This window comes from Atractosteus spatula, chromosome 18 (genome assembly GCF_055471065.1).
Source record: "Atractosteus spatula isolate fAtrSpa1 chromosome 18, fAtrSpa1.hap1, whole genome shotgun sequence".
Classification (NCBI taxonomy): Eukaryota; Metazoa; Chordata; class Actinopteri; order Semionotiformes; family Lepisosteidae; genus Atractosteus; species Atractosteus spatula.
In genome coordinates this window covers 2,681,884-2,753,528 of record NC_142723.1, presented here as the reverse complement: position 1 = coordinate 2,753,528, position 71,645 = coordinate 2,681,884, and the positions used below count along the sequence as shown (strand labels likewise).

General features: G+C 46.8%; 1 protein-coding gene across 1 annotated transcript; it reads left to right on the top strand.

Annotated features, from left to right (window-relative positions):
- Positions 1-13,739: 13,739 nt before the first annotated feature.
- On the top strand, positions 13,740-70,089 carry xylt1 (xylosyltransferase I). Its single transcript, XM_088936546.1, has 11 exons — positions 13,740-14,025; positions 43,451-44,021; positions 47,569-47,741; positions 48,966-49,168; positions 52,339-52,419; positions 53,622-53,838; positions 54,922-55,098; positions 59,027-59,292; positions 61,736-61,931; positions 64,455-64,788; positions 66,156-70,089. The coding sequence occupies exons 1-11, from the start codon at positions 13,762-13,764 to the stop codon at positions 66,476-66,478; spliced, it is 2,805 nt and encodes a 934-aa protein (XP_088792672.1). The 5' UTR covers positions 13,740-13,761; the 3' UTR covers positions 66,479-70,089.
- Positions 70,090-71,645: the final 1,556 nt, after the last annotated feature.

Here is a 71,645-nt window from a genome sequence, read left to right as displayed (position 1 = left end):
CGCAGACCTGTCCCATTTTTCTCCGCCATCACAGCCACAACTGTCGTCTCGTTGTCCCCCCCTTCTCAGTAACCCTCGCAGAGAAGGACTCCCTCTTTCGCAGGCCTCTGCAGACTGCATTAGCTCTCCCAGCTGCTCCACTGGTTTCACACTACATTTCCCCTCAATCGTTTAACACGCTATTGAGTCTCGGAGAGAGTTGTCCGCACGAGCTGGTAATTTGATTTTGAGTGATGTTTGTGTCATTACATCGCTTCAATGTCAGCAGCAACAACATATTAATAGGATGCATTTAGACTTGTACTCCAAAAGTTGCTGAGACAAAGCCTGCCACCGCTGCGTGCCCGAGCCCCCCTGTCTCAGGCTCGTCCCACTGCTGACTGAGGATAAAGCTATGACACCCTCCTCCACTGCTCGCTGGGAAAAGCGCTTGGAGGGAGCTATTATAGGCGAGAAGACATATTCATGTTAATGAAAGCTGCTGCCCGGCTGGTTTAGTTTCTATTTAAGAGTCTGTGCGCCACAGGTTTGGTGGACAGCTTTCTGGAGTCTCATTTTCAAAGTGCAAGGCGCACCACAGCCGCTTGAAAAAGAAAGCAAATTCTGTGGCAAGGCCAACGACAGAGAAGGGAGAGATATTAGCTCGGAAGGCGGAGATCTCGCGGCCCTCCTGAGTGGCTCAACTGGTGCAAGTGCAGGTCGGGCAGTACGTTGAAGGGTTCGGTCCTGGGGTCACATTACCAGCCAGCTGTGACTGGGATTCACCACGCAGCAGCTCCTACCCACTTGGGTATGCCTGGTCACAGTGTGTAGGAAGGGATTCATCATTCACACCAGGGATGCTGCACCATGCCTTCTGTTCTTCACTTGCTGTGATGTAGTTTTGCATGTAGTTAGGAGTTCTGTGATTTACTGACTTTGCCTCTCTTACTCTCCCTCATTTTGCAAACTGGGGGGCTGCTGGGCTGGTCATGAAGATTCAAATGCCATCCCACAAGGCGTACAGACCAACAGAAAGGCTCATCTGCCTGTCCACGTACAGGCAGCACTGTGTGTGCAAGACTGAAGTGTAGCATTGCGGTCAGTGGGTCCTGATCATCCGGTACCTACTGAATGACCCCTTCTTCCTGTATCCCTCATGCTCCCTCCCCCTTCCTGCCCCAGCTGGAGGCCCAGTCTCTCAGTCAGAGCGCTGTGTGTGAGAAGACAAGGAGGGCATGTGCGTTCTCAGAACTGCATCCACACAAGTCTGCAGTGGACTCAGGAGGGTCTTCTGAGCCCAGAGGTCAGAGTAGAAGACAGCCCTGAGGAACAGGCGAAACAGCCAGCACCCTGAAGACACCATTTCAGCAATTACTATTCTTTTATAGACAAACTTCTTGTCAGGTCATGCACAATAACATAGTCCTGTTTTTTTTTCAGCTGAAAAACAAGGCTCTATGTTTATAAAGGCAATATTCAGGAATTCACTTGTTTTTATTAGGCTAAGTAATTCAAATAACACCAAATTCTCTCTTCTGGAGAGTACAGCTTTTTATGTAATTATTTGGGCAAAAAAGACATTGTTAAGAATTCGACCGTAGCGACCTAACTGGGTTTTGAACCTGTGTCTCCCCATTCTGATGTGCAGAGGCTGCTTTTATGAAATTTCCCTTTTTCACTGGTGTGCTTAAATAAGAGGGAAATATTCAAATGCAGAGGTTTAGAGGCACGCTCTGCCTGGCAGGTTTGTGCTTCAGTGATTTGCTCAACCCTGTCAGCTCGGGAATATCCAAGGCTGAAAGCTCCCATGTCTCTCTGGTTTCCAAGCTGAGGTTAGTCAGGTGCAGAAGCCTTGCTGGTTTCCATGGAGATGCTGCGTCCCAGATCAGAGGAGGCACATTCTGAGAGTTCTGGCACCTCAAGTGTCAGAGTTGCCAATTCTGAGCCACTCAGTGCGAGACTGAAGTGTTTTAAAGTAATTCTCGTCAGAAGGAGCACAGAGCCGACTGGAGCGCTCAGTGTTCTCTGGCCTCCACCATGACGGAACACTGCATAAACAGTCAAATCGATAAGTGCGCCAGGCCTGCATCATGAGGAAACTAGCCATGTTGTGTAAAAAAGGCACAAATCTGGAAAACACAGACAAGTAGAAAATGCAGGGACTTGCTTCCTTTGAGAGAACTCCAAAATGCGGGTAAGCCTTTATCTCAAAGAAAACAGAACCTGTAATATACAGTACAGTATATCCATTGTATCATATGTATATTTCAGGTTATGTACGTTATATAAACTGTATTTATTACAGCGTGAATAACCTCAAGAAGAATATTCAAGATTAGATTAGTCAACATTATTGTCTTTATTAGACTCACAGGTCAGAGGTTACGAAATCTAGCTCTTACAAAACCACAGGTCAGAGCTTACAAAACCACTGCAAGGACGGACTTGCTAGAATCTGTGTTTAGGATTAACCACAATGGCAGATCAACGAGAGCAGTTCAAGCCCAGTCCGTGCGAGTGGGTGCCAGGGAGGGCGTGAGACAGTGGGCAAGCGCCTTCTCTGCCCTCGCTGTGCTCACACACACACACACACACACACACACAGATAAGGCTGGAGCTGCCCGCAACGTGCCCATCCCACTCCCCAGCTGCCAGCTGACTGGCGGCTCACCTCCTCATCTGCTGTGGCAGAGCAGGCAGGGATCACTGATTTAATTACGCGTTTACTCCATATGTGACACCACCTCAGTGTAGCTCAGATTGGTCCTCACCTACTGATTTGCTTAATTCCTGGGGAACCAATCTTTTTTTTGTGAGGCGCTGTATATCATACAGCATGGTGAGGGTGTTCTGTTTAGTGGCAGACTAGTATCAGTGCAACAGGTAAACAAAATCAGTGATTCTGGAGCTTTTACACTTGTGAACTCTCTGCTTTGTATCTGGAATGCAGAATTTGCTTTGGTTCCACAAAATCGTACCAGTAATAAAGTGGTAGCACACAATAAAGAGACAGATTTTCTTGCTGGTGTAGTCGCCCCTGACCCAGCGTTAGGTTAAGGGTTATTTCGTCCTTGGGTTTTCATGGCAGCGTGTGACAAAATCCACGCAAGTTTTACATCTGACTTTGGAGGAGCTTGTACTCTTTCCTCTCTTTTCACGTCCAGCATTTCTGTCCGCCAGCACCAGAGGCCAGGCGAGCCTGACGAGGCACCCCATGCCTGAGTCATCAATTACGGGCAGATAAACGCTGTCTGGCTGATCCCCATGAGTGGAAGAAATTAAATTAAGTGAAGTCGAGAAAGGAACAAGTTCACGACTCAGTGGCACACAAATTCCACCCTTTCCTCCTGTGCTGTCTGCTCCTCATTATAAAAGTTTTCTTTCCTAACTCTTCTGGTAAAAGTTTGACAATTGATACAGTATGACTACAATCTGATCATCGTGTTATATCATAATGTCCGTGCTGTTTGTCCAAAAAGCCAGAATTCCTAGCTGAGGTTTCAAAGAGGCAGCAGTTACCCAGGGAAGGTGACAGGATTGTGGGAAAGACAGGGGGGGTAGGGAGGGAGACAGAGACACATTAGGAACAAAGCCACTGAACAGAAGTTGATCTTCTCACCACTCAGTGCACACAGACCCTGGCTGTGACCCCTAACAAGCTGAGTATTGGCATGTGTCTATAAAGAGATTTTCCACATGGGTGGAGTGTGTGCTTCCTGAAAGCGTCTATTTGTGCTTTCCCAGCATACTAGCTAAAAAGGGCATCGTATTACTTCTACCCTCACAAAATGCACGACCAATACAGACTCTATAGTCACGGACTTTTCAAATGCACTCCTGCTCTATATCACTCTCCCGTAACTGCGTGCCTTGAAGTAGAGACCATCAGTGTGATTTCTGTGTATTACCAAGCCGTACATATGCAATACATTAGATTTTGTAATAATTTACTGAAACAATTTTTTTCTTACATTACATAAATTAGAACGCATTGGCTGCAATTCCCTGCCAAAAAGTACACGTGAAGAGTGATTTAGGGGCACTGGGGAGTCCAGGGATCTCCAACCCTGCTCCTGAACCCAGTGCAGGAGGTTTTGTAGGTCTCCATTAAATCATCAGTTTCCAAAGACCAGGAGCAATGGAACTGTGACCAGTTAAACAGGCGATTTGTTAAATTCAGTCATTTTAGCTGAAGATCCTACAGCCCTTGAGTATGACAATCCCCTTAACTGAAAAAAATATATGTTGATTCATGGATCAATAACTTACAAGTGTTGCTAAGCTTTCAATACAGGTGACCTCTAGGGCTGAACTGGCACTCTCCAGAATGTGGGATGGAAATCCCTGTTCTAGTTTAACATGGTGCAGAACAGCCAGATTGTACCAAACCCACCTACTGCAAAACCCCGCAGAGGTGTCTAAATATCCGCAGTCTGTGTGCACCAGCTTCACGTTGGGGTTCGGCTTAGTTTTGGCTCTTCATTTCGTCTCTGGTTATGCGTTACAGCTGGGGTATATTATTTAATCCATCTACCCTGCCTTGCTGAAAAGGGTGTTTTTCTGTGTCCGTCTTCAGTGTCTTTTCGTGGTTTTAATACGCCTCAATCTCGGCGGTGGGGCAGCGGTGAGGACAATAAGCCCCCTGGAAAATCACAGCTGTTCTTGTCGCTGTAGCAGCTGGGTGCAATTTTTTCTTCATGAAATTTCAAGGCATTGGTCGCGTTTCCCTGCTCTTTCTGTGGGCACTGAAGATCTCCTGGAATGTGAGCCTTTACCCAATGACAAAGATACAGAAGGTGAGGCAAATGTCCATCCTGGAAAATGACAGAACATCTTTGCTCCACAGGTAGATTCATACCAAGTTGGCTGCAAATGTTGAGCACATGTCAAAGATGTAGTAACTGTCTCTCTTATTTCAGTGAGACTAACCAATGATCATGAAGCTAAAAAAAAAACAATATCCACATCTGAATTTATATTTTTTCTTTAGTTTCCAAACAAGATTCAGATCTAGATTTGTTTTAAACCAGCAGTCTGGAGCTGGCTTGTCCGCAGACATAACTCAGGACAGTATGCCGCCATTCAGATCACATTCCTCAACCGGTGAACGCCAGACCTGGTTCAGAACAAATTCTAAATACGAGGAGTTAATATTCTGGTGAGGAATGAGGAACGAATGAATGACACAGACGGGGAACTGACACAGCTGGGAGGTGTACGTAGAGCTGATCAGTGCTGAAAGAAGTGTCGCAGGTATCGGCACTCAGTGTAGTGAGGAGTCCATGAAATGAGCTACTTCAATGTGTACACGGTAGATCCACAACTGCAGGGGATGGGTGGAATTTCAAGATGGGTCCTGGACGAAGGGGCTGTGATGGGATACGACTTGTCTTCTACCATGAAAGTGTCATCTTATAACCTGCCAGCAGACAGACCTGCAGGGAACGGTAAAAGGTCAAGTTTTATAACGCACTGAGTTTCATCTGTTTTTTTCATCTCTCTTCGATCTCTCCCTTTTTGTTCTTATTTTGTGATGTGCCGTGAGGTCCCAGGGGAAATCCAGAACAATCTTGTACATCCGCCTCGCTCAGGTTACCATGGCGAAACCCAGATGGACTCAGCCTTCGGCAAGCTCTTCTCTAAGTTGTGTGAGTGTCCATGCGTGTGCTTGGGTGTGCGAGCGTGTTAACAGATAATGGAAGTCTGTGCTTGTTGCTCAGTTGAAAGCCACGTTTTCTCTTCATTCCCGTGTGTATTGCTATCAGAAGCCATTTATTTTGCTGTGTTTCGTACGCAGGGAGTAAATGCATGTTTGAATATATCGATGGATTCAATTTGTGACCCTTCTTAAGAGGGTCTACCAGGAAAAACAGAGTCTTCTACTCCCCGTTTCCCACAGAGGGCTCGCTCCAAACTTGTTTTGCCAGCGTGGCAGTGTGACTGCGCTGGAGCTCACACCTCTGCTGGAAAAACGTCAAATTATTTTTTCCCCCCATCTCCGTGTCTCATCACGGATGATTGTTGATGTGCAGAATTATGTAAATGCAGCGAATTGTGAGTCAGCACAGCTATTGTTTGGGATTACATTCCTGTCTGTGTCGCTATCATGTGCGTGGCACTGCTCCTTTATTAATGTGCCGAAAAAAGCCCAGTGAGGCACCTGGAAATACATCGCAGCTCATAGATCCTCCTGTCACATCCTCGGGAATGTTTTCTCAGCAGATAGCGCTTGTTCAGCTCAGAGAGCTCATACTAATACCTTCTTTGCAGTCAGCCATAACTGCAATAACAGGCCGACAATGGAGAATGGTTTTTGAACCTTACTAACTTTGCGGGGTTTTCGTCACTGTAATGGACACAAGGAAACAGCAGTTTCATTTTTAGTTATATCACCACATATAGCTCGGGAGGACAAAGAAGGAGACATAAGAGCAGTCTGAGTGGGGCCTTTAGCTCTGTCTAGCTCCTTTGGTAGTTAGTAGCTAAGTGATCCCAGGGTCTCAGTCAGCCGTTTCCTGAAAGAAGCCCAACTAACCGGTGTCTCATCTAGTCTGCCCCTGTGACGCTAAGCTCTCATGACTGACTCTCTCTTCTTCAAACATTAAAGCACAGGGTATTGACAGCTTTGACACTGCCTGGTTTAGGCCTGTACTAGCCATTGTTCCAGGCAGAGGGCCAGATTGCCTGTGCCGTGTCTTCCTTCTGCGAACATCATAAGGAAGGACAATTCAGGTTGTCTGACAAATGAGTACGGATGGGACTTTCTCAATGCATGACTTGCACATGGATCTGTCACTCTCTCAGTCCAGCTGTTCATGTATCTACCTTTATCACTTCATGTATGCAGCCCCTTCAGCGGTCTCTGAAACTGTCCTCAGCGATCCTGCTGGATGTCACTGCATTTTCGCAGTGTGAAAAAGAAACTGCTGCTTTAAGCTTAGCAGAGCTCCGATCAAATACAAAACAACTGGGAATGGCATCGCTTCCAGTCAGTCTATAGACATGGTTTAAAGAGCCAATATCCAGCAATCATACTACACAATTTAATTACCCTGCCAAGAGTAACCCTCATAGATGCTGTTACAATATATGCTTTTGTGGTATATGCATTCAGTTGAATGTTGTCACATTTCTTCAAAGAATTTGAAGGAAAAATACAAAACCATTTCTATTAACTGCGTGAATTCTGCATATTGGTCGAAAACAAGAACTTGGTCCTTTCTTTAGGTTTGAACACACCCATTAATTACGCATAAACACACAGACAAAAGAAAATGAAAGGGTGGCAGAACAGAGGAGACTTTGTGACCCTTCTTACTCGCCTGAGAGTCTCTGGCGGCTGTCCGGCTGAAGTCATCATGAGGTCACTGTGAGGCTGCCCCTGTGTTGGCACTATAAAAAGCCCAGCAGCGGTGTGAGGTTTGCTCACGGGGCTTCACGCCTGCATGCGAAGAGCTGGTACTGGAAATGTGTTTGCTCTGGACAGGACATCACAGTCTCCTACAAGAGGCACGGGAGAGGACGGAGTGACGACAGCCTTCCTTCAGGTCTTCCTTTCTCACCCGTCTTCTTCCGCGTGTGCCTGTGGGGGTGGCCGGATGGTGACGGGTCAGACGTGCCTCCTGCCTGGCAGGAGCAGCTGCAGGTCAAGGTGAGCCTAGCCCGGCAGGGACCAGGCGGACCTCTCTCAGATACCCGCCTGCCCGCGCCGCACCCCGAGGCCCTGAGGCCCCCATGTCCCCCCGTCCTACGCCTGCCTGTTTGACTCTTCAATCAAAACAGATGCGCAAAGCCACATAAATGCTGCTGTCACTTACAACAGTGCAGCCCTGAATGACACTAAAGGTGAGAAATATGTAGAAATAGCAAGTGTCTTTTTTTTGTATACCAAAAAATCTGTAACAATCTTAATAAACTCTTGGAATCTACACTCTGGATACATAAAGGGTGGAGTCGTGCATTTGCAAGCAGTGCATGTCTGGTCAGAGCCCCATGAAGCAGGCCACTGGAGGAGGGGAGAAGCCGGGGTTATCCCCCTCCTTGCTCCACGCTGGGGACAGAGCAGGTGGGAAAAGGGCATTATGTTTCCACAGTGAAGTGCGTTAAGCAGGTTGTCTTGATCTGGGCTCGACCGATCCCACTTAAACCCTGACTCACCACCTCCAGCACAAAGCTGAGGCTTTGCAATGCGCTGCTGCAGCAGCTCCTCTGTGGGCATGGCCCGATCCTGGCTAGCGTTCGGTTTCCGGAGATTATCAGAAACACAATTAAATCCAGAGAAATTCCACTAGATGCTCAAGACATGCTCACTTTCTGACAAGCTGGCTGGAAAGGAAGAGGATGGATTTCTAGGGTTTATAAGAGACTTCATCTAAGGCTTGGTAAATAAAAAAAGGAAGAAAGATTAATTTCCTAAATACCACAGCCAAGGAGGGAGAGCCTGTCAGCACCAAGTTTTTAAATGCATTTTACTGCACCTCTGCATACATATTCAAAATTATGGTTATTATTCATCTGGAATTAATTAAAAGGCTCCTTTCCAAGGCCATGGCTATGTCTTTTCCTAATGGTTCTTGCATTGCTCTTACTTTTGTAGCTCAGAAGCTGCAGCTGATGTAACATTATGACCACTGTGCTTTGCTTTTTCCCTGTTTCAAGAAAAATGCATTTAAGAAAACTCTGAAAACTCAGTAATTCAGAGGCCTGCTAAGTAAAAAAGTCAAAACTAAGTAAAATGGAGCTATAATAGGACACTTTTGGCACTCGCATTGCCAATTCAGACAATCAAAAAACCTGATGCACTTGAAAGCGGTTTTTGATGCTTCTGCATTCTGTGTGCAGTGCTGACAACCTTAATGAACGAAGATATCTTTTTACTTTGTAGCTGTGCATTACATTTCCTAAAGCCTCTTATTTATGAACAGAAAACACAAAAGCGCAAAATTATGAGCTAAATAGAACTATGAATAGGAGGAAAAACTTTGTGGAGAAGAGAGTTCAGAAAGTGCTGATAAATATGCAAAATCTCAAAAAATGAGAACAGCCTTTTCATCCACCAGAGTGTGTTTCCATCCTGTAATAAATTCATCCAGAGTTGACTAAGCAGAGACATAGCCTACTGATATTTAAATGGCTGTTTTAATACTACAAAATGCTTTAAATGGCACATTGTAACTTAACAATATGTTCTGATCATCATCCAAAAACATTCAAAACATATCACAATCCTAGTTTTCATTCATTCCCCCATGCTCTGGTGATGACCAAAGTTTGAACCAGTTAAATTGTAATTGAAGAAGTTAAATTGCTTCACATTAAAGTGGGGTGGGGTGTTATGTACCGTTTCTCTCCTGGGACAGTACCTGCACATTGTTGCCTGCCCAGCTGCGAACTAAAGACAAAAGCATTACGTCCAGGAATTTCTTTGGCTCTGGAAATGAGCTGGTTTAAAGGATTTGCCTGTTCTTTTGAACTTCTCTTTTGAAATTGATTTCTTTCTTTCTGACTTGTTGTTTGACTGTCTGGATTTTTTACTTATCCCTGACAAGACGTAAACATGGTGCAATCGTTTTTTGAAAAGAGTGCTGAAGAATTTTATTTTTAAAACGCTGAAGTAGATCTCCTCTTAATCACAACTGCCTGGCTGAAGGTCTCTAAACCTCAGCCAAAGCAGTTGATGTTGGCTGTGAATTCCAAGTGTCCAAAACCCACTTGCCAGTGAGACTCCCTTTTTTGTTGAATGCACAGGTCCTCTTCCAGCACGTACAGTATATAGGACTTCTAAAAGTGATGCACTAGCATTCTCGTTTGAACTGTGAAAATGCTGTAGCTCGTAATTTTATTCTACAGCTAATAAGATGGTCTGGTAACTTATGTTGTACTCTATATGGTTATTATTTATGTCTGCACATCCATAAAATGAGGTATCCAGCCAACAGCATGGATATGTCTCAGCGCATTTACTTAAACAGAGTAAATGATAGCTGCCGTATACATATTGTATGTCATACATATTACATTTACTGCCTGTGAGAGACATTTAATTTGCATCACAGTGGATATGTCTGAGGGTATGGATTCAACACCAGCTAGTAATTAACTTACAATAAGAGCTTGACAAGGACTGAAAGTGGAAAGGCTGCTCAGCCAATCATGTTCATCTGGTGGCTAGTGTCTTCATGTTCCAAGGATGCTATCCAGCTAAGTTTTTTTTTATTAGCACTTGGTCTTCCAGTGAAATTGGTATACATATTTTGCTGTTTGTGACCTTGGTGGCGAAGTAGATTTATCATGAACCATAGATTAAATAGCGATACGTATTTTCAGTCTCCAGCCGAGGTTGCCTTTGTGTTCATTTAATTCATGAATTAATTGACTACCATTTCATGAATTCATCAAACATTCTTCGCTTTTAATTCAGTGATCTGGAGTTTGTTTCCAGTGGGGTTCCAGCTCTCCAGGACTGGGCAGACCATTTGTCTGCTCTGTACTCGCGGGATTAGGAAAGCAGAAACCGGCACACTTTATGTGCAGCGCAGCACTGTGCGATTTTAAAACGCGAAACTGTGCAGTGCAATTCTCACCTTCGTGGGGGTGTGAGAATTGCACTGCTAACGGATTGTCTTTGATCCTGCCATCATCCTTGACTGACACGCAGCACGGAGTGGGGATGGTACCTGCTCAGGTATCAGACTGCTATTCCAGATGAGGCAAACGAAGCTAGTGACGAATAAAAACATCACTTTCTTCTACTCAGATGACTGCCAGAGTTGCAGGAGAGCAACCAGGTTACAACCTTTTCCTTAGGCCACACAGGTGTGAATGGCAATGAAACACAGGTTCTGGTCCGGAGGTTCTCTTCTGATGAACCAGATCCACCCTGTTCAACGTTTAGTAAATGCTGACAGGAAGGACAGGTTTGTGAAGACAAACCGAATAAGGGTATATAAACCACACAGGCATATAGCTGAAAGTGCTTGTTTGTATCTGTCATATTTCTCAAGCTGTATTACCCTGTTATTTTGGAAATATTAAGGGACAAACTACCAACAGACCTTTGGTTGGTACTAAAGTGTCTCACTATGTGCCTGGGGCGACTAACAGATAAATCCACTCTAATTAAATTCCTCATTTCCACCTCATGGTCTGGGGTGCTCTGGTGTTGTCACTCTGTATGATGCTGGACGGAACAACTCAGTTATTTAATACGAGCCGATACATTCTCTCTCGCTCTCTGTCTCTACTATATCACTGCTTGTTGATTTTATCGCTTAATTGTGGTGTTCCTATTCAAATACAGAATTGTTTTTTTAAATGCAATCTGTCTTGGACTGAATACCCTTCAGGTTTGGGTGGGAGTTAAGTGCAGCTGTATTAATTAACTCCTTATCCACGGACAACACCACATGGGATGGAACTGTCTTATAACTTCATATTCTGCCCTCACTACACTAAGAGTGCGTTCACACTAAGATACATAAATATGTCGTTGGCTGTGCCACACTGATGAATCCTACCAAGGGTGAAACAGCTGGCAAAGTGCAGCTATACCCCACTTATGAAACCTCATAAGGGTGAAACAGCTGTCTGTAGCTGCTGTGACTCGACATGGGCAAAAAGAACAAAAAAGTCATCTGATAATACATCAGTTCTGCCTCCTGTGGCATTATAATTGGATAGATAGCTAATTACTATTAATACCCATGAGTCATTGCACCTAGGTATTCCTTCTTCTCATCCAAACATCTCACAAACCAAAATATTTAGTATGTAAAATGATTTTGGCTTATGTTTTTGTTTTCCTAATTCATGTTTGATATCAGGACGCTTGCCTAACAGAAGATGGTGACAGTGATGTGGCGATATGGTGATTTTTTTTCTTATTGTTTACCTAGTGGTATACTCTAGACATAAAGTGATTCGATAGGGTCTTGAGCAGGTTCATGATTCATACACTTTGAATTGTGTCTAGAAACATGTTGAGATGCAGGCTAAAAGCTGTTTAGTAAATTTGCATTGTGCAGTCAATCGCTATACTGTTAACAACCCTTCTGTCATGCATATACACGCGCGTCATGGTATAGATGAGCGCCTAACACACACACACACACACGCACCCCCGCAGTCTCCACACCTCAGAAGGCACAAACACGGCACCTAATGAAATGAATATAAAATTTGCGCTTTCTGCGCACCAAAACAGTGACTGCGGAGCAAATTAGTGCAAAGCTGACGCACAAGCATCGTGGATTACTCACGACACAGGGCCGCTGGGTTTCTGTTACACGAGGTTTAGGGGTCTCCTAAGAGAGTCTGGCCCAGAGGAGGGGTCTTAAGCGGAAGTCGTCACCCCGGAGAACCACCGCGATGGGTCAGAGCGACATTTGGGCTTGTTGCAGTTGCACTGTAGGACAGTTAAACTGCGGTGAAAACGCTGAAACGCCATTAACTTAACTGAAAATAATAACTTTCTCCCTAAAACTCTTAATAGGAAGCAGTTAGAATATACCCGTAGAGGATCATCGCAAATTGAGCGTTTGCAGATTTCTTGGAACTACAATGCAGGGATTCTCACAGGTGACTTTTTTGTCGGAAACAAAGGGGGGGTCCTGTAGGCGTCCAATCGTAGACTTTCACCGTGGAAAGCCGGTCATTTTAAAATTCAGATTCTATTAACACACTGGGTTTAAATAACTCCTTTTTTCCCGAACATATAACATTTGCCATGCATAACTAATCAGTATTCATATTTTAAAAAAATTCCTGCCTTGACATGCAATACCTTTTCCAAATCCATCTACTGAAAAGCAAATTAATTCAGGCGAGACATTTCGGGAAAATACTGATAACTATTTACCGTAGGCCAATGCATTGTTTTAACTCATTTTATGCTGTGATGTATAAAAAACAGAAAGGCAGCGTAGTTTCTGTTTAGTACTGTAATATTTCAAAGCGGAGTTACCGTGTTGACAAAAGCCTGCATTCTACAAGAGAACCAGACTATTGATATTGCTAGTCGGAAGATGGGCACGTGTTTAGTTAGCCGACGAAGCAAACAATCAGAGTAAATATTAATGAGTGCATAAACATTTCATGTACAAGATGGGTTGGGTTTCTGTACCAGTGGCTTATTACATAAAATGTTTGGCCAAGGCGTAAAACATCCCATTGCTCACAGTGGATGTTATTTTGTATAGCGTCTTGTCGGTTTCACCGTAAAAGCAGGGCGGCACGGTGTCGCCTTCACAGGCCGCTGAGCAGGTTGCCTCGCACGTCACCGCTTCGCTCAAACACCTGAGGAAACAAGGTGGTTTCCGCTCGAGTCGTCGGGCTGCGCGTAGTCCGTCACACCGGCTGATGTCTGGGACTTGCACAGGTACTTCGGCGTCGCTAGACTGAGGCTGTGTGCTGGCGGTGCCCATGCGCCAGTGATCCTGATGGCCACTTTTCTTTTCTTTTCTTTTGCCTTCGGTGCAGCGATGCCCACCCCCATCCCTCTTCCAGCAGCCTGCGCTCAGAAGGGTTTATTAAAATCGGCGAGATAAGCCGGGTCGCCTCTCGGTGGACTCGCAGCGTGTACCCACTCCAGCCCATCACTCGATTGACTCTGGCCACACGGGGGCCCTGTTCACTCTCGTCTTTGCCAGACTTCACCAGCCATCCCCTCCCCGACACACACACACCGTACCTCCCTCCTCCTCACCCTCCTCCTTCTTCGTATTACCGGGCAGCGCAGAGCCTCAAAACCGAGCGTCGGCTCCTCGCAGCTCTAGTGTGAAGATGGTCGGGGTTCCCTGCGCTCGTAGGCTGGCTCGCCGCTCCCGGTCCGCCTTGATCGCGGCGCTCACCGTGCTGCTGGTGCAGACGCTGATCGTGTGGAACTTCAGCAGCCTGGATTCGGGAGAGGACGGGGAGGGCGCGGGCTCCAACAGCAGGGAGAAGCGCGACCGGATCGGCGGCGAGTACTTCAGCCGCGGGGCTCCGCCGCCGCAGCACCACCAGGCTCCGCTCGGGAGGGCGAACGCTCGGCGCAAGCAGCAGCCGGTGAGTCCGGGGTGGGGGGGGGCTTTCTGCTCGGGTCCGTGGAAGGGGGCCCATTGAGACGCTGACCCGTATGCATTTTGAATGAACAGTCCCCCCGTGCCTGGCTGCAGTTTCGCTGGGTGACTGATGCTTGGGGGTCAGAGCCCTCCTGCCTGCAAAATAAGAGCATGGTTTCGGGTGATTCACCGTCCGACGGCGACGGCGTTTCTCGGTTTCTGCGGAAGGGTGTTAAGCTTAACGGTGCACGGCAAAATGAGGATGCTTTGTTGTAAAATGAAGAGGTTTCTACGGTTTGTGTGTTAAAAAAGGAGACTGCCGCTGTTGTGCATTTCAGAGGATGCCTTCTCCGAGTCTGCCCTTTGCGTGGCTATAAAATGGAAAGCATTTCTTTTCTTTTTTTTTTTCGGAAACTGCACGAGTTGATGCTTTCGTCCGTTTCCACACTTCAGCAATCGTTCCGAACCGGCAAGCAGCGGTCGCCGAGTGACCTGACCTGCGAAGAGAGCAGGGGAACATCTGTTCTGCGAGAGCTGTAGTAGTGTTTGACCTGTGTTTCTGTAGACGATCGTATCAGGTTAAAACGGAAGACGTAAAACACCTTTGTGATGTTTCCGTTCGTCAACAGTGCAACATTGTGGCAATTGCAAATAAATAAGATCGGGGGAAATTTAGAGGTCACTAACTTTACTGAGGATTTTTTGAGGATTGCACACGAATTCGGTATCTGCTATAGATCAGGTGAAAGCCACGTATTCCTCTTGTTTAATGGCAGAGTGATGGATGGAAAACTTGTATTTTTATTAGCATATAGTGGTCTTTTAATGCACAGGGTAAATAGCTGCAAACGTCTTCATTCATTTTTCGTTGTGCTACTCGTTCTTTGGTTATGAAAAGTGTACAAGCACCCTGCTCTTCATTTTACGTTTGTCAAATGAGTGGGAATTAAGTCGTTAAGTTACGGTTGTACTAGCAAGGTCGTATCGATCCTGATTGTTCTACACCGCGCGATTTCCAATATTCTACACGATTTGAAATCAATTTATGCTACAGACGATAAATAATCGCTGGAAGGGAAAGGATGACGAAACAAATTGCGATGAGCCCTTTTTGCTCTTTCGGGAAGTGTCGTGTTCCCGTGTTAATTAATATTTGCTCGTTAGTTTTGCGTCTAAACTCATTGAACTCACAGTTAACCCCCACAGACTTGTATCTGAATGTCAGAATGAACATAAAAAATATAAAAAATAAATGTCCCAAGCCCAGTCAGCTTGGAGTTCTTGAAATGAATCTGGTTGGCTGCTAAGATCACGCAGTAAAAATGTGTGAAACTATATCAGTGAGTACGGATGGAGAAAATCAGTACGGGATTCTTTGAAAACGGCTCTAATGTTGAAAGTCTACAATTAAAAAGATCAAAAGCCCACGTTTTGCATCTTTAAGCGCCAGTTTACTCGCCCGAGATTCAGTGATTAAATCCTGGTGATGATCCGGTTCCGAAACCCAGAGGTCCCATGGCGTTCTAGAGAGAAACGGATGTGATGATGCCCCGTGGCTGCCACTCGCTCATCTGCTTGGTCCATCGCTGGACTCTGTGTCTGCAGGGCTGGAGGTTGGGGGGGTTTAAGAGATGGACGGACTTCTGTCGCTTCCTCTTTCTGTCCTCCCTCACATCACGCTATTTATTTTTCCATTTCTGCTCGCACTTCATGAGCACGTTGTAAATACAAGTGATTGATTAGGGGAGGATCGAGTGTGGTAACCGCTTGCAGAGTCAATAATGAATTGTTCTGGTTTGCGTGAATGGGAGTGTAAATTCTCTCCCTGTTTTAAATGGATTGTTTCTGGCCACAGAAGTACTACTGGATTAAACAGCGTGGGTTCAGAACTGCCAAAGATGCAGATTGGCTTTCTGATCCTTTGCCACAGTATAACCAAGCACAGAAGGACTTGAGCCCTGGATGTGGGGTCTGAGCTGTTTCTTCATTTTTTTGTTTTCTACCCTAACTGGGTATTGACGGGGGAGAAAGTCAGTGGGTTGCAGTCGGACTTTCCAGGGCCCAGAGAGCGGCCCGGACAACAGGACGTCTCTGTCGTTTCGGGCTGGGATGGTGGACCGGCAGCTCTCGTTGGCGAGGGGTTCGGATCTCGGTCTGCCCTGCACGGGGGACCGGAGCAGTGACTGACAGCAGTACTGTCCTCTGTGCTGATGGTGGGCTTGCCGGTCTGTGGGGAGAGCAGGCTGGAAGCCTGTGGAGGCCTGGGAGTTTCGTCTCTGATGTCCTTGTCTGTCCGCCCTGGGCAGGGGGGCTGTGCCTTGTCTGTGGGTCTGTACTGTGCTGCCCGAGGCTAGAGGGAGCACGACAACAACCAGGCTGTCTTGTTAGAGAAAAATGGGCAGAATAATTACCCACTGATTTTCACACTTAATTCTGATATTTATAAGACAAGATAAGATCACTTTATTGGCCATATACAATTTCTTGCATTAGGAATTCATCTTTTCGCATACCCCAGTTTGCTCCCCATGAGACACACAGACAGGGAGAGAAGCTGGGGGTCAGAGCGCAGGGTCAGCCATTGTACAGCACCCCTGGAGCAGCTGGGGTTAAGGGCCTTGCTCAGGGGCCCAACAGAGTAGGATTCCTCTGCCCCTTGTGGGTATCTGATCAACAGTCTGCTAAGGACAAAAGTACTTTCTAAGCCAGTCCTGAGAAAAGGGAGCTGGTTCACTAGTATTTCTTATTGTATAATTCTAGTCAATAAATAGCTCTTTGGCTGTGCTTGAGGCATCGAAAAGTGTTTTTTTCCCCGTTTAATGAATTTCTGCAAGTCATTGGCGAACAATTTTTTTATTTACAATGATGACTTGGTCAAGAGGCCATTGAATACCATCGCGGCACAGAAGACAGCGCAGTGAAAGACAAGAAACCATCTGGTAAATAATATGACAGGTCACCAAACATCAGGGAAATGTAAGATTAATAAGAGCAAGCAACAGACAGAAACAGTTTAACCATATGCTTGAAAACATCCTAGGAAACAAGCACTTTGAGCTCAATCTGCAGACTTTTCCAGTCATTATCAGTTAAGAAATTAAAATGTCTTGCAAAATAACAAAAACAAAACAGTAGTCATACAACACAAATTTTGATGACACTTCAATATTACAATAAGTAATAATGAAAAGTTTTTTTTTTCAATAAAAGATGTGCAAATTAGTTGAAGCTACTGAAGCTTAGTTATGTACACATAGAGAATGGAATCATTTTCCCCAAGAACAGCTCCAAAATGCATCACAGTGGAGAGTTTGGACATTTGTGCTAGCGTGGACGTGGCAGAACGTGTAAATTAAAGACCCAGTATGATCCGTACAGGTTCAACAGCACTAGGTTCCAGTGTGTCTGGGAAGTGCTTTGAATTCCTCACATCAGAGGAGATGTCTTGAGTTCATGCTGTATCTGATCAAGCAGTCCTCGAGGAACAGGTATTCCATAACAGGGGAAATTTCGTGACTCCAGAATTATCAGTCTAGGCGATCGGTGTAGGTGATCCGCAGGATTGCTGCTGCCTTGGCAGGTTAGAATTCTTGAGATTCTGGTGCAGGGCTAAAATTTGTCCTTATGTGTTTCATTCAGCTGAGAAAAAGAGATGTCCCTGGCAGATGTAATCAAATACATTTCTTTGCAAGGTTTTAGATAAGAAGCCACTTTTCTGTTCTTTTTTTGTTGTTGTTGGAAACACTGCAGCTGTAATCGTGAATCTGTTGGAGCCTGTGACACTGGGAGGCGTTAAGGGATTGTTAGAATGTAGGAAAGCACGAAGAAGCACAGATTTCAGGACTGGGTTATTCTAGGCCAAGAGCTTTGCATCAATTTACTTATCTTGTTTTGCCCAATTTATTTCTGTTGTTTTGCAAATAATGCCGTCTGCCTGTGAGCTGTACCTACACTGCAGAGAGCAGGTTCTTCAGTGGCTTGAGTATGAGCCACTTGTGAATGTATATCCTACTGGGTGTGAAACGGCTATTTTTAAGTGTGTTGGAAAGCAAGGAGAGTTTTCCCTCTGTCAGATGGAGTGGAGCCTCGTTGCCTTTCTCTTTCAATGCTAAGTGAATGAAGCATTAAGGCCGGCTAATGTTAATGCATTTCTGCACAACACAATGTGACTTGCGTCCCAGGTCTTTTCACTTTATCGCTCTTTGAGTGGCAACGCTTTCACAGTAGCAAACGGCCAGTCATCACTATAGCACAGAGCATTCCAGGCACATAATCTCTTCAAGTGACTGCAGGCTGGGGGCTGATCATCGCAATAGAATAGGGTGGGGAAGACCACCAGTTTACCTGCTCAGACTTTGTACAGATTTGAAATCTATTGTCACACAGCTGCATGAGTTACATCCAGTCATTGCAGTGGATTCAAAGCCCGAGATGGCCTTCGACTTCAGCCAGGCTGAGGTACAAGACGGTAGAGGTGGGGAGGGGCCCTGTGGCCTGCACCTTCCTCCTCCTCCCTGCTTGCCGACGCCGCTGGCAGCGTGACTCAGGCAGCTCTTTCAGGACTGCCGTGCTGACTCATGCTGCCCGGCGTTGAAGATGCTCAGCGGGTTGGGAGGGGGCAGCCATGTGGATGGGCTGATTTGTCAATGCGGGGAGCTTGGATGTGACACGACAGGGCAGTGCTACACGCGAGTGATACAGGGAGCTCGGGAGGATGTGGTAATCATCGTTTTGAGCACGTCCTGTCGATTGCATTGCGATTTGTGAATTCCATCACGTGCTGTGCTCGTGCCTGTTCAGTATGGTGCCTGCTGATTTCTTTCTTTTTCTGAACCCACAACAGATTGAGCTGATCCGACGTGAGGCTGTGAATTTCCCACTGCACTGCAGTCAGGGTTAACAGCATGGTCGAGGCTTTCTCCTCTGTGGCCTCATGCGACATATTTCAATATTTATATATCTTGGACAGCACTTACGCTCACACCCACGAAATGCATATCCACCTTCAAGGGGTGAGAACCCCATTATAACATTTATTTGTAAATAGTAGCATATGTAACAATCTACATTGACGTATAGTAACAAGTGCCGCACAGTATGTACACTTTTCAAAAAAGGCATGAGATATTTTGTATATCTCATCCTATTTGTATATGTGCCATTGAAATATACAGTCTTCCTGTTTCTGAAAAGGTTTAGACCGATGGGTGAAGAAGAGTACATGGGGAATTAAACTGATATCAAACTTGAAAGGAGAAGAAAAGAAACGTGACGTTTCGGCTGTGGAGCTTTTGTCACCCCGAAGAATTCTCCACAGCTGAAACATGTTTCTTCTCTTTTTCAGCAGGGATTAAACCTTTACTTGTTCCTTTGCAGCCTACGCGTGCTGAGGCAGCCACCTACTTGAGCTGATATCAAGCTGGCCTTTCTTTAGCTTTCTCTGACTCGTATCGCGTAAGGATCACGTTAGGATTCCTGAACACGCAGTGTACGGCGGTGCCGCCTTATTGTCATGTGGTGCATGTAGTGGTGCCAGTCTTTGGCCATGGACTAAAGCTGCAGCACGTGACCCTGCGTAATGTGAGAACCGCCCAGTTTTCCTGGTGGCTCTTCATATCTCTGCGTGCTCTTTGCCGAGACGGCTAACCACCTTTGCTACTGTAAACAGTGTCTGCTGCGACCGCAGAGAGGGTCTGAGAGGAAGGTTAAAGACGCTGTGGACTAATGAGAGCGCAGTGCTCACCGCTGATGAGCCTGAATCTCAGAGCCCGGCTCCAAACAAACCCCCCCGCAGAATCAGCACTGCCTGTGTGCCGAGCAGCAGCACAAACAGATCCGGGGGACCTCTGAGCCTGTGTGTGTGTGTGTTAGGGGAGTTTAAGGGGTCGTACAGCCGTGAGGAGCAGGAAACGAAACAGCGTGTGGCATGAACCTCACATTGCACCTCTGCTGTGGTATTGGCTAATCCCCTGATGGAGACACAGATTCAGACAGGCGTGCGCTCTGTTGTGATATATCCTGCCATTGAAACCTATTATATCTCCATTAAAGCACTGCTGCCTCTCTGACAGGCTGTGCCTCTCAAGGGTGTCATGAGCAAGGCCAGGGGAAGCCGTCATGGGGATTGACTTGGCTTTTTTGGGGGGGGGATCAGGACATGGGCCCTGCTGCCATTTGTATCTCTGTCTCATTGGTCATTAAACCTTGCCAATATCGTAGGCTCGTTACACAGCTGAATTTGCAGCAGGAATGAACAACCAGAGGATATGATGTGGGGGGGGCGATAAATCTGATGGATTTATCTAGTTATCTATCCCAAGATGGGAAAAATGCTCATAGTTTGGCAAGAAAACATGCCAGGCAATTAGAAATGTACAATGTTACATATTGAAAGGAGAAGAGGCTGGGAATTAAGCCAGAAAAGTAAGAATCAGGCTCAGTATATACTCCAAAATAACTTCTTTGTGTGTGTTAGGGGCTTTCACATCTACTTCTTCATTTTAATATTGGTTAGGAATCAAAAATGTATCACGGTGTATGCTGGGTATTTTTTCCTCTCTTCTACGTTCCTTGACATGACCGCTCTAGCCTGAAGAAGCGCCCAGGCGCCCCGCTCACAGGTTCCAGCAGCACACGGCAGCTTTGAGGAGACGGAGCAGAGACACAGACCCTGAACTGTGTCTCACACACGCAGCTTCTGAGTGGCGCTCTGTTTCAGCTGCTCACAGCTGAGATGTGTGTGCGCGCCCACAGGTCTTGCAGGCAAGAGGCTAACAGCGGCTGTAAGTGCTCATTCAGAGGCTACATTTCCTTCACCTTCACAAATAGGTCTTTGTATGCTTGCCTTTTTTTTACTCATTATTCCTTTCTCTTCCTCCCAACTAATTCTCCCACAACAGAAGTCTGTGGGTCAGTCCACCCCGTCATCTTTAGCAGGGTGGTGCTGCACAGAGTTGAATGAATCACTTCTGCTGCTGGTGGTTTTGCGCCTCCTGAGCTGCTTGCAGGACAGCATGTCATCCCTGTTCTCTTGCTAAAGAGGCAACTGAGCAACAACAGGCAAACCTAGACCACCCCGTCCACTCGGCTCCGGGTCCGGTTCCTGCAGATGTGTTGCGTCTGGCCACAGCATAGCAAGTTTACAGGGCACGTTGAAAGTCGCGCGTGAAGTAGGACTTCTGCAGGAGGTTAAATCACTTGGTGAAAGTCAGAGTACAGCAGGGCGCTCCTCAGCCCGGGCTGACTGACGAGAGCCCATGACTGTGCTGATTTCAGGAGGGCTAGAGAAGGTGGTGGAGGAGGAGGAATGCTCCCCATTTCGTTTTTCCAGCCTGGTCCTGGTGCAGGGTGCAGGAGAGCGTGGTGCTGGAGCAGAGCTCCCACACTGATTCTAGCTGGGAGCCGCTCAGAGTCTTGCCCTTCAAATGATGGATGCCGCGTCCCCGTTGTTCCCATGATCCCCTTGTTCTTTTGTTGTTTTTCTGGATTGCGTTTGGCGTGTTGCGTAGGGCTCGGGAGCGGAGGGGGCGCTCTCTCGAACAGCAAGGGGACAGAGCGCCGCAGCGCAGGCAGCAGGGCTGACAGTCAGACCTGGAGTGTCCTTGTCGGCACAGCACAGGGCAGGAGCAGTGGGCGGATTCCTCTTTTCCCTTTCAGCTGGAATTCGGGCATTAAATGGTAATCGGCCAGAGATATTGTCTCTTTTTTTTTAGTGATTAAAAGCAGAGTGACATGGAAGAGAGGAGAATTTTTTTTTAGCCCTAAATCCTAAATCTACTCAAATCCCTGGCGTAATCCCTTCCAATCCTACAGGTTTTCAGGCTACTTAGTGCGGCGCTGGCGAGTTTTGCTTTAACTCTTCTCTGGCTGGCTGACCTTCTGTTGCAGGGAACTGAAGGAGGGGCTGACGCTGTGCCTCCACAGGGAAGGTTGTTAACACCTGGGGAAAGTCAGGACAGCTGGCCTGCATGTAAGCTACCCTGCAAATGCACTGAGATTTCCTCTGCTGCGCTGCATGCAGCCATTATGCAAGATCACAGTGCTTTCTCACTTGCTCTTCTGTCTTCCTGCGCAGAGACCTGTCCCCTCTTGTGCTTTCCTGCTTCCCTTTCATGAGTGGCTGCTTGGCTTCTCTCTGTAAAACTTAGGAAATATATGAATAATCGTCGGTTTAGTTGTAGTATTAGTATTGCTGGTAGTAAGGAGTTAAGAACTTTGGAATGCTGCTTCCTCAACTGGTCAGAGTGAAAGTTGAGGAAATGTGCAGGTATCTTCTGAGAAAAAAAGCTGCCTGTTTTATGATTGCATCATCGTTGTATCCTGGGGGCACAGGGAGCTGCTGGGGTGCAGTCACAGGTGCGGGCTGGCTGTGGGCGAAGGTCAGGTGGTGCACATGGCGTTTGTCAGCCATGAAAGAGCAAAGGCGACTTCTTTCCCCATCTCGCAGTGCACATGGGTAGTGCAAGAAACCCCTTCCCTGCTCTCTTAATAAAATGAGTTCAATCTCCCATCAGGGTAGGATTCCCAGCAGAGCTGGTTCAGTGGATCTTCACTGTAGTAAGAAGCCCCCCTTAAGAATGCATCCAATGGTGACAATGGTGAAGTTGAGCTGTAGTTTCACTGTGTTCATTCTGTATGTTTCCTTTGCTTTTAACTTTTTTGCTGTCTTTTTGCATCCTCCTGTGACGATGATTTCACTATTCTTTACTGCACTTTACTGGGGGGGGGAGTGGAAGGCGTCTGGTGTCTGCTAACTGAATGGAAGCCATAACAAAAGGCAGCTTGCTTCTGCTCAAGGCTGCCTCCTGGCCTGCTGTACACAATGCCTCGGCCTTGAGTCCATGTCTTAGGGACCAAAACCTCAAAGGAGAGCTGCTGCAGTCTCTGTCCCAATGGCAATGAAAACGAGACTGCTTGCATTCTTTGTCTAGTTCCCTGCCTACTGGAAGCACATTGAACCGATTCTGCTTCATCATTTTTGTACTGAGGCTTCCTGTAGTTGGTGACATGCCTTTGCCACATTTATATGCATTTCCTTGTTTTTACCAAGTTCTGCGGCGTGCTGTACTTTCACCATGGTATGCCACTGTAAACCATGATAAGGGCATTTCTGTTCAAAATCCCCTTGTGGGGTTCTGCAGCTGCCACGCAACTAAAGGGAGCCCCACGGGGGCACTGCCAGTGTGGCCTGCACAATGAAGTTCTAGGGAGACCCTTTGCCACCTGTTGTCCTTGCTTCCACAGTGCTCCAGTACGCTCGGTGTTCTACCATGTTTTTACCACACGGGTTTCCCCATTCTCTCCCCTCCGCGCTGCGCAGTGTCATCCGTCATGCCCTCGAGGAGCCAGACATCGACATGACACGCGACTGTAGAAAAGAACTTGGGGGGTCCGGGAGGCGTTGCAGAGACCGGGGGAAAGGAGAGAGGGGGGAGGAAGAAGGAGAAGCTCAGTTGGGTGTTGGGCAGACATCCTAAACACATTTGGCGACAGAACTCGGCCTAAACAAACATACACACAAACCCCTAGTCCTTCTCTGCACACTGAGCGGCTCTGTGCTGTTCTCAGCCTTGCTGAAAGGACCCCATTGACAGACGGAGAGAGCAGGAGACTGCCAGGAGTTCAGCCGGGAGGGCCTCTGAGCGGGGGGGGGGAGGGGCGGCTGTGTTCCTGCACATTTTAACTGCACTCAGGAGAGCTCTGACTCCATGGCGGAGCGGTTTTAGGAAAATCAGTGACGTGTTATTGGTTTCACTTGTGTGCACTTGAAGGCAAGCAAGAATGTTTGAAACAACTCCGAATTGTTTTTTTTCCTGGAGTACCCAGAGTCATCTTAAGACCTTGAATGCCCAATTTTGTGCACACTTTTTTTTCACAGCTCCACCAAGGTATTAAACGAGAAATGGCAAATCCAACAGCAATTTGTAATTTTTCTCCCGTAGCTGTGACACCTCACAGAGCAGAGCTTGAACTGTTGTCTGGCCACGTGCTTACTTCAGAAGGTATGCTTTAAATACCACACATTTGGAAAGAAATGAATGTGAAATTTTACAAGCTCCTGCATGTTCTGGGTAAATATAAAGTGATGTATGAACAGTGGGACAGGCTCTTGTGGTTCAGTGCTCTGCTGTATGAGAAAATGTTCGTGTTTGGCACAGATCTCGTCTTCGGCCATTGTGAATTCATCTGAACGGGCTACGGGAAGTGCGAGAGTGTCGATATAGCGGTAGAAAAGGATTTTGTTGTGCTTATTTGGAAAAGGGCTGGGCATTTTATGATAAGTACATCTCTGTGGCACGTTCTTCAGCTGCCATTGAGAAAAGTGCCTGCCAGTAACACTTGTATTATTCTCCCAGCCTTTCCTGCTGTGACCTTTTAAATGTACCGAGCTGTCTACTTCAACACGCTTAAGCTCCTTCATTTTGGTTTCAAGTGTAGAATTGAAACATCATTTTTTTTGTTATTGATGATGAGCGGAGCTAAATGAAGGGAAAAGTGCCAGCAAAGGCAACAAGCTTGCAGTATCCAGCATCTGGTGTTGGGTTATATTAGAACTTGTAGCATTGTAAAGCTTGGCATCAAGCAGACCGCTACACCGTGGGAGTGGGAATCTTCTTGCCTTGGAGATTACCATTCTCAGCAGTGTCAGATATCCGCAGCCCAGAGGACATTACTACTCTTAAAACTACACTATAGTGACGTGAAGAAAAGATTGGGAAGGGATGAACTTGCTGGCCAGGGCTCTCTAGCACTCCCCCTGCATCTGTGACACTGAAGTCCCAGACTGCCGGGACCTCTTCCTGTTGGGCGGGCATCGGAAGGAGCTCTTGCAGTTCGTTCTGCTCTTCCAGCCTGCTGCAGCTGTCTGATCTGCCAGGGCTGCAAGAAGGGCTGTGCAGTAGACAGGTCTCGCCACTTCCTGAGGGGCTGTAGAAACAACAACTCTTCTGACACCCAGAGGGGTTTCCTCTGTGACTTGGCAAGCCTTTCCTCTTTGTTTCTTGGAGCCTTGCTGTGCTCTCCACACGTTACGATGCGGACAGTTTTGCCTTTCCAAGTACTGGTTGTGCACATAGCCTCTTCTCTGAAGTGCTTTTGTCTTCTCGTGCACCTGTCCATGCCACTGCTCTTCTGCGGGCCTGGTGCATTGTTTAAGAAAGTAGATCAATCTGGATGGATTTTCTGTCCTGCAGATCAAGGGCCATTTCAAAAAGTGTCCCTTCTTACCTGTTTCAGATGGATCCCCCCGTTACTTTTGTGAGGCAGTTATGAGCTGGTAGGCTCCTAGAATGGTTTGCAGCTCAGTCAGGTACAGCATGGTCCTCTTTCCTCCCCGGTTCCTTTCCTTTGTGTTCCAGCACCAGAGCTGTGTTGTAAGCTTCAGCGAGAAGGACAAATCAGTGCCATTGGACTGGCTAACCAGTCCCTCTGGAGCCAGCTGACATTGGTGGAATGTGGTACAGTGGCTGGCAGCGATGGGAAAGCTTTGGTGAGGCACACAGCTGTCATTCTGTTCTCCTCCAAAAACCTATCCCCTCCCGTTCTAGCACGTTTCTGTCTTTGCACACCGATACACGGAGAAAGGCTGAGCCACACCTTAAAGAAGGTGGTGATGCTTTTTGATATCAAAACTTGATAAAGGTGATTATACTTGACCCCTATTAATAAATGCACTGTTTTCGGAGGAGTCGGGGTGAGCGCTGTGTCCTCGGTGGAGCTAGTCAGAAGGCAGGTCCAGACCTGCAAGCCGAGAGAGAGTGATGAGGTGAGAGGTCACTGTTGGTGCCGCGGCTGACAGACAGCCAGGTCAGTTCAAAGCGGCTCCAGTGTGTTTTGCAGTCTTCAGTCCGTTTCACACGCTGTATAATACGAATCTGAACACAAAAGGAGGGCACCAAGCCCACGGTGTATTTGATGGCATTTTAAGTGATGTAAGCAGTATCCTTCTGTCAGATGTAAAAAAAGTAATGCTCCATCTTTACATTAGTACAGTAGATGCTCATACTCTGTGTTGTGGACCCTGTAAATTTTACTTTTCGCCGCTGGTCATGTTTTGCCACTCTGATGATAAGAGCTGGTGGCGAAACTGTTAATCTAGCAGAGCAGCTGGCTTGTGGGAGGCATGATACAGTAAGAGCCAAACAACTAGGATGGCACAGCACTGTGGCACTGGCAGGCACGCAGAGGGGCCTTCTGACTCACGACTGACACATGCACTCCTCCGCCACCAGGGTGGGGGTAGGGGGGTATTGGTCTCTGTCCTCTCCCTTGAGCCTGGACACTCTCTCTCCATGCAGCTGAGAGAAGTTTGTTGCTGTAGCTTTCTGGAAGCTGAAGAGCCTTTTTGTTTCATTGTTTTGTTTTAGTCGTCCACTGACCGAATGGATGGAGCAGTTTAATATCTCTCTTCATTTTAGCTCATAATTTCTTATTTTATACATTAATAACGTTAATAATGCCACTGATAACCAAGATGCTGGGAAACCAGTCCCTGCACATCTTATTCATGTTTCACATCTAGTTAATCTACTTGGCTCCCTTGTAACCTGATAGTTCAGCCATTATAGCCGAGTCCGTCCATCTTGCTACAGCGCGTATTTAACTCATTTATTCATTCTCGTGTTGTATTAGCAACAATTAAATCAAAACTTGAAAGGTTACAGCAGAAAGATGGCCTGGTTAGTTCTGCGGTGTCTGGTACGTGGTGCTGATTTGGACAGATGGGTCTCCAGTAACAGTAATGAGAATGTGTCCTCCTATCTGTATAGGGCTTTTCATCCGAAAGGACCTCAGGACATATCAATTCGAAAAAGAAGACTCAATTCCCTGTTGCTTAGCAGAACAGGCAGGGGTTTGAGAAATTAACTCAAATACACACTGACACAAAGACCGGGATCTCGGTGGTTAGGCAGCTCAGCTGCAGTTTTGGGAGGAAGTGGTTATGATGAGCTGTGGGCCAAACATACTGGGGTGCAGTACGTGCTATGTAGTGGATTTGAATAGTTTGCACATTAGCACAGCGGAAGTGCATCGCTCCTCTCAGTCAGGCACCACACTAGTTCACAGCCGGACAAAGACGGTTGATTCAGAACTTGAACAGTGCTGAACTTGTTTGTGCTGCTTTAGAGGAAGCCGAGTTATTTCAGGGTGATTTTCTTACATTGGCACTTTTCTGTCTGAAAGCCTTCAATTCATTTACAATTTCGGCAGTCTGTGTCTACCATTTTCAGTAGCCTTGTGTGCGCTTACAGACCTTGCCGGATTTAGCAGACCAGTTCCATTGCAGGGTCAGTTAAGGGAGGCGTCATGTAAGGGCACTTCCTCCCTGGCCTGACTGACACGTCAGCTAGCATCAGAGAAAGCCCCTGCACACAATCGCTCTGCTGATTTCCTTTATTGCCTTGCAGAGGGGGGCTGGAGTTTCCAGGCCAGGAATACTACTCTATCGAAAATCCCATTTCTGTAGTATCACAGTTTCCACACAGTACACCACCACTACTGGTTTCCTGCCAGACCTCCTGAAAGACAGTGGGGACTTTTGGTAGTTGGGTCTCTCTGTGCTGCTTAGGGTGTCAAACACCTAAGAGTAGTGTAGAAAAGAAGCTGGTTATCGTCATATAGTTTGCATTGTGCTGGAGTGCATATTTCTTTTTTCAATGCTTGTTTTTTTCTTTGCATGCAGAAATAGAAGAATACAGTGCCATTTGTTAAACATCTCTCTTGTTAGGTTTTGCTCTTCTTTTAGTGTTCGGTTATCATGGCCATAAATTGTTCGATTCCAATGTAACGGGTCAGGGTCACTCTGCGGCTCTTTCTGTTGAGAATGCCCAGTAGATGATGACAACAAGGGGCACTTGCCTTTCTGTGCGCTGAACACATGACGGAAGTCAACTGGCATGAATTGATAAGGCCAGCCGTTTTCTCTGATGTTGTAACTTGTTCTCAGCACCGAGGTTTGTCCATGTTCTCCCAGAGTGCACTGCACAGCAGGAGGGCTGGTGTCCGAGCAGTATTCCTGCTGGCCAGGCCCTCCTCACTCAGGGAGGGCTCCCTCACGCCAGAAATATGCAGAGCAGAAAGTAGGGTGGGGCCCTCTACCTTTGTCAAAGTGGGGGCTAGAGAGAGGAAACAAAAGGCATGAAATGTTCATCCATACCTTGATTCTCACAGGTTTATTTTTTTAATTAATTTGTTGCACATTTAAAGGTGCCAGATGCCTCTTTGCATAACAGCAGAAAGGACAATTCAGATGGTAATGAGCTTAATTAGTCAGAGCCTTAAGAAAGAAGGCTTATTCCTTGCTTATGAAGCTTACAGGAGAGGCTAAAGTGGTTTAAACTGTTGCGTTCTGCCAAGCCTAATGTTTGCTATAATTTCTAGCGTCACACTTGCGAAACCTTTTCTCTCCTGCTTAGATTAAAGCACCTTTTTCCAAGTTGGGGAGACCAACCCCTCTCTGTTACATGAGAGTCCTGAACTAGCATGCAGAAAATTCATGTAACACTTTAAAACTTAATTGTGCTGCCTTATTTTTTTTTTACACGGGTATAAATGTTTTATTAGCATGGTACTTCGGTTACCAATTAGCCCGCTCTGAAAGAGCAGTACGCGTGGCGGAAACTTCTTAGGGAGGCTGACAGGAGCAGCAGTGGAGCAGCAACCAGCGGCGGACACCTCAAGAATCGAGTCTAAATCTGGGTAGCTTGGAAGGGAGGCTCGTTTAGGTGACCGATTTAAAAGGGGTAAATGAAGTAAATGTCTCTTGCAGTAAATTTGGTTAAGCAGGTTTAAACGCCAAAACTGGAGACTGAGTTCTAGCTTATTTGATTGTTTTTCTAGAGGAGAGTAAGAGTAGTGCAGACAGTGATCAAGGACATCTGTTGGGGACTGGGGGGATAACCGTAGTCCTGGGTTGGCCCAAACAAAGTGGGGTACATTTTCCAGTGGGCCTTCTTGAAGATACTTTCAGAAAGCTTTCTGTAGTTGGTTCATTGTTTATCAAGTGCAAGAAAAGAGAATAACTTTCAGAATGGAGGGGAAGATCTCGACTTGCGTTGTGGGCTGTCTGCCTCCCACAAATCCGTCAGTGCTCAGTGTTCAAGTGCCACCCCTTTAGATACAGTAGCTCCTCTTGTGACACATCTTAAGGTGCTTAACGATGACATAACTCAAAGGCAAAACCAATAGAGACTGATATACGTACGTACGTACAGTGAGTCAAAATCTAGTGTATACTGAAGTAAGTTTTAAAAGAATTTGAAACTGGGTTAGTTTCTAACGTGGGCTGCCTCGGGACTGAAAGCTTCATTTCGGAAGCACAATTAAGTCGCTTAATAAAGGAAGTCTATACATCTCAATCTTGAATGAAAAGGAAGAGGACAGAATCGCAGCTGGGGATGGTGGAGGTAGTATGTAAGCATTGTTAGTAACAAAGCCTTTAACCCTCACCAAGAGTCTCCTGCTATCTGACTCTGCTTAACAAGCCTTAACACCCCTTGTTTTAACACAGGCCTGTTGTGTCGATAGTTCTCATTCAGATGGTGTTTTAAAACCTGCTGATGGAATCCCTCAATTACAAGGAATTGCAGGCTCATATTACCCTGTTCAGCTGTTCCTCTGTAAAATGAGCGTGAAGCTGAGTACATGATTAAAGTATCTCCCTGATATATCCTTTGCCTGTGCTCTGTCATTAAGAGGAGCACCTGCAGATGCACCTATCAGGTGGGCTTACTGCAGTTGTTCTGTTCACGTGTACAGTCCTGCAGGGAGCTGCTGTTATTTGTTTTGTGTCCCAAGTCTTTAATTGGTGAAGACTCTTTCATCGCTCAAGTTTGTAGACTATGAGCAAGCAGACGTGAAGGAGTCTTCACCCATCTGGAGTGACTCCGTCCACAGTGAAGAGCTGAAGTGTTGCACGGAAGCAAGTTTTCTTTGCCCGATCCAAAATCTATGACACCCTTGTTCTGTCAGGTGCCATAACTCCTGTGCGGTTTAATGCCTGATGGTTATTTCACTGAATCAGTCTTGTGCTGTACATTTTGTGCTGCCGTGGCATGACTCTCGGTCAGCCCATCGATGAAAATGAGACGTATCGGGATTGAAGAAGGACAACTAGACTGATGGTGTGTGGAGAGTGGCATGGCAGTTAGCAATGCTCTCTCACAGCTCTTGGGTCCAGCTTGGGGCACCTTCTGTCTGGGGTCAGCATGTGGTTCCCCAAGTCCTTATGAGACTTTTCCTGGTGCACCGGTTTCCTCCCAGAGACATGCTGGCAATGTGAACTGGTGTCTCCATGCGTGTACGAGCTGTGAAGAACTGCGTTAATCCTGCACCCTACCTGTCAAGCGTACTGTATTTTTTCTGATTGCTATGACCCTTAGCAGGAAAGATACGTTTATTTTGGTGATGCATAGATGATTGAAGTGGTAGCTCAGGTTCTGCGGGAAGAGCTGGCCCCTGGCTTTGTGGCTTTGTTCTCCTGATGACCTCACTGGCCTGTTTTAGTTGAGGAATGTATGTTACTGATGTGGCTTCTCAAACACACTGCTCTCTGCAGTGACGTGGCTGTGCTGGCAAGTGCACTTAAGAGGGCTGATTCACGAACCCTAAAACACGAGCCACTGGTTTTAAACATGTTTTGGGAACGGAAGAAGGAAACTACTTATGTTCCTAAATTCAGAAACATTAATCTCGCTTGTATGAAAGTTTTGAATTGGAAGTTCCCAAAATATCTGTTTAGCTTTGAATAACTTCACTGTGTCGTTTTCTTATTAGGAAAAGAGAAGTGAACATATATTTGTGGTCGAGTTCTTCAAGAATGTGGTGCAGAGTGACTGGTGTGTGCCAGGCGGCTGCTCTGTGGAGCTGTGATAGAAGAGCTGTTTGCACTCTCGGTAACAGGCTGGCTGCCACATATCCGGTTATCTAGGGACTGACAGGAACACCCATGCCTTGTGATCAGCTGTCACTGCTGAGAGGGATTGTGGAGGTTCCCTGAGGAGCTGTTGTGCATGCAATGGTCACATCACCTTCCAGAGCGCTGTGCAGATAGCCGAGGAAATTGAATGCATCTGCTTCCCTCTGTCCCCTTTCCTTTCTCATCCCTCTGTCTTCTTCTGGACCTATCTTCAAAGCGCTGCCTCATTCTAACTTTCCTGCCGGGGAAGCAGGGTTTTCTCCTGACACTTTTATGCCACGTGTGACTAATGGCGTCCGACGAGGAAACACTTACTCTCCCGTAGTGAGTTTAATTGGCCCATCAGCCACGCTCGGCACAGGAGGGTTTAGAAACAGCCTGAGCAATATGAGTGTTTCGGAAGAGCAATGCCCAGCAAATTGAAGTCTTTCCCTACTTTTGTTATGTTTGTAGATTTTAATTGTCAGTAGTTCAAGGCACGCGCTAAGGGATGTACAGTTTGCGGTGTAGTCGTCTGAAATTGCACGCTGTCAGACTCGAATTGTAGGAACCGAAAGGTCCGTAGGCTTGAGACGAAGAAGTAAGGGTATTAATCTGGACTGACAGTTCCCTAAACAAGAAATTTGCTTCCTGGATGACTGTCAGTTAAATCAAATGGAACCCTGTTGCATCCATTGCATTTTGTAAAGCAGCAAAACTGAGAACAAATGAATTCAAAGAAGAAATGAAACCCTGAGCCACAGAATTTTCCATGGATTACAGTACTGTGTGTGTGTGTGTAGACATGCTCATGTGAGAATTTGCCAACCAGTGCACATCTGTCCATGTGTTTTGGGCTACAATGCCAAACCTTACATCTGCAGCTTAAAAGGGTTGTGGGGCAGCAGGGATGATCTGGCAGTGCCAGTTGTTTTAAGGCAAGGGAGTCCTTGCTGACAGACAGCTGCTAATTACATTTCACAGCTGCTGGGGCAGCGTTTGAAGTCTCGTCTTGCAGGAGAAAAAGAAAGCTGGTGCTCTTTAATGATGTCTCCTGTTCGTCGCCGCTCGCGTTTGAGGATCGCAGTGGACAAATTACAGGGCTGATTGGCCACCAGACAGTTTCCGACAGGGCTGTTCCCTGTCCCTACCTTGCTTTTAGCAACCACAGAGGAAATTAGTGCTCAGTGCGGAGCCTTGATGCTTCCATTTGGCTTCCTTTCTTTCATGAGAGGGCCGTCTGTGATGCCGGTCTGCAATTTGCGGCAGAGTGTGGGTTTGCTGAGCCTGGGAGCTCGCCTGTGCTGCGATAGCAGGCAGTGGTGGGTTGATGTGGGAAGGCAACCCTGCTTGGTGCTCCAGACTGCAGGAATGGAGGTGTGTCATCCCACTGTGGTTTGTGAATCAATGTGTTGGCAGTCAGCGTCAGATGGGAGCCCTCCAACACAGAGCAGCAGAGCAAAGCTTCTCTGGCAGAGACAAAGCACCACAGCTCCTGGAAAACATGGGTTCCAGGAAAGTCCAGGAACACGAGCGCCCAGCTGCCCACAATGAGTCTATTTCTGATGGAGCATCATGATAGAATTGGAACATAAAGTTTTAATGCACAAATTATCATGATTATAAAAGTCCTCTAGAGTCTAGATGACCGTGCTAGGACATTTGTATTGCAAAAACAATCCTGGTATTATTCCAGTGGTTTCAAAAAAGCATCTGTGTAGCAGACATGATCAAACTCCACTTCTCTCTCTTGAGGTCAATTAAGTAGATCTACTTAGTATCATAAAGATTGTGCGATAACAGGGAACTGCATGGCCAGGATGCCGTGAGTATCTCTCAGCTTTGAGAAGTCATGTCAGGTCCAATCCTTTGAAGCTCCACTGGGACGTCAACATCAATACCTCTGAGTCAGTGGCAGTGTCCTGTCTGCTCTGGGTCAGGCGGGTCTCGGTCATCTGCACTAGAGTCCGTGATCAAATCTAGGATAAATATATTTGGAAAAAATCTAAACCTCGCAAAACTTCTCTTAAACCTTGAAAACATACGTTTACTAAACACCTTTTCACCTTTGGCTCTTGTAAGGAACCTCTTCCTCTGATGCCGTACAGAATAAGATGCCTAAAAAATTAGATTTATGTCCTTCACTCATGTACAGTTTTCCTTTTTCTCCCCCCGGCTTAAAATGAGTGATTCTGAATCAGATGTCCTGAATGGATTTTCATGCATTTAAAATTGCGGCCCCAACCAGAGTGTTCCCTGATGCTGATGGTACGACTGTCCTCTTACAAAAAAAACAGAGTGCCGTGTACCCTCCGTCTGTCTTAGAGGGTAGAGTACGCGTCTAGCTCTGGCAAAGACGCCAGCTTATCTTGCCGGCTCCTGTCCCTCCCACTCACACATCTGCTCCCCGAGCTGTGGCCCAGCCAGCGTACGATGGCAATAAGCCGGTTCATCCCCTCGCTGCTCCAGTGGCGCTCACTCTGACAGCCATGATTAATACGGGGAACATCGCGGTTCAATGGGATATAATGGCAGGCGAAAGGTACTAGAGTGAGGGCTCAGCCGACTGGCGGAGACTCCGCTGCTGGTATCAGACACACTTCAGCGCACGTGAGCGTGCATTTAGTAAACAATCAGCATTTTTTTCCAAGAGATGTAGCTATTCTAAAGCAACCGCAAAAGCCCTACCGGCGCTGTTAAATGCGTTTACTTTTCTGGCCGCAGTTTTCACCTGAAAACAAAGTGCTCTCCATGCCTGTGTCGATTTTGTCGTGCAAAGCTTTGGTCTCGGAAGAGTGGGGGGCCTTTACTTCTCCCTTTGTTGAGGTGGCTTTAAAAAAAAAAGGCAGTTCTGCACCCGATTTGTTTTGTCCCACTGTTGATTCTGCATGCAGCGTTGATTCGCTGAGATGAGAAAGGAAGGTTTGGAAGGAGTGCGCATTGCGGAGCGAAGTTACTGGCAGGGAGCAGCGGCTGTGGGCGGTACCTCTGACCCAGGAGGGAGCACTCTGCTCGCAGAATTGTGTTGACAGCTAGGAGGACTGTAGGCCACAAGCCACAGACCTAAGGGAGGACAATAGCCTCGCCTTCCTCTCTGATGAGCAGGTGCGGCCTCACGCATCTAGTCCAAACTGGACTGGCAACATCCTAACTGCCAGGACACCGAATGCAGCTGCCATACTGACTCAGATTCCATAAACCAGAAAAGGTGTCATGAACAGAGCACACTTCCTCACTCTGGCCTTCATTATACTTTTCAATAAGGCTACTTCATCTCCAGTCACTGCTGAACCCATCACTGATCTCTTCTGGGTGGTCGTCCCTTTAAAAACAATGTTTTCAGACACTACTGTGGTTAAACAAACAGGTAAGCTCTCAACTGAGAAATAAATAAAACTCCAGTGTTCTGGGCAGACTCTGTGGTGGACATAGTTTCCACGTATCCTTAGTTGAAGTGTGCAGTTTAATTTGTCATTTGTAATTCATTAAACACAAAACTTTTAGTGTGGTAGAATATGCGGTAGTACTTTAAGACACTTTGACGAAGTTACCGATATTAACATGAATGTATGTTTGTGAGAGAATGACAGGCATTTGACTCTGCCATTATCAGCCACTGGAAAGTGTGAGGGAGCAGTCTGGGTATGAGCTCATCACCAGGAAATTCAGTTTTGGTCAGGAGCTACCTCTCTGAAAAAGAGAAGTCTGTTCTTTTGCTGGGATGGGATGGATGGAACACAGTTTTCTTTGAGCTTTCAAACTCGATGGATTTTTTTCTTACCAGAAATGACTAAAGGGTGTTGTTTAGTCTCTGAATCTGTTGTTTTCCGGTGCAGCTGAGAATGTCATTTGATTCGAAGGCAGGCCGCAATTGATGTTGACAAACCCCTGCTTGTTTGGTTATTTATAGAAGCTCTTTGTCTGCGTTGCCCTTGTTCTGTGTCTTTTTGTTTTTCGTGCCACCTGACTTTATGTGCTAGCCTTTTCTGTTTCCTTGCACTTGTGTGGGGGAGGGGGGGAGAAGGCCAGGGATAATGTTGTTGTCAACCGTAGTGATGACCATGTGCAGAATGTCCACACGCAGGGGCTGAATCTGCAGTGAATGTACACCAAGGCAAAGCATGCCCATCGGACCTGTTACAGCATGCTCACTGTGAAAGTCTCAGAGGTCCAGCCCTGGGGCAGGAGGTCTCTCCTGGAAAAAGGTTACTTGTTCTGAGTGCGGATGAGCCCGTTCACAAGCCTGGGCTACACCATCAGTTAACTGTGCCTATACCCAGGATTCCCCAACAGCAGCACATAATTAACCAAGCAGAGCCCGGGACTGCGGCAGGCTTGAGCTGGCCAGGAAATCGGCAGGCTGAGAAGGACAACAGACCCGAGGAACGTGCGGATGATCCCTGTGCTTTCCGTGCAGTCAGAGTGCCTCCCCCACCTCCTGCCACCCTACCGACTGTGCGAATCCCACAGCTGTCCACCGCAGAGTGCCAAAGCACTGCCTAGTGGCCCTGACAAGCACATGTCTCAGAGGAGAGCGTGCAGCAGTCCTCAGTCCTCCCTGAGCTGGTCATGGAATACTGTTAACAGTTAATCATCAGATTTTCATCAGATGAAAATACAAGAGCATAAACTTCACATGGCTTTATGAGCCAAAGCACGTAATCGTATGTACTGTGGTGTACAATACTCTAAAAGTTCAGTTGATTCAACTGTATTGGGATTCACAGTATACATCAAAGTGAACAGGCACTGTCTGTGTATCTCAGTTTTTTTCACAACTTTTCAAGTGCACTACTTCTCGCCAAACTGCTCTTGCCTGATGCATTCCAGTATTCTTTAAATCCATGGGGATGGAGTGCAGTCTGGTTAAACAGTGGAATGTAAGAAAAGAAGCGCTAATTCACATCTCTGACCCCCATTGACCTTTACGCCAGGTCACCCTGTGCGCTCACATTCCAGCAATTCCATGTCCACGCTTTCTGGAGCAGTGCACGATCACGGCCGGGTGAGTGACGACTCATCTCGTTAATAGGAGATGAGCGCCAGCATTTCCTTCCTTTCCTTCCTCTGCCTTTGTCCTGTCCCAGTGTCAACATGCAGAACAGTTTAAGAGGTTCTGAAGCTCTGTGCTGTACTATACTGACTGTGTACTCTGTAATGGATCATTGCAGTTTGTGATTATGGACAGCATTATGGGTAAGACATTTTACCATATGACAGAGGCAAAAAAAAAACATTTTTAATATAGCACTAAGGAGAGGAGTGCCTAGTGCTACGCTTCTTTCGGCTTGAAATCATATATTTGTTCATGAGTTTTATATTTTGTTTCCAGTGTAGTTGAGTGCTTAAAGCATTGGGTCAGATGAACTGCAATGAGCGTCTGGGGCTCTAGTTATGTGTTGTGTGTACAAAGTTGATCTACTTTGCACCCCACAAGCAAGGCAGAGTGTGTACAGATAGGCGCAGAGCCAACAGGTGCTACAGTACTCCAGCTGAGTTGCACAGCATCCAAGCAGACCTTCCACAGTCCTTGTACGAACCCCCTGTTCATTCACTGGGGGGCCTGCCTCAAGTGCATCCACTGAAGTGATGTGCGCTGGCCTGAACTGTCAGTGTGTTTCACATAATTGGCCTGCAGATTGTCAGCAGTGGTTCGGGCGCTCCTTAAGGGTTAGTAAAAGGACGGTGTCTTTTGATATTAGTGAAAAGAGAGACTGGGCGCTGAATTCAGAGTGCTCTTTCCTTTATCAGGGGAGTGTGTGTGTGTCTACAGAAATCGGTTTGTCATTTTTGTTTGGGAATTTTAAGTGTTCACGGTGCTCCCTATATCCCACGCAGTGTAATAACCCTGTTTATTGCAGCTGGGTGGGTAGAGTTCCAAGCTCTGTTGTACGAGGCGACGTGACATCAAGGCAACAAGGAGGTGGGAGGTAATGACAGGTCTGCCGTCCTGCTCTCACTGCTGTACGGCGCGCGCTTTCGCCAACGCGCTTCAAGGACAACGCCTGTGCACAACCTGCGGTCCCGGTCTACGCCAGGCTGTTTGAGTTCGTACATTAACGAAGGCAAACGCTTTATACGCACAGTCTGAGGGCCCAAGAAGGGCTGGAGGGTGGGCGGCAGTGGCTCGTAGCAGAGAGCAGCAAAATCTATAAACAAATGCTAGAAAATAGTAATTCATCAGCATAATATTGTGTGCCACACTCCAGTAACTTTTCTAAGGCACTGAGAGAGGATACAATGCAACTCAAGGCCAAGCCGCAGTGCTTCTTCACTTTGTGCATATGGGCTGCAGTAATGACTGTAGTGTACCTCCCCCCAAGAAGATCTGTATGGTCACTTGCTTTGTTAAGTGCCTTGGGGCAACCTTGTTGTGAAAGGCACTATAAAAAAAATGTAATCGAACTGAAGATTTGGTGCCTTCAAGGGCCATAGCTCTGCAAGACTAAAAAACCGTTATGACTAAGAAAAGCAAAATGGGACAGGAGAAGTGTACTAAAACTGAACATTTTTAAAATTATTTTACAAGTAAATTACCTAGCTAAGAAAGTAGGGTGTTTGTTGGAGAAATGTGAGTCAAGTGTGAGAGCTCTAACCACTCCTCCGCACTTCTGCCTACGTTGTGCAAATTGCGCTCTTAACACCAATTTGTCTTAAGACTGCGACAGCTTTGACTGCTGATCCTGCGTGACTTCACTCCGGCCTGCAGAGGAAGTTCTAAACTGGTCTTGATGAGTCCCGAGGGGGACAGTGTCTAATCTCTATACCGAGAACTGCTGTCCCTCGGGTGCACGTTTTTCGCACAGTTCTGCTGGAGAACAATGGCAACTATTTCTGTCACACTTTGGGATCAATCATCTTTGAGCTCTCCTGTTTGTCAGTCTGGTGATGCAAACATGAGTGCCATATGTGATTGACAGCTACTGGGAGATAACAAATTCACTTTAGATAGTTTTCCTGTGTGCATGTCTAGAAGGTGAGGTCTGCCTTTTTATGACTGAAAGACCAAAAATTCCCTATGTGTTCCTGGCAACCAAAACAGAGCAACCGTTTCTCCCCCACGATTAAAGACGTGCTATAATTAGAAAGCTACAAATGTCAAGTTCCCTGATTAACTCATTCTCATGACTCATTTTCCGTTATTTCCTGCTAACGGTTGATTTTTTTGATTAATGTACTTCTGTATCTGTTAAAATAATATCGGGTTTGAGGAAGTATGTTTTCAAAGTGTTCATTTATCAGAACATGGCTGCAGCTAAATATCCACTTGTAGCCCGATTTTTGGCAAAGGACAAACAAAAAGGGATGACCGACGTCGCTGAGAGCCTGTAATAGTGAGCTTTCTGAGAGTTTATGACGAGAATGTATTTTGAAGAACTGAATATACTGGAAATGTGTCGCTGTGTCAGCCATGTACCCTATGAGGAAACTCCATGCAGAACGGATTGAAATTGAAATCTGCCATGTGTTCTACTGATGCTGGCCTCTTACCGGCATTGAGATAAGGGCTTAATTCTCCATCTTTTATCCACAGCCACTTCATCCATAAAGGGCTGCTTTGGGTAAAAAGAATAAGCTGTTCCCAGCCCTTGATGTTTTCTAAAGGAGGGTGGAGACTGTCCCCCTCCCCCTCCTTTCCACCCCTCCCACCGGGGTATTTTCCCCCTAAGCTCACCGGTCAGGGAGCTCACCGTGGCGACAGCCCCCGGAGATTGATAGCTCCCTTTCAAGGGAGCTGTGAAAGGCCAGACCGAGGGTGCCCGCTGGGTGCCCGTCTTGCATACCAAACCAGGCTACTCATTCACTAGTAGCCGAGCCAGCTCGCCTTTCTCACAGCGACACACAATAGCACATGTGACTTGCATTCCTCATTCCTGCACTGTGTGATTTCAGCCGAGAGAACGAGCGAGTGGCTGGTGGGCCTGCTGGTCTGAGCTAGGCTGGCAGAGGAGGCCAGAGCCTGCTGGCTGAAGAGCAGGGGCTGCGAGGCCCAGCGGGACCAGACTAAGAGGATGTTTGTCCTACCTTTAGCAAAAAGGGTGCGCAGTGCGTTTTTATAAAAAAAAGGAACAGCAGTGAATCATTAAAATGTGACAGATCGTAAAAGGGATGTATTCTGTACCCATTGGTTTACAAGCAGCTCTCTGCTGTGCTATCCACAGCAGCCAGGACTTGGGTGTGGAAGCAGCAATGCAGGTCATGTGACTAGTAGTTACAGCTAAGAGCAGTGTTTGAGAATAGCGATGGTGCTCCCATTGGGGGGATTCTTAAGGTGAGTGATGTGGCAGAGGATGGACTGACTATATTCTGAGGGCACGAAACAGAGTGCTGGGAGTAACATAGTAAAATTCCAGAGTGGACTATTGTAGGAGTGATAATTGCAGTTCTGTGCATTAGTGAGAGCTGTGGGACAGTGACTAAGACCAACAGAACTGCCCAAAGGGCCTATCCCATGTACCCCAACCCTGCCCTGACCACACTGGTAGCCTCCTGTGTGCACATGTGAAGGCAACTGGGAGCACTGGGAATGAAACTGATCGCTACTGAAGATCTGGAAAGGGCATGGGTTGTGTGTCTGTCGATTCCACTAGTTTATACTAGTGTATAAAGTAGTTTATACAGTACTTACGAGTGAGTATTCCCTGCAGTTCTGAGTGGTCTTGCTCCACGCAGAGGTCAGGGGACAGATGGGTAATTGTCAGGAAGCGAGCGGCAGCAGGCCGTCCTGTGGGCTGCACTGTGCGGAGCTCGGCTGCGCTGGAGAGGGTGTACAAGCCATTTGCAATCGGTGCAGGACGAGGAAGAAAGTGTGAGAGCTGCAGGAAAAACCTGCCCGCTGTGCTCCTTCCTTCTATTATCATTATTACAGTCATCATCGTTATTATCGTTGTTATTAATAAGTGTATTCTTAGAAAGCAGGTCTCGGGAGACGCTGCAGCCTTCACATCTGCTCCTTCCCGCGCGTCTGCTGTGCTTGGCAGTACTTCCCAGCGACTCTGCCAGCACCGCTCGCAACAAGCAAGGGCAGCACCACCGACCCAGCAGGCTTTCGCTTAGTGCAAAACTCTCGAATACTGACGCGACCCAAAGAAGAACTCCTGACCGTTTTCAAACTGGTGGAATGAAATGAATGCTGCTACTGCTAGACTGAGGAACGAGCAGAGCGAGGAATTTAATCCTAAATAAATGTTTGTGAGGAATTTCCACTATGGGACACCAAGGTTTTCTAACAGTGTAACAAGGCACATTGAAGGCATGCAAAATCTATAAGGAACCAGAGCAAATATAAGGTAATTGAGTAGATCTACTATCATCATTTCAACATGTTGAAGTGCTCTCAAATTTAGGTCAGGGGTTCCCAAATCCTGGTCCTGGGTTCCCCACATCTGCTGCTTGTCCTTCCTGCAGAGCCCTGTTACATCACTGAACCCTTCACAGACGTAAATAATAGGATGACCGCAATTTGGTTTTTGGTTCCTAAACATGTTTGAAGTTGCCCTTTAACTACTGCATTTCATAAGCAGCTTAGGATATCTGGCTTTGGAGTAGAAAATACAACTTGCAGAGGTCGATCAGCTTGCTAGGGCAGCGAATTGAAGAGTTTGGCTACAGCAAAGACCCACCAGTGTGGGAGTCCACCCCGAGCCGGGGCTTTGAACACTTGGTCTGGGCAACACTTGCTCTGAGTCTAGTCACTTATCAGGACCTATATTTCACAGGCTGGCAGCCCCTGGTTCGTTCAGCTTGATTATTGCAAAGCCGCTCACTTGAATTTAAATGTGGACTCGCACGGGGGGGAGGCGGCTGAGTTATTGTCACTGGCTGGTCATTTATCCTTTCGTGAGCAGTGGTTTGCAGGTTGTGTCAGAATGCTTTATCTGCCGGGTGATTTATCAGACTGTAGCTTCACCCTGTGGGAGCTGGCCGAGAACGAGGCTGGGTGAAAAATATCCACGGCGCTGTTAAACCGAGGGGTAAGGCAAAGGCGGGAGGAAGGCAGATAAAATATTGGCGAGAACCGCTGTCTGGTGCGCCCCTCCCATGATGGATGATGAGGCTGTGCGCCCCGTCTCCCCCCTCAATCCACGCACACACCAGCCTGGGGGAGACGCTGCTGCCAGAGAGTGATGAGGTTGGTGTACCCACAGCACCCTGGGAAGACGGATCCCTGCATCCGATCGATCCTCAGCGTGCTGGCAGCCTCCCCACCTCCAGTGGTTTCTCAAGCTATTAATTCTGCACACTGTAATTTCCTCTTAAAAGCCCCCTTTCTGTCCCTGTAGAGCATGGAGCAGACTAGAGATTAAAGAGCTCCTACTGTAGGTCTCAGAAATAGAACAGAGAGATAGGGACTGAGTGAGAGAGAGAGGTGGACAAAAAATTCAAGTCGTGTTGCCGGGTTTTCTCAAGCTCTGCTTCTGTTTTTCTAGAGTACACTTCATGCTATGAATATTAAGTTTTCGATTCCTTCTTTTGCAATAACTCCTGGCTCTCTGAAATAAAGTGTCCTCTTTGGCTCATCTGTTTAAGTTACGGCACCAGTGCGAGCATGCCGAAAGCTAACATCGGCATAAAATAATGTTTTTTAATAAGCTGTTATATGCTCCCACTTTAGAAGGGTTAGGACACAAACACAGAAGGTGCCCCAGATACCATTGCTCAACAGTTCTGCTCCTTTATCACCTCTGTCCAGAGACAGTTGCAAGTGGGGCGCCGCATCTTTTAGATCCAGGGCAAATATTTCTAGTTGCACATCTGGTAAGAATGAACAGAATGTTGGCAGAATGTTAACAAGGAAAGCAGATCAAGGGCCAGGTATGAGACCCACCACAATACTGCGGTTCTTGATCTGCTGTGCCGTTTGCACAGCTGGACCAGTTATCACTTCAGTCAGGATTGGGGTGTGACAGCAACAGTGTGCTGTTCTACACCACAAGTCTCACACTCCCTCCCACTGATGACCAAGGGGCCATCCAGATTTACTGACGGCTTCAAATCCAGGGTTGGGCTTAACTATTGGTTGTTTTACGTTATTAACTTATTTCAGATTATTTTAGATTTGACTTTTTTTAAACAAGATTCTCAATGCTGTAGCTATTCTCCAGCCTGTCCAAGAGTTCATTTTCTCCATTTAATCAAATCACTTATCATGATCAAGGTGAAGTTTATTCCACGGCTCTTCTCTGAGGAGATAACTCTGATGTTTCTTAGTGTCAGTTTCAGTATGTCCTGTGTTTTGCCTTTTCGGTGTTCAGTGTGCTTTGAGATATTATCATGAAAGTCACCGTACAAGTTCAATCTCCCATTGTTATCGTTACTGTGAGATCCCAGGCTGAACCTGAAGTCTGCCACTCTTGCCCTGCCCCATGTGGTCTTGAGGTCGGTGTCTTCCCTGTTAAAAAACGTGACAGCAGCAGCACAGCAGCAATGGTAAACTGCATAATAAATGAGTAGGCCATTTTGAGTGCCGATAACGGCTTCAGTGTCAGTAAATGAGATTGACACAGTTGTAACAGCACTCCTGCCATTCTTTGTTTAAATGCTGAGAGACATTAAGGGCGTCCCAGGCAGAAGGCTGGTTTCTTGTTGGTTGATTGGTTTCTGTCCATCCATGCCTGGCTGATGCTTCTATTTTGTCATTGTGGCAGGTCTCTGCTTCCTTTTGCTTTACGACAATTCGGAGAGAGCCAAGAGGCAGCAGAGCTCTGTCCTATCTCCATGTTGTTTGAGCTCTTACTGGGGGAAGGGTGGGTGGAGCAGGTGAAAGTGGACGTTCTAGCCTGAATGTGGCTCAGTTTACAGAACCGCCCAGCCACTTTGTCACAAATACTGAGGCTGTATCAACGGCACAAAGACTTCAAAGAGTATTCAGGCAGCCTGCCTCTTAACTCCTGCTGGCCCCTAGCATAGAAAAATTCTGTAACATACAGTTTGACATTGGAAAACTGTATTTAAGAGCATGTTAATTTTACATGTACATGAACACTCCCAGATTGTGTTTAGAGCCACTAAATTGCTTAATTTCAAGGTTTAAAATTATTTTTGGCTGCAGAAGTCCTTCCCCAGTTACCCACAGTCATCATGAAATCCGTCAGTGCTGTGGCTATAATCTCCGAAGGTTTACACCGCAGGGAAATAAATCCCTCCTGTGGAAAAGCTCTACAATTTTTTTCAGCTGGAGCTGAAGGCGTATTTCAAGTGTGCTACCTTGTATATTTTATGTTAATCTACCTTATTTAACCTGTATAGAAAAGTACAGTACAGTAAAATAATATTCAGGAGTTTTCGGCATCATCAGTACAACATTTAAAAGAACCTACGGGTAATAAAACTTTAAATTAATTAGCCAGCAATATACCTTGTGCCCACTGACTGCTGGGTTAGAATCCAGCTTACTGCCGCCAACCCTAAATCGGGCTGATCGGGCTGATAATTAATGTGAGTCGTGTTTGCTTTATGTGTTCTATATACTATACAAACTGCTTACGTTATGTTTTATGTTACAATATCTGCTTATGTCATGTTTGGTTTCCAGGATGGGTACTACTCCCACCGGCCTAAGGAGAAAGTGCGTGTGGACAGCAACAATGAGAACTCCGTGCCCAAGGACTTTGAAAACATTGACAACAGTAACTTTGGGGCGCGCTCCCAGCCGCAGAAACAGACCCCAAACAAGCACAAGGAGAGGCTCAAGGAAAAGGCACAGGCGGAGCACAACTGGAAAGAGAATTCCCTGATCCTGGGGAAGAATTCCAACGAGGTCATCCAGTACGGCGAGGCCAAGGGTGCAATGCTGCCCCATCCTGGAAACAACCACACCCAGGGTCACCGGTCCGCGGGACTGCTCTCCAACCAGGCCCACCCACCCCTCCAGCCTCAGCAACGCCTGCACCCCCACCAGGGCAGGAAACCAGGGCCGGCCACTGCCTCGCCCGAGATCAGGTACGAGCCGCACCCCAAGTGCGAGATCACGGGCAAGGAGGCCATCTCCGCCCTGTCCCGTGCGAAGACGAAGGAGTGCCGCCAGCAGATCGCCGAGGTGTACTGTCGCCACAAGGAAGGGCAGCTCATGCCAGAGAAAGTCGCTCGCTACTGCCCTTTGGAAGGTGAGTTTCTCCGCTGCATCACCGATTCATGCTTTTCTAAATTTGTCATTTAGCTGTCTTCACTCTTAGCCCCTTCCTTGTCACCAGGTTTCTGAAAGGTTTATTAACAAGAACGCAGTCCAACTGTAGCGAGGCCTACAGAGAAAATGAAGTCTATTTCTCCATAACTGGCATAACTGTATCTGCTGCCTGGGTGAGCAGGTATTCCAGTGTGAGGGAACTGTGAACAGCCTTTTTGCGGTGGCTGCAACTGAAAATTGAGAAAATCAACAAGTGATTTGGTTCTTTTCTTAAATAGCCATGGGAAGCAATTACTGTGCATGAATTGTTATTCCTTTTAAATACCGCTCTCCAATGTTTTGCACTTAAACTGATTGACGTTTAAATATTATTCCACCTACCCAAGCCAACTGAAAAATGTTCTCCAGGAAGGCTGCACCTAAAACACTTAATATCTGCAACCCCATGCCAGTAGGCGCCTTTTAATACAGAGCAGAATGATTAACGTTGAGCTCCATGCATCTTTAATGGTGTGTGCAGAGAAGGCACATCGACTTTAAGTCGCAGTTCTGCCCTCAGCGTAGAGTAATGAGTCTGGTGGCAGTGCAGGCCAGCTGGTGCTGTTGTTGGGCGGAGAGAAGAGGGGGAAGAGAGGAAAGGCAAAACAGAAGGTAGAGGAGGACAGGGAATATTCTGAGAAACTGCACAATTTCCATATTAGAAGGCACCTGTAATGTAGACTAAATTGTATGCACGATTCTAATAGTGACAAATAATCGTGGTGGTTAGCAAAAGTTCGTGGATAGAATGTTTCAAGATTAATTACATCTGAAAAATTAGGTGTCAGATCTCACTACAGGTGTCTCGGAGACCTGTTTGCACTAATCTCAGACGTCCTTGCCTCATTTGACATGCGATCATACATGGAACACGTACATGAAGGGCTGATTGCAGTCTGTTGATTAGGGAAAAGGCAAACCTGCCAGGAGAGATACAGCTGTGAATGAGGGTGGAAGGAGAGAGAGAGAGTACACCCCCCCCCCTTGGGGCACAGGTTGTGCTTCACATGGACCTATGCTCTGAGCCGCAGCCTGCAATCCAAACAAATTAAATTTCCCTTCTATTGATCAAATCATTTTTTAGCACATTTTGACACTATGATTTTCATTTAAATTGGTAGTCGGTAATTTACAGTCCTCTTTGAGCTTCCGACAAACTGTTCATCCAGCGGGGTGTTGAATCACACACACACACACACGCGCACACACACTCTGCAACGCACAACCCCTCCAATCCCCTTCCTACAGATCTGTTCGTGCAGCGTGCGTACAGATCCGTGAAACAGGAGCCTGCACGCGCGTGAACACAGCCACCCTCCCTCCCAGCCATGAGCACTGCTCCAGCTCTAATCTTTATGCACGCCTGGAGTAATCTTTACAAACCTGTCAGCCTCACCACTTTTAATTGCGTTCTCTGGGACATATTTGCCGTTGAAGATGTCACCTTACAATTACAGCCAATTTCTCAGGCTGACAGTCAGAGCGCGGAGGGGGTGCAGGCTGGGGGGAAGAGTGTGATGATGCTGGTGTGGCAGTCCGGCTGTAGATGTAGAGGAAACCAGCAGTGGGGCTACTGGGGCTGGGGTTGCCCTGTCACATCTTACCTGTAGTCCTGTGGACTCCCTCCTCCTCCTCCTCCTCCTGCAGTGTGTCCTACTGACAATGAATCAGCCCTGCTCTCCCCCCATCTGACTCTTCCTCTCTCCAGCTGCCTGCTGGTGTCACGTCCAGGTGTATGGGCGGTAAAGACCGCTGGCTGGCAAGTCTGCCCCATCACCTCCGCACGTATGCATAAACACTCCCATGCAGGCTGGTTTTACAGTGATGCACTCATCCACGGATGCACATTTGAAATGGTACTTCTCATTCAGTTTTGTCTTTGTTCTGGAGGTCAGGCAGGTTCTTCCATGTCGGTTCATTATTCTAAACTGCACCCATGGGCGTAGTGCAGGAGTGACTGGCGTGAAGCGCTTGCGAGTTGCTTGGGGTGGACCATACGTGCTTTACTGCTCTGGCAGTTTATGCCAAATGTCTATAAATACAGTAAAATAACAACTGTGGTGGGAGGGAGCAGGGGAGCTGCTAATAGAGTGTCAGGCTGGAGGAGACCGATTTAACCTATAAATGAGAGGAGTGAGGTGGCAGCTGATTACCACAGTAATTACTGCAGATCTAATGCCGAAGCTGGACTTTTTTCAAGGCAATTAAGATGCAGGGAGGCAGCAGTTGTATCCTGTCACGCCCCTCTCTTAAGGCCACAGCTAAAAGACTGGGGACAACCCCGTGCTCTGATCCTACCTTTCCGAAGCTTAGACCCATAATGAGCGTATCCCACCAGTCCTTGGGCGCTGTGTTGCCTTTACAGTATATACAGAAAAGATTATAGTAATTACCCGTCCATGGCTCATCTCCCCGAGCATCATGCCTCACTTGCAGATATAATAAATAACATATTGGCTGTAATTTTATATACCCACTGAAAATTATCCCAACACTGAGTAGTGTGTCTTGCTTCTGCTTTTTTTGGAAGCGGTGTGTGAAGTCATGGCAGTACACACGGGCAGTGTACTTATTTATACATGCAGCATATTTAGAAAGCCACAAGGAGTTGCGTGCAAGTCCGGTCAGCCCCTCCCATAGGTCAGCTGCTCTGCCAGGCGCGATGGAGTAGGAATTCGAAGGCAGGGAGGCAGGTGGTGTTGGCTTTAAAAAACTGAGCTGGGTTTCAGCCAGCGATTTAGAAGATGGGGAAAGGGATGGAGTTCTGTTTGGAGCAGGTTGTTAAATTGATTTTCTAAGCCTTGGGGTCACCAATCCTTTTTGTTTTGACGATCCCTCCAATCCCCCTCCCCACCCAGCTTGGGAATCAGCAATTCGTAATGGCATTAGCTCACAGCTTCTTTCCATACACTGCACCGGGGTGGGGGAACAGATAACTGTGCACCCATGATCTCGGACATATAGGCCCGTCAGGTCTCGCACACCTTTCTCAAAGCTGCCCCTGTGGTGCTGATGAGAGGAGAGGATTCTGGTGTCACCTGGGCACCTGGAGATCATCATGGGTCACCATTGAGCAACATCCTGAAGATATCCTAGCACTCTCGGGAAGTAATCCAGCTCAGAAAAGGCTACTGGAGCAACTTCTGGTCTTTCTCAATCTTGTATAAACCTTATGGAGGCTCCAGTCTGTTGAGCTTCATGCTGACCCTGTCCTCCTGCCTTTGTCCACCGTCGTGGTGAAGAGAGTAGATGCTGGGCTGTAGATTTACGTAGCGCTTCATCGTTTTCGCTTGTGACTGACATATAGAGTCCGTTTGGTGTTTGATTTTAGATGCTGAAAGCTGTGCCCAGTGTTAATAAAAATGGACTGCAAGGATGTCCACCATCTCTTTTCAGTCTTTGCCAGCCAGGCACTCCCTCTCCCCCCATTGATGTCTTTGTTACAATCCCCTCTTTTCACTCCCTCTCGAATCCGCCTCTGGCTCCAGGCAAGGCCAACGTGAATGTGCAGTGGGAGGAAGACTCGGTGGAGAGCCCACCCGCCCTGCCAGTGCGGATCGCCTTCATGTTGGTGGTCCACGGCCGTGCCTCCCGCCAGCTGCAGCGCCTCTTCAAGGCCATCTACCACACTGACCACTTCTACTACATCCACGTGGACCAGGTACGACACTCCCCTCTCACCCAGCACTCCCCATCACCAGTATTCGCTGTCCCTGCTGTCAGGTCATAGGCCAAATCCAGTGCTGTTTGTATAACAGGCTATGTGTGTTGAAAAGTGACTATTTTTAAACTGAACAGAATACTGCAAACCAAACAATGCGCTAAAGAAGTCTCAAATCAATGTTATTTGGATACTATAATCCAATTATAAACAGTAAACCTTCTAAACACCCTAGAAGTCCATCACTTTTTAAATGACAAAAAAAAATCAAAAGATGTTTCCCAGGTTTGTCAGGGGTAAAAATAAGAATCTCCAGCAAACAGCCTGGGGACACCTCTCTCAAAGACGGGTCATCGCCCACCCTCTGCAGGAGAGACAGATCCCCAGTTCCAAGAGTGAGAGGCTTTACTGAAGTGTGTACCTTTCACCATTGTGGTAAAGAATCTCTGTTGCAGAGGAAGCGCCAGCAGTCAGGCTTTTGAATAAATGCCAAGCATGACACTTCCATCACATGATGTGGCATAGGTTATTACCAGGGGATCTGCTGCCTCAATTACAAATCTCTGTCGTGCAGTCTTTGTGTTTCAGTGTAGAAGCTGATACGCACAGCCCATCACTATCATACTGGTGCTCAGTGCTTAATTACAAGCTCCTATACCATAGACCCATGCCAGGGAAAACTGTTGTCTGTTGTCTTGGATTTTTTTGAAAAAGTTTCAAATGTCCCTGTAGAATTAAGGCAGAGTTGTCTCCCCATCCCACACAAGATGAAATATGAGTGGCAGCTATAAGATTACAGCTGTGCGGCTCAGACATGAGACAACATTTTTGGAAAGAACTTAATTACAGTTGTATAAGCTGGGAGGTTTTGAACTAGTATCAGTTCTTAGAGGCCGACTTATCTCAAGATGTCAAGTGTGCGGATATCTAGAATTATTTTTGTGTTCTGGCTCATGATGTCTGTCTCTTGTACGCAGAGGTGATGAGCTACAATCTGTAATCAGAGTGTGAGTCACTTGCTTAGAATTGGTGCACTTTAACAGCTACACCAGGTTTTAGTCCAGTAAAGGAAATGCATATATTTATTCTTAATTCTCAGTTTCCTGTTCATTCTGAGCTTCCACATGCATATTTTCTTTCATTTTGAAGGCAATGTTCTCCTTTCCCGTGTTGTTTGTCACTGGGCTGTATTGATGAAACCTGCATTCCTTTCTCTCCCCACAGCGCTCCAACTATCTGTACAGACAGGTGGTGTCACTGGCGAGTCAGTACCCCAATGTACGCATCACGCCTTGGAGGATGTCAACTATTTGGGGAGGGGCCAGCCTGCTGACCATGTACCTGCAGAGCATGAAGGACCTACTGGCCATGAGTGACTGGAGCTGGGACTTCTTTATCAACCTGAGTGCAGCAGACTACCCCATACGGTGAGAGGCATGGTTGAAGACATGGGACAGGGGTTTGGGGTAAGGGGGGGGGCTGTCTGATTTGGTCAAGTGAAAGGAAGGAATAGAGAATGGATAGGCATGGGGTTGCACACGGAGACTGCAAAGTACGTCATCTGGCCAGGCATTTGAGGGAGAGTACAGAGCCCTTTCCATGTTACAACAAGTATGTGACACCACACCAAGCTCAAAGTGGAGTAGATCTGGTCACATGGCCTTGTCAAAAAATCTCATACAGCAGCTTGAGTTCACTCCAATTCTCTACCAGCGTGGAACCGCCTGAGCTCTATCTCCATAGCTACTGGTGGAAAAGACATAAAGGTTCTGTATAGTTTCTAAATGAATATGGAATACCTACGAGAGCCAGGCAAAACAGGGCTGAGTAGCCCACCTGGTGTGGACCAGGCTAGTATATGGGAGGATTGGAGCTGCGATGTCGATATGAATTTCCGCAGAAGACAGATCCTCTCTGCGGGAGAGTCTGTCAGCTTAGTGCTGTGAGGGGTTCTGTTAGCTCAGTTGGTGTTAGCATCCCTATCCTGTGCAGATCAATAGCATTTCAGCTGTTATTTCAGGCTATCAAAAATAAAGATCCAGGAATCAATAACGATAAGTGTGCACTGTATAGTAATAAGTCACAGCTTGGTTCTTGTGGAGCTATGTCAGGGCACTAGGGGGCATGTCATACACCCTTTCCTGGGGTAATCCAGGATTGCCACCAATAAATGCCCGATAGAGCACAGATTCCCTTAACGCCAGTAAGAAGATGGTGTGTGAGTGCTCAGAAGAAGGTTGGCTTTATTGTTTGTACTGTGTGCAGTATGACTGAAATGCTGTATGACTGAGATGGAATAAAGTTGCCGAGGTGGAGGGGGGCACAGGTGGGGGGCAGGTGTCAGTGGGGAGGAGAACTTTAGAGAGTGCCTGTGTGTTGCTGCAGAACAGTCAAGCACTCACACAAACTGATGAGTGCGTGGAAAGTGTTTATGAAGAGATGGGGTGGGGAGAGAAGCTGAGATGTGTTCTAAGCAAACTGCCTTCCTGCCAGGAAATTTGCATTTGAGGCATGTTGTGCAAAAAGGCTGACAGCAGGCGATTTTTTATTTCTTACCTATACAGTAGGCTGCTGAGTGAAGGTGAGAGAAGCAAAGACATCTCAATACTGTGCAAAGAAGCCCAATCTGCAAAAAAACGCAAGCACTGCGGTGTCTTGAGAATGTTTCCTCGTTGCTAGAGCAGGACAGAGGTGATGGCAGAGTTTCGGCATCCTGACGGCATCATTTTTCAGAGGAGTCCTTTGCAATTAGTTCAGAAACTCTTCTTGTAGGGCACGCGCTGCTGTTTAGTGGCTCTTAATGGGGATCTCAAGTGCTAACAGAAATAAGATGCTATTGTGATGCTGCTAATTTAATATTACAACCAAGGTGAAATCCACAAATTAATCAGTAAATTTGTAAGGCAGGTCTTGATAAGTAATAATGATTCGATGTTTTTTTAATTTCCTATCTTTTCCTTACTTAAGTGTTTTCCACAGTTCTGTAGTGGGGCTTCTGTGAGAGCTGTTTTAAGAGCCAGTGTGAGGTAATGCCAGAAACCTGGCTCACAGACTGTTCGCGCACTGATCTGGGACCGATAACAGCCAAGAGGGCAGGTTGGGAGAGAGCAGATATGAACAAGCCCAGTCTTAGGCCTGGAGACACAATCCCTCTGTCGGGGTGTTCCTAATCAAAACTGGGTCCTGCAAGGCAGTCACACCTCCATAACCGTTTACTGTAATGCCTCCAGTTCTGGTCCTCTTCCCCTTTTCTTCTTCCTTTTTTCTTCTTCCCTTTGTCTTGCTCAATCCATTTCGTTCTCGGAGATCACGTGGGCCACCGCTTGTGCGCTGTAAGGGAGAGTATAGCCTGCCCTCCAACGTGGGTTTCTGCATTGTCTTACTTTTCCGATCCTTTGTGTCCTCTGGCTGGTAGCTGGCAAGCTGTCAAAACAAAATCAGGGGTGTAAACTGGCGGGGAGCCTTCTTTGTCTGTCGGTACTGCCGCTGGGAGTGGGGGGCAATAATACCTTAGCTGTCTGTGAGGCTGTGTGATGTATCTACTATACATCCGTGAGGAAGTAAAATGCTGGCCAAACTGTGTGTGCTGGATTGAGAAACACTGTTGTAACATCTGTAAACTATGAGCAAGAAGCTTGTGGCCTTTGATAATCTAATTACCACAAAGGAGGTAAGATGGTTTTGACTGTATCCATAGTTCAGCGACACTCCACTGCTGGCGGTATGCAAGTCTGTGGCTGATTTAGAAGTCCTGCTGCAATGATCCTTCTGTGGCTGGGTGGGACAGGGTGGCTGTGGACTCTGTGCTCACTCTATTACTTCTCCTCTAATTCCCAGATATTATCTGCCCTTCCGCATGGTTTGCTCTAAAAGCTACACAAAGCATGCTCACTCAGCAGGAGTGCATGCAGACCCAGAGGCAAAGGGATGGGTTACACACTCACTTTGTTAGTATGGAAAGGGCTCTTTGCTGCTTTTAGTTTTTTTTTACTTTTTTCTTTTTATAAGGTAATACATCGGGTTTTATAGACTATTCAGAGGACGACTGAGCTGTGTTATTCAGGATAGGCCATAAAGTCCCAAGTTTAGACTCTTCAGCTCCCTCTGCTGGAAGACAGGAGCCCTCCGTTCGCACAATCAGCAACATCATCTATAAACCACAGGCTGTTTGGTCAAAAAGGATAAGACCGTGAGGTTTGGTAACAGGTTTCAAGATCATGTTCTTGAGACCTGGTTTGTTTAGATGGTTTTCATCTTCTCTATTGATGTGCAGCACAAGTCTTCCAATACTGAACTTCAGCAGTGAAGCTCGCTCTTATAGGAGCTAAAATGTTCAGGACCAAATGCTTCCTGTTTAGAAAGAGTCAGACCTCTAGACCCAGTTTTTTGGATGAAATGATGAAATATGAATAAAGTAAATTGTTTTTTTTACCTTGTTACTAGTAAAAAGTCCAAAATAGTTAACATTTAACTTGTGTGCAGAACTGACTGCAGGACTTGTTCTTTTTGATACTTTTCATTGATTGATTTAACTTCAGAATGACTTGTAGCCCCAGGCATAATCCCGACCTTCTTCTCCCGCCTTTCTTCCCTGCAGGAACAATGATCAGCTGGTGGCCTTCCTGTCTAAATATCGGAACATGAACTTCATCAAGTCCCACGGCAGAGACAATGCCAGGTGAGTGTTCACCCTGCCCCTGCTGTAAAAGTTTCCTGGTACGGCCCCTAGGCCCAGCCTAGCCACACACGGCCACCATGCTCCCCAGACTGGGCAACCAGAAGAGCTGGATTCTCCCAAGGCTGGACGAATTTTGCAGAATTCACCTCCGTGGCTCCAGGCAGGGAGTATGACCAAAACACAATCTGTTCCTGGATGGGGATGAGCTACGAATGCCACACCAGCCTCTGAACCGTCTTCCCAATTTCTCTTCTTTAGTCCAGGTGCTGGAACGCTACTGTCAGTTGGAACCTAACCAGTATGGAAAGCCTGTACAAAGCCCCTCACACATTAGCCATGCGCAGTCTCTTTCAGAGAAGGGTCTGCGCCCAGTCATGTCACTGCACCCTGCCTTGTTGGTTCTGTGGAGCATTGGTGCTGAAACCCAATTACCCCCCCCCCGGGTGGTGGGTGCTAATTAACCTTCTGATGGCAGCAGGCGAGGAGCCGCCGTCGCACCCTGCCAGAGTTCCCTGAGCCTGTCCCAGCCCACACCACGGGAGCTCGCATTAATGAGGTGTTGCGCCACGCACCCAGCTGGCAGACTGGCTAGAGGGCTTTGTGTCACTGAGGGGAATGAATGCTAGTTAGAGCCACTGGGCCTGCCTCGTCTGCACTGTTGTCTCTGTTTTAATGAGCTGAATTTGTATTGAGAGGAAAACATGCCGAAACTTGTGCATGATTACAGATGTACACAGTAGTGTTTGCAGCCGTCCACCAGCATGAGTGATGGATTACCACCTCCCTGCATGGAAGAATATGTCCACATTTTACCAAAAGACAGGTTCAGTAATAAAACTAAGTCAGGCTAACGGGTGTACAGTGATTGTCATAGCAACATAGTTAAACCACCCAACATCCATAGAACTTCTAGCCAAACCAAATAAATACTGATCACCAGGTCAGATGGAATTCAACAGAAAAATACAGATATCCTCTTCAGAGTGATCTTTGCTAGGGTGGTTTCTCCACATTGATCAGCAAATGCAATTTTTCTAGTTAACCATCTTAAAGGACACACTTTAAGCATCACCCTATTGACATAAGGGGATATGGAGAATGTTCTGGCGTTTGTGATGAAAGATAAGGTTTTGCAGATGGTTACCCATTGCAGATCCTTCTGATCGGTGTCTTGTCTGCTTGTTTGTGTGCCTGTATCCCAGGTTTATCCGGAAGCAGGGTCTGGACCGGCTGTTCTTCGAGTGCGACACCCATATGTGGCGTCTGGGGGACCGCAAGATTCCCGAAGGCATCTCTGTGGATGGAGGTTCTGACTGGTTCCTCCTTAACAGGAAGTTTGTGGAATACGTCATCAACTCCCAAGATAACCTGGTCACCAACATGAAGCGGTTCTATGCCTACACCCTGCTGCCCGCAGAGGTAAGATTCTGAGTGACACTGGGTAGTCTCTGCAAGGGCACGTTCCCTTGCAGGTCAAGACAGGTGAGCTGGCGTGATGAAAAGTCTGGTCCTGTATGTGTAGCTCTCTGAGCCCTGATCCAGAAGCTTATTACAAACCAAATAGTCTTAAACAGGCTTTAAGCAGCAGGTAAAGAGCCAGAAAGAAAGTTCACCTTCACGAATTATGCAGGTCATTGGATTAGTTAGGTCATTCAAAGGTAAGCTGGGATAAAAGTTAAAACCCGGGGCCGTAATGTTTTAACCTGTATCTTCACAAGTGTCAGTACAATCTAATTTGTGCCGTGGGGTGTCTTTTATAGCATAAAGTGGTATGGGAACAGCCACAGTTAAAATTTGTTGGGTTTTTTGGAATATTAGTGCTGAGTCAAATAAACCTTTCCATATTTGGTTTGAGCCATGAAATTTCATAAGATGAATAAATTAAAACTATGAATAAGAGAAACCCAACATCTCTATGTATAATGTTTCAAGAGGCTATTTATACTACTTAGTACCTACCTTAGCCTAGACTTGTTCTTTACTTTAGTAAAATATAAAAAAATATATTTTTAGCCACTATCCTTATACGTCCTCTCATCTTTAACGTACATAATAGCCTGTATTATAAAATTCTGTAGGGATTCTGATGTCAATCAAAATCACTTGTTAAAAATGTATGTATAACTACTCCAAGACCAAGGAAATAACATTACTCATAAGACATCACCGACAGGACAGATGGTGAATCTAAAAAGACTTTCTGACGATAAGGGTTAACTGGAGAATTTTTGATTCTCTAAGCACCGCACTGTATGCGTACCTTGTTCCTCCACGCTAAAGCTCAACAGCAGGCAGGTATGACGAAGACATGTGGATGCATTTTGCTTGGGACTTTCCACTTTCCCCTTAGTTGTTCTCTATGGGTTACCGAGGTATTTCCAGTCCACTGAGGAGCTGTGCACTCAGGACTCAGCACTCAGCAGTGGGACTACAAATGCTACTCCCCCTTTACAGCAGTAAAGTGAATCATCCTGCCTGTGCCTCTGCCCCCGTGTCCCGCAGTCCTTCTTCCACACGGTGCTGGAGAACAGCCCTCACTGCGAGAGCATGGTGGACAACAATCTGCGCATCACCAACTGGAACCGCAAGCTGGGCTGCAAGTGCCAGTACAAGCACATCGTGGACTGGTGCGGCTGCTCGCCCAACGACTTCAAGCCAGCTGACTTCCACCGCTTCCAGGTGAGCCTCCTCTCCGTGGCCCCGAACAGCGCCACCCACTGGCCTCCCGCTCATGCGACCTCATCAGTGCCTGTCTGTTACTCCTGAATGAAGAGATTATCTCCCTTAGCTCTTTCTTCTCCCGACCTGAAGATGACCAGAGATAAAGGGAAGGTGATTGCCGGAGTAGATTTTATTCATAGCGGGGAAGTCAGGGGGAGTTGACCACGATCTTGTATGTGCCACAGACAGAGATGCTATGGACTGGAGATAGGGGATTGTACGTGGAGGCAGGTGTAAGTCTAGCACATGTGGTGTCAAAGAGAAATAGTAGCACTGTGTTAGACATGTAAAAAGTTCATCGAGGTTTTGCTGGATCTGACTTGGTACCCAGTCTTAGTCTTCTGGAGGATGTTTGGCTGGTTGCTCATGCTCATTTAAGAGCAAGTCACTGTGATCGTGTGATAGTGTAGGGTGAGAGTGCACCACGTCTGTGCCTTGCACTAAAAGGAAGATCTTGATGGATGAGATTCCCGACTTGCACTTTAGTCAAGAATGTGTAACTAAAACAGGAGCATTAGAAGAGATGGTTAGGGATCAGTTTCAAGACAGTCATTCATCAAAAGGATTCCAGTAGCAAAATGTACAGGTTTATAGATTTTGTGAACTCTGAGACTGGACTGTAGATGCCCTGAGCCTTTTCTCCTGCTCCAAGTGTTGTATCTCATATCCGCTTACATCTGTTTTTAGGACATGTGATTTTTTGCATGTTTGCATGAAACAAAATACAAAAAATGACAAGAATCCTCAGCTGCACCTGCAACACTGTTCCATTCTTATTAAGTCTTCACAGTGTCCTGAAACATTGTTTTGTATGACAGATTTGTCCCCATAGCACTGCTTCTGAAAGTTTTACAGTTTACAGGAAAATTCCAGTCAGGCAGTAATTGCTTGAATCATTCTTTCATACGGTTTCTGTAATCAGGGATGCAGGTGAAAATTTACTTTGGAAACCTGAAACTGATGAGTTCACACGTGGCTTAAACGTATGATTCTGAAGTAACAAATGAATGTTTGTGAACGTTATGGGTTGTTGCACAGCTGCAGGCTCCTTCCCCCTGGCACGTCAACTCCTGGGATTTGCCAATTCCCAGGTAATTACAGCATTAAGCACTGGCCCCCCAACTGCCTTGGAACATAGCACATCAGGCAGGCACCCTGCACACTGCTGTGTCTGTGCAGCTCTCCTGTCATGTTGTATTTTTTTTAAATGGGGGATTTTCTTTAAAAGCCTGGAAAGGGAAAAACTCAATTTACCTAAACTTCTACCTTGATTTACCCTGAGGGAAGAGAAAAGTTTGGGAAAGGGGGACACTCTTCTGTATGAGAAGGAAAAGAGTGTCTCTTTGTTGTATCTCGGGGAGTGCGGCTGTTAATGATGTATCTGTGTGCCACAGAGTGTTCTCTGTCGGCCAGAGTTTTTGTGGGCTGTTTGTCAGAGAGGCTGCCAGTTCAGAGCGTGAAGACAGGTCTGCGTTGTCCCCACTGTCAGGAGCTTACTTGAGAGCGCTGGCCGCAGAGTACCTCGCAGTAAATTGTTGCCCAGCTCCAGCGTCTTCAGCACAAGAAACATTTTGTTTGTGAGCCAAAGAACATAATCTAGCGATTTTCATGAGCTCCTGTCAACCACAGTCGGCTAGTGGGAAAGCACAGAACGGCACTGTTCACTGTGAGTCCTCGCAGCTGCTCTTACAGAACAATTGGCCATTAACAGTGTTCCAGTCATGGACCTTCAAGAATAAGCTAAAGTAGAGGGTGATGAAGGTGCTTGAAATTTGTTTCGGCAGCGCAGTGTTAATAAGCCCTTGTCCCCGACCTGGGAAGCTCAGTTGATAGCAGCAGGATTTCTTCAGAGCAGCCCCTCAGCTTCCCTCAGTATTATTACTTTTCTGAAGAATTAAAGAAAGAATTTTAGTAGCTACTTTGAAGTGCTTTAAAAGCTGGAATTGATGTTAATCCTTTGTTGTTCATCAGCCATCTGAGGTCTGCAGCTCAATGTTTAACTCCATTCTTTAGGTTGTGAGCTGTACGCAGTGGGTTTGTTTTTGCAAGAAAAGCTTTGCTGGATCATCTGTATCTGCAATTCTGAACTCATACAAATCCGGTCAACCAGAAACTACAGTTGCCTCCAAATTTATTTACACCCTTGATTAGTATAATTAAAAACTTAATTAGCAATGGAATGGCAAGTGTGCGTTGAGACTTTTCGACATTTCTGAATTAAAACGTGAAAAAATTGTATATCGGCGTATATTAAAAGAACAAATATAAAAAATGAATTGCATACGTATCCGATAACACGTAACTGTCGGAAAAAAAATATTATTTAGTCATTGGGTAATTTTACACAGCCTCAGAAAGTTTCTAGAAGCTTCTGAAAGTCACCTTAATAATTAAAGTCACAGAAGAGACTAACACAAAATGCTCAGAATCACATCATCATGGGAAATTCAGAGAAATGTCTGAATATTCAAGGTTATCGTTCAGACCTCTTTATTAGGGCTGAACTTTGAGGATTATCAACCTCAATGGCTATCATTCTGGTTTGAAATATTTTTATAAGACAGCTGGAATAGTCCCAGTTTTGACTATAGTATCTATCATACAGAGAGAGGGCCAAGGCTAATTAGACAGTTACTGCCCCTCTAGTATGAGGACATAAATTTTAGCCAATTTTGTATTCAGAAGGGATGCTAACTTACTCTCAAGGGCAATAACTGGGAATCTTCAAAAAAAAAACTTTTGCATTATCAGGAAAAGTGTCTCCTTGGCGACAATCGAGGTTAAGCTCGCGAATCTGGTGTCTGTGTCCATGGCAACATAAAAAAAGAAAAGACGTGAATTTTCAAAATAACTAATTGACTCCCAAGTCAAATGGCACCACATGATGCAGTTGGGGGAAAAAAATCCCAACTGAATTATTGGACAGTATCGCCACGAGTAAGATTTGCACAGAAAGATGAAGATCATGTTGGAAAAAGAGTATCATCCGTTCTGTTGGGAACAGAAACGAGTCAGTGCTGCTTCAGGGGTGATTTACATCCCCTGTTCTTGATGTCCCAGTTTGAACTAAGTAACAGATGGATTTCAAAACCTGCCAAGATATTTTATCCAAAAACCCATGCCTTCTGTCAAGAAACCCAGGCTTGGTTAGAATGGGATGGTAATGGAATTGTCCAAAAGGTTAAGAGCAAATAAATAAGCATTCTTATGACTGATCACTGCTGTCTCTAGTACAGCACTTCTGTGAGCTAAGATGAGCTGGAGGAAGCAGATCGCAAGGTCAGTTCATGTAGTCTGGAGGAGCTGCAGAGTTTCACTGTGGAGGAGTGGTCCAATATCCCTCCTAAGAACCTCATAAAAGGCTACAGGAAATTGCTGCTTGAGGCTATCAAAAGCCAAAGCACAATTAACAAAACAGACAAGATATTTATAAATTTTGAAAATAGATATCTTTTGACAATGTTCTGTTTCTACAGACATTTCAGTACAGTACTGGAAGCCACACAGAAAGTTAAGCTATAAACTTGTTTTTAATATAATTCCTCCAAACTCAACTTTTGGTTACCCACTCATGCAGGGTATGAATACATCTGAAGACTTCTCTATGTAGATTCACTAAAAAATCCTCAGAAAAATTTGGAAAAAAAGAATAGGAATAATTTTTCAGACCCACCTGGGATTGAAAGTTACACAGTTATTAGATTGTGCCAGGCATAATTCAGCTTTCTCTTATTTGCGTTTTCATACGGATCTGTGTACACAAAGCTCTTTTTTTACCACTCTCTGGTGAGGTAATCGCTTGATCTCACTTTTCCCACTCTCTGCGGATTTTTTCCTGCTGGGACTCTTAGTTTGCCAGACTCACGCTCCCTCTAAACCCCCGCAGCAGACGACCCGGCCTACGTTTTTCGCCCGGAAGTTCGAAGCCAGCGTGAACCAGGAGATCGTCAACCAGCTGGATGCCTACCTGTTTGGCAGCCTACCTGGGGGCACACCAGGCCTCAAAGCCTACTGGGAAAACATCTTTGAGGAGCCAGACGGCGTGCACAGCCTCTCGGACTCTCAGCTCACCCACTACCACGCCTTCGCCCGTCTGGGGCTCGCCCGTGCTGCCACCTCCCTGCAGGGGGACCCCAACGACAGCAGCTGCAGGTAGGGATCCCCTCCGGGCAGAGTCTCGGCGCTCTGCTGCTCACCTCTAGGCAGAGAAGGACTCCACTGGACTCTCGTGCCAGAGCAGTCACTCTTACGAGCTGCAGGACCTGGTACAGAGACAGATTAGATACAATCTCATCTTCACATGTCTTTTTGCACAAAGGTAGAACGTAGTCAAGAACAAGCTTTTGAAATACCCATTACTTGAAGGTGGGCTTACAGAAGAGCCCCCAGATGACACAACCTGCCCTAGATCAAATAGCTGAATTTGTTACCCTGCCTCAGTAATGCCATGCGATTCCAACACTGACCTCTAAATGTTTGAACACTTGACATTTTTAAGTGATGTTATTGCAACTTTCTGATACAGTACAGTCTGCATTCTTTTCGGTTTGAATTTATTTTAGCCTAACTGCTAGGGGTCACAGACAGCGAAGTTGCTTACTGCGCTGGCAGATTTGGCGGAGATCTGATGGTCTGGTATTCCAGCAGCGATAGGGAACAGTGAACAGTCAGCGTAGACGTCTTCATTCCATTTCGATACCAGCCCACCATTGGACCGCTGCATCCAGCTTCTTAACTACCTGTCTGAATCCAGACCTTTCCGTCAGGAAAACCCGAGATCCGCCGAGGCCATCTGACAGTCCTGCAGTGGCAGTTCGTGTGCGTTTGGTAGAGTTTAGCACGGCCGTTCTGGGACATGAAATATGGCGATGGCTCGACGGAGGTTTGGAAACAGTCGGCCTTCAGACGGACGTTTTGAGGAAGCACAAGGAGATGTTTGTGTGGCAGGCGGCGAGGTGGAGGGAGGGAGGAGGCTTAGCCTGGCAGTGAGGACGGGGGAATCTGTCTGCAAGAAGACCCTGAAGCCAGGCGCTGAATAGCGCCTCTGTTCCTGCTTGTGTGCTCACCACCACCTCTTCTGGGAGCGTGGGGGTGCTGGGGCTCTGGGCGCGGGGTGTGAATGTTTGCTGTTCAGCTCGTCAGGGTAGCTGTGCTGCAATGGAGCAGCTCCAGGCTCTTACGGAATACCGATGAGGAGGCAGCTTGCTCAGACTGCCAGGGAGCCTGGCTGCTGTACTGATGGAGCAGCTCCCTCTGTCAGACCCGTTTGTTTTCCTGACTGTGTGGCTCTCCCGGAGCTTCTCAGCCTGACAACACACAGCTTGTGCCCAAACCCATGAGGCACCCAGGACGCACAGGCAGTCAGTGATCTTAACCTCCTTTCCTTCAAATCTATATGGGTTTCGAGAGTTGGGAGAGTCTCTCTTCTGGCAGTACTGAGCAACAGTTGGCCTTGTGTTGAATTCCACTGCAGTACTGATTAGCTCTTTGTCCTTTCAACGTCCTTATTCATTCAGTTAATAAAAGCCTGGAATGGAATATGTATAGGAATCCCTGTGGTCTATACAATGCCCAAACAGAAGAGATCTGCAGAGTTTCAAATTTTTGCTGGTTTTGCAAAATTGCCAGATATTTTTATGGGCTATAAAGTCCAATGGTTGGAAATTTTATATTTCATTGTTGGCAGTTTCAGACTTAAAAAACATTCATTCCTTCCATGAGCATGAAGAGGGGAGAAAGAAAAACATGACTTGCGAGTGACACGAAACACGGAGTCTGGCTGAGTTCTGTCAAGGGTTAGGAGAAAGGAGTGCTCTGGCTGGCCCTTCAAACAGAAGCTCCAAACACCCAGCCGTTTCTCCTGATCACATCTCTGTTTGACGATTCTACTGGCACAATGATATCATTCAGTACCTCCGAGCTGCAGATTATGCATCATGTAAGCTTTGATATTCCTTTCCTTTGTCAGGCACTTCAGAAACAAAAGGGTTCTTTTCTTTACCACAGGATTTAAGTTCTGAAAAAAGTTGCTTGATAGAGAATTCTAGGAGCTCCGCACAGTCTGTGGGAGTGCTGGAACCAGTCTGGTGTATTCACAGACGGTTGGGGACCCAGTGTCCAATGCCATCATTTGGTGGGAATGAATAAATCCTAGAAGGTGTTGTGCTAGGAGGGAGACACAGAAGTGTGGGAACTGTTGGAGTTAGCAGATCGTTATTAATTCTTACGCATATGGCAATGCAGCCAGTGGCTGGAGCTGAACAGTCAGTTCAGTCTGGACGATAGGCAGCACAGACTCAGCTACCAGCTCCTCCCCACAGAGAAAACCACTTGCTAATAGGTGTTTTAAAATAAAAATGATTCCTGTACAACTGAGTTACTGGAATTCAGAAGTATTTAATATTTCTAATGTATGCAGGGAAAGATTGGGATTGGGATTGGATTTTAACCTGTGTCTCAGGCATTTTCATAGTTTCCTCCAACAGAACAATACTTCTGAGTCCACATGTCTCAAAATCCAAGGCAGGGAACAGGAGACAGGAGGCAGTGGATGAAGGCTGAAAAACACTACTTACGCTTAATTTGTTTCTCTCAGGTACTTCCCAATGGGACACCCAGTGTCAGTCCATTTGTACTTCCTGTCCGACCGTTTCCAGGGTTACCTGGTTAGGCATCATGCTACCAACCTAGCGACCAGCAAGCTGGAGACACTGGAGACGTGGGTGATGCCCAAGAAAGTGTTCAAGATCGCTAACCCGCCCAACAGCTTCAGCAGGCTGCAGTTCGCAGAGGTGAGTGCTCCGTCCGTGGGCGAAGGGGCAGTCTTGTGTCTGTGCTGAGCTGCGAGGGCCCCATGTTCTGCTGCGGAGTCCGGGCCCCGCAGTGGTACAGCAGGAGGCCCAGATGAGAGCAGCGAGCTTTCCAGAGGTTTCTCAGACCTCGCGTGGGAGTTTTCTGCTCGTTCTATTTGATTTTTTTTCCCCAATTTTCAAAACTCTCCTTTGCCCTCCCGGAAAAGAAACATGCCTTGCTTTCTCCTTTATCTAAAGTTTTGAAATCCTCCCCCAGGTTTCTAGAGCTCGTCTACTCATTTTCCTCTTCCTGCGGAAAATCCCCCATCGCTCTGCTTCCGCCAGCACGCGCGCAGGCGTCAGATCAGACCAGCTTTTCTCGAACTTCCTCATTGCGCTCGCATGACCTTCCCTATCCGACGTCCTGTCAGATCATTTAGATCAGGGGTCAGCCTCCAACGACAAGCATGCCATTGCTGCCACACAAAGAGACTGGTAACGTCACATCCTGGTCCCAGAGAGCCACAGTCCCACAGGCTTCACACAGTCTCGCAGCTCCTCAAGCACAAGAAGCCTGGGGAATTAACACCCGCGAAGCCAAGATTCAGTTAAGTCATTCAGAAGGAAGAGAAGACCCTCTGGCTTTTTGGTACCTGGAGACCACTGCTGTTACATCAATAGAATGCCGGAAGTACACTGGTCTTGAAAGTTTGTTCGCTCCGCCAGGGTAGAATACAGCTGACGATACCTTAAATGTTCCATTCATCGGGGCCTTTTACAGGGCGCCTGTCGGGTCTGGAGGGCCTCAAAGCACCTGTCCGCTTGTGTGGGAGTGCTGCTATGGACGGGGGACTGGGTGTAAGCCTGAGGCTAAGGTCACTTAGTGGAACAGCTTGAATCGAGTCCTGCTGCAGCGTGTCCCCGCTGCTGCCTGGCTGTTCAAATCAAAGCGGTCAGTTGTATAGTTGTGATCACAGTGCCCCCCCCGGCCACGTGGCAGCTTCACAGAGAAGTGGAAACGGCCATTTGGCTGGACTGGGCAGGACCGCGTTGGCGTGTACTGTACACGTGCACTCCTTCACTGGGAAGTAAAACCTGCGATGGGAGTTTCCATTCAACACTGTTGGTTTCGTCCATAAGCTACGAGTTAGCATAACACCACTTAAAAGTTCCAGTACGCGTTGCAGAATCCGAATAATTGCATTGAACAAAAAATGGTCATTTAGAGAAGTTTAAATGTCAACTACAGTATGATTAGCACACTAAAAATAATTCTGTCAGAGCTTGTTTAGACTGAGACAGGTGTAGTTGACCTGCTAAATGGTATAGTATGGTCATGGCCTTCTTCATGGGCTGGAGTCTAGATACATAATTCTTCCTGTGTGGGGGTTCAGGTCACTGGGGGGTCCTGGATTTGAGGGAAAGGGGTTGATGTGGGGGGGAGCAGTGGGAGGAAGTGTCACTCCCTGGGGATGTGCTGATTTATCAGAAACACGTCTATTTATAGAGCACGACTCCTCTCACCTCTGGGTGGCTTAATATAGACACACTTACAGGCAGCCATTGATCTGTGGGGCCTTTTAATCAGCTCGGGTAATGATGATCAGAGGCCAAAGCCATCATCCGTCTCTGGTTTCCTAGTTCTGCTGCCGAGTGCTCTCTCCCGTACCCCTCTTCTCCATCTTTCTCACATTTGGGAAAGTGCTGTGGTTGCTACTATATTAAATATTCATCATTTTTCCGTTATTGTTATTTTGGCGCGTGCACAGTCCGATTCCACAGTGTGAAAGTGTCAAGATTATCGGGAAAGAAGATCGCCTGTCCCCTCGCAACCACTGTCCAGCTGCACTGATCCGACTTCAGTGTAATAAAGACGTTTTAAATGAGCCTGAAATCCATTACAGCCTGTGCTCTGAAACCGAGGCCTTGATTAAATAAAATGAAATTAAACTCTCCTGCCAATCACAGATTACAAACCCAGTACATAATGGGCCCCGACAAACCACAAGCCGTCTTTTGTTTTTAACAAATTGGAAATCCACTAGAGTAGTAGAGAAGTATAATTTGTGGTTACTGGTTGCAAAGGTTTGGATTGAATGTGGGCCCAAGCTGTTCTTCTGCAGAGGGGTCTTGTACTCTGTGCTGCTGGACCATGGCCCAGCCACTTGTCGGTGATAGCCATAGACAGCTAGCCTACCTCTGCCCCTTACATCAGCTGTCAGCTGGCTAGCATTTCCCACTCTGAATGAAGCAACCTTAATTGTAATTAAAAACTTCTGGTTGTCCATTCATTTCTCGCGTTAATAACGGAGCTGGGAAGTTTTCTTCTCTTGTCAAAGGAAAGACTAAGCAGTGCATGTTGTCCGCTTGAGACGAGAGGCGCGGTTTGAGATGGGCATTTCAGAACGGGAGCACGGGACTTGTACCGCGCGTACGAGTCGGCTCAGTTCATCATTCCCCCCCCCCCCCCCCTCTCTCTCTCATTCCGCCACCTCCCCCGTCCCCCTTCCTCTCCTCTCTCAGATCGGCACCGAGTGGGACGCCAAAGAGCGCATGTTCAGGAACTTCGGGGGCCTGATGGGGCCAACGGACGAGCCGGTGGGGATGCAGAAGTGGGGCAAGGGGGCCAACGTGACCGTGACCGTGGTCTGGATCGACCCCACCAACGTCATCGCCGCCACCTACGACATCCTGATTGAGGCCAGCGCCGAGTTCACCCACTACCGCCCCCCGCTGAACCTCCCCCTGCGGCCCGGCGTCTGGACCCTGCGCGTCCTGCACCACTGGAGCCCCGTGGCCGAGACGCGCTTCCTCATCACCCCCCTCGCCTTCCACAACCGCCAGCCCATCCGTCAAGGTGAGGACTCGGCCCAGACCCATCGCTGCCCACGGCCACAGCCGCCCCCTCTTGTCGGGCCACTCATGGATACGTCAAGCTCTGAATTCCAGCTAGGATGATGTTGGACAATGACGCAGGGCACGCTGAAGTAATGACAGCGAAGCGGGTGTTACCAGCTAGTTTTTTAAGCTTAAAATGCCTCTTCAGTTCAACAGCTCTGCTTGGCAAGGCAAGAGCCTCGGTGATTTACCTACTCGGTTCCTCCCTGCCTTTGGGAAGAGGGGAAAAAAAACAACTCCTGTGAATTCCAAAACTGCCTGTGAGACATAGTTTGGAAAGTATTAAATGACAGCAAAAAAATAATAATAATTTGGCACCACACCCGTGATTTATGTGTTTGGGTAGCGTTTTCGTTTTCCTAAAAAAAAACAACAAACAGTCCTTTTAAAAGCAAAGCCGTTGAACGTTTATAGGCTGGCATTCATGCAAGGTGGCAGTCAGCCGGCGCCCCGCAAGGGGAGCGCAGAGTCCTCCTGGCGCGGCCGCGATCTGGCAGAACCCTCTGTGGGCAGTGATTTTTATACATGCTTCATGAGGACCCAGAGAACTGCTGACGCTGGTAACGCCCAGGTGAGAGCCAGGGAGGGACTCCGAGAGGCGCCGCGAACACCCGTGCTCGAAAATAACCGTTACGAGATTCTGAGGAATTTTGATCTTTACCTTGAGCACACAGGCCTGCCTCTGTCTGCGCCGCTCTCCGTGCTGGGGAGTTCACAGGCTCTGATCCACTCCAGCCCTTATGAGAGAGAGAGAGAGAGAGAGATCACTTTATTGGCCATATACAATTTCTTGCACTGGGAATTTGTCTTTTCACATACCCCAGCTTGCTCTCCATTAGACACACAGACAGAGAGAGAAGCTGGGGGTCAGAGCACAGGTCAGCCATTTATACGGCGCCCCTGGAGCTGCTGGGGTTAAGGGTCTTGCTCAGGGGCCCAACGGAGAAGGATTCCTCTGCCGGCCGCTGGATTTGAACCGGCAACCTTCCCGCCACAGGCGCAGATCCTTAACCACAGTGCCACCGCTCCGCCCCCTTCCCACCGGTCCTCTCGCACCCCGCTCGCTCGCTCTGCCTCATCCGTGTTTCCGGACATCACTGAAAACGGCTTCTGTTTTTCCATCTAGTGCGTAAAGTGGCAGAAATTTTTAGGAGGGGTTGTTACAGGGTAATGCAGCAGAAGTGTGTAAAAAACCAGCGGTGACCATTCTAATTGTTTTGTCTTTTCCTGATAACCACCCACCACCACCACCACCCGATCACACACTGCCCGTGCGTCGTCTCTGTCAAACCTGGCCTCAGTCTTCTTCTTGTGTTTCCCCTCCAGAGGATGCTCTGAGGTTGCACAACGGCCCGGCCAAGAACAGCTACATGGAGCAGAGCTTCCACGGCCTGAACCCCGTCCTCAACATCCCTGTGCACCTGGGGCAGGTGGAGGCAGCCAAGCGCAACGCAGGGCTGACGGGCAGCGAACTGGAGCGCTGGGTGGACAGCCTAGTGGGGGCTCTGTGGTCAGCAGTGGACGTGTGTGCCGTGGGGCCCAGCAGCTGTCCGGTCATGCAGTCCTGCGGACACACCATGTGGAGTGCCCTCAGCCCTGACCCCAAGTCTGAGCTTGGGCCACCCAGAGCTGATGGGCGCATCAGGTAGCGCCCTCTGCTGGTCAGGAGGCTCACCTGCTATTTATTTTTTTAACGCCGTTTACTCTTATTTTAAGAGCATTTTTTGGTTCCTAGAAATTATAAATAGATGCGTAAATATGGACAAGCAGCAACAGAAGAAGGGGAGACTGCTAATATCTTTTATTCTTAATCCCTTTTGGTCTGGGCAATCTTTTTTTTTTTACATTTTAGTTGTACTGTAAATGTACAGTAATATAACTGCACTTCTTCAGGTGACCAACACGGAACCTGCCTCATCTCATTCTTCTCATTCAGCAGCAGTGAACGATGCGGCTGTGAAGTCAGAAATCAGGAGTATAGAACTGCTATTAAGCACAGGCAACAGTGTGTAAACGTATTGGCAATGTGACCACAAGGGATTCTCCTAAGCCTTAATGTGGGCACACTAGTATCACTCAGACGTGACTCAAAAAAAAAAGATTTTTTTTTGCTGCAGTCAGCCTGACTTTAAGTAACTATGGTAACATTAATGAATTACCAAAGTCAATGTACAAATTCACACCCCTGTCCCTGGCCTGGACTGGAATAAACACAGTAATCTGCTTGTGATCTGTAAGACTGAGGCTGCTAGGTTTGCTGTCCTCAGCTTGCAAATGAAGCCTAGATCCTTATCGTGATTGTCCCATCCTGAAACTCCACTCCCTGCTCTCTGGGTTACCGTCTATGTTGGGGTGACAGACCAGGAGTTGTCGGGAGTCGCCGAGCTCCGGCGTATTAGCAGTCTTCCCAGTGTTTCCCTGGACGCATGCTCATGAAAACTCGAAGGCCCAGCACATCTGGAAGCCCCAGATGTCACAGCTTGGTTTATTGCTGATTTCTTATCTAATTTATTTTTGTTTTTTAGCTACTGCCGACTGCCTGAAACTTGAACTTTTGACCTGTCAGCTGTGCTGGCATACTTCGAACAATCCTCAAGTTTTTTTAATTTGATTTTGTTTTTTTTCTCTGGCACAAAAAAAAGTTAAAAAGAGCTAAAGCAAGAAGGTTTTAGTTATTTATTTATAAATATATATATATAATAATTTTAGTCAATGACTAATGACTAAGTGCTGCATTTGCAGCTTGGTGAATATGTTATCTTCTGTAAAGGAGCTGCCTTTATTTACAAAGGCCCCTAGTCTGTACCTGTAGGCTGGCCATTGTGTTGTCAGTCCTGTGCTTTCTCACCGTTGTGTGCTTCCGAAGCAACCTGCTAGCAGTTCAGCCATCACCTGCAATGGCCAGTGCGTTTGGACGAAGTCCAAGAAAGGAAGGTTAATCCGATCAATGTGAAGACGCACTAAGAGTTTTTGTGGGATGGTCTGTTGTGGTGAAGACTTTAGCTGGGACTTGTTCCTGGCTCGGGAGCCCAACAGATACCAGGACATCTGCAACTCCAGGGGCCAACACAGTAGGAGCTGGCTGCAGTGCACAACTGGACTTTTGAGTCTGGTATTGGGTGGTTTTAGACTGGTAAAAGAAGCCGTTGGTAACTAACTCTAGTATCTTTTTGTTTTCTTTTTCCAAGCACTTATTAAAGAGAGACTAAGATGTGTGTAAGATGCTTGATGGCTTTGTGTTTGGAGTTATGAAGAGGAGCTGGGTATGTGAAGCCATTCAGCACCAGCCTGGTCTCACTGGTTCAGGTTCTATTGTGGACAATCTTGCTTCATAAAATCATACACACGTGTCTACCCCGTCATTATTGCAATCCTCCCAGAGCATTAGTCCCTAGCCTGGTCGAGGGTGAAGATGGGGCTCCACCCAGGCTGCCTGTGAGCTGGGTTCAGAGAGCTGAGCTAGACATTGCTGCAGGGGACTACCATTGAGTTCAGGTGCTCAAAGGTCATTCCTCTCGTTGGAAGAGGTCAAAAGCACACTCACACTGTGACCTGGCCTCTAATGCATCAACTGCATGGCTCTGGACTCACAACTGAAAAGAATATTTCACTGGGTCTTTGCTGTTGTGCTATAGGTCTTAACATTAAGCTCAGCAGGCAGCTGTAGTTTCAAGAGTCAGAAATGAAGTTCTGCAGCACACAGCAGAGCAACACTCCAGACCTCCAACCACTCCCACTGGAACAATTTCTGAATGACTTCTGCACGTATTCACTGCCCCTTCCAGGCCCTGTGCCCTGGCTGTGTGCAGTTAGCTATGGAAAGAAATGCAATGAGTTTCTATTCATTGTTCATGGGAGAATAGCAAGGTACTTGTGAAAGGACCACTGGGCGGACTGGGCAAAGTAATTTCCAACGCACAGGCACATCAGCATGAATGGAGCTAGATACTGAAGTAACATAAGTTGCACAGGATCAGAAGCAGTTTCCTCTGCACAGAGCTGCTGCTAGCAAACCCGTGTTGATGCTCTAAAAGCCGAGATCCCCTGTACACAGGGGGCACTGAAGTCTGGGGGCTAATAATATTTATGTGCAGTCTTAACCTCAAGCACTTTGCCTGGACTGTTGTCACCTGGTCTGGGAAATACCTCACAGTCCTCCTGCCCACTGGGTGCAGTGTTCAGGAAAGAGCTCAGTCACAGAGCAGAGCACGGTGCACAGACACAAGAAGTGATGTAGAATTTTTCACTTCTGATCGCCCATGATCCAGAACTAGAACACTCCAGTTCTGTTCCCAATGCTTAAACCCTTAATTTACTCTTGTGCATTTTTTTCAGCTCCTTAAAAACTACAAATATTGCCCAAAGCTATGAATTTTACCTTGTGAAATGCCCCAACAGTTTCAAGACTGAAAAGACTGGGAACATTTTTTTCTAAAGGTTATAAATGGTGTCATAACTGAAAGGCAGAGGCCACAAGGACCTCCCAGGTTTGGAATAAGGATTCCTGGGTTTTCCTGCAGACAGCCAGCCATTTTACCTGAACCAGCTGGGCTGGGGAACTCTCCCTTCAGCCAGACAGCTGTTACACACCAGGCAGATGGAGAGCACTAACGTCCTTGTGTTGTTATGAAAATGGTAAAATCACACACACACAAAAAAAAAATTATTCTATGTGAACAAAGAACTATTTTGTTATGAATAATATACGTAGATAAAAATGTACAGAAGTATTTTGTAATCAAAAGAAATTTAAAGAAAATTGTAAATAAAATTATGTTCAAAGCAAAAACTCGACGAAGGAATCTCACTCCTGGCACATGCAAGAGATGCTGTAGATATTTTATTTATTTGAGATTTTAAAATAAATGTACGAGCAATCTGACCTAGTTTGGATGTGACTAACTGTTTAATCGGCCCGTCAAAGAATCTAATGCCATATTGTTGTTCTCTTTTGGAAGTATGTATAACTACCGCACTCTTTTCTGAACCCACGTCCCTCTGTCCCAAGAGAGGGCTTTGTGCCTTAGGTGTGGTTCTGCCTAAAGAACATTTTTATTTTCCTGTCTGTGAACGACGACTTCTGAATTTATTTTTGCTTACTGCTGTATTTCAAGGAGGAAAAACTACCAATATGACATAAATGTGTATCATACCAAAAAAAAAGCAAATCTGCCCTTGTAAATATAATGCTTTCTGTCTTACTGTTTTCAGTTTTTTTTTGGAAAAGAACTGCTGACTTTTAAAATAAAACCCTTGAAAATGCATGTGTAGCTTTTTATTCTTAATATAAAGGGGATACCTCATAAATCGAGCCACATTCGATGCTGCCCATTTTCAGATTTTTAAATGGCTGGCGTTAAGGTTTCAGAGAACAGTCTTACCATGCTGCGGAGCTGTGTTTTAGGGTGATACTAATGTCATCCATTGAAGATAACAAAACAATATGCAGGTATTATGGTCAAACTATGCAATTGTCACTCTCAGCTAAAAATAAAATATGGCAGGCCTACTCTTTGAAACATTTGTTCTACAAGTCAGATCCAAGTCTGTAGATAAGGAGATAAGGGATCTCGGGCATTCAGTAAACCAAAGCACACAGCTCACACAAGGGACTCCCAGCAATTGGTATGGCGAGCCACATCAGGTATTCAGTCTCTAAATCATCTATAGCTTAAGACTATTGAGAAGATTAAAACTGCTCAAATGACCAGTTCAAATGTTTCTTGCCCCTATGGACAGAACCCCTGGGTGTAGACGATAAGAACGGAAGATCCCAATCTTTCTCCACTCCTTAATTAACAAGGGACTAGCAGCGACAAGCATGAATACGTACAGAATTCACGTGAAACCGCAAGAGAGCCGTGTAACTACCATGACTTCTCATTCGTGTTCATCTCCAAGGTAAATCCAAAAAGTAACGCACAGAAATAATGTAACAGGGATCTGAGAGCTGAGGCAGCTGGCATAGTTTAGATCCGACCAGGATCACAGGAGTGGGAAAGCCACAGGCACTATGTTTCTGATCAGCCCCACACAGATGCTGTGCAGGTCCCCTGGATCAAAGGGACACCCACGAGCCATTAGCTTTAATTACATTCCAGTGGGCCGGAAACTCTAATGAGTCTAATGAGCCAGCGCGGACCCAAGTGCCACACACCTGCCTCACCTGCAGCACCACGCCCTGCTCAGTCCTTCTCGGGAAGCTGCCGGACCAAACAAATGTCTCCGCCAGTTAGAGCATCGCGCCGTCACCCGCGATCAGCAAATTGGGCGTCGGCTCGGGCTGCCCAGAGAGCGGCACCCCTGGAGAGAGCCGGAAGCTCGCGCCAGCGAGCGGAAGTTCGCGCTCAGCGAGAACACGTGCATCCCGCAGCTGGGCATGGATGAGCGCGGCACAGCGGGACGTCGGGTGTGTGGGTTAAACTAACCAGAAAAGGCCAGGGCACTCGTGAGCCAGCAGCCCAACGACCATGAAGGCTGTAGCAACATCGCCTCAATCCCCCGTCTGCAGTTCAACTCCTCACATCGGCCACGAGTCCATTAATCCCCCTGGTCCTGTGGACAGGATCACAAAGCTCTCGATGAGCATCCGGGGAAGAATCCCAAAGCTGCAAGGACAGTGATCTCTACAGTCTGTCGGGGTATGGACTCTCTCCATTCTCCAGGTTATTTTCTAAAAAGCAATGGAGAAGGCGTCTGTGTATCTGCTGATTTTCCTCACTTTCTCAGACCTTGGGGGCCCTAGTCAAGCCGGTTTTATGGGTCTAATTAAATCATCTCCTTTAGAGCTGGAGTTAATTTCAATTAAGAGCAATT

Bases quoted from the DNA above. Each gene is read 5' to 3' on its own strand.
- xylt1 (XM_088936546.1), top strand. From the start codon at position 13,762: ATGGTCGGGGTTCCCTGCGCTCGTAGGCTGGCTCGCCGCTCCCGGTCC. The intron at 49,169-52,338 runs GTGAGAGGCATG...TCTTCCCTGCAG, and splicing joins GCAGCAGACTACCCCATACG to GAACAATGATCAGCTGGTGG. The intron at 55,099-59,026 runs GTGAGCCTCCTC...AAACCCCCGCAG, and splicing joins CTGACTTCCACCGCTTCCAG to CAGACGACCCGGCCTACGTT.